The following is a 72,089-nucleotide window of genomic DNA, read 5'->3' as shown; positions in this document are numbered from 1 at the left end:
GCCTTCCACAGTACCGAAGGCGCTTTCCATGAACAGTGTAAAGATGCCTTCCAATGCTTGAAGGTGCCTCGGGCATTGTTCACCCAAGATTTTTTATGATTCTTTTGCCCTACAAAAAGTATTAGTCCAATAACCTGTAAGACAAGTGTTATCACAGTAATAATAATGAGTACTAATTAAAACATGTCTTCCCGAGATAAGGATCTAGTCAAGGTCTCAATTTAGATTTTCGAAAGAGATCTAAATTGGACCAACGCCTACTGTCTCTTCAAACAGGGACACATACTCACTTAGTCACTCTCCTCTAATGACTTACCTCTACTTACCAGGTGTAGAGATACCTTCCAAAATCAAACATCGGGACTTCAAAAATCAAATATCTCTGTTAGTTAGAGCCCTAGAGCCAATCATTTGATGATTGTATTATGGACTAATTGTATCATATTCTTATATATAAATAAAGGCATTTGTTTTGGTTATTATACTTACTTGTATTGGTGTCAAATAAACTAAGTATAATAGCGTCCTTGAGTAGAAGGTTCTCACCTATATCAATCGGTTAGTTGAACCGATAGTGAGATGATATAGGGAACACTACTCTTAATCATTCCTAGTTGAGTATTAACATTCAGGGACAATGTTAATGCAATAAGACTAGCATGTAGGTCAACTCGATGACTTGATCTCACAAGTCATGGATATAGAGATATCAAGTTGACACATGGGTATGCATTGGAGAATGTATACTAAATGACCCGCCATGAGAAAGTATCATGGATCGTTATATGAGTGTCATATACTTTCTCATGTGGCTATTAGTATGACTACTAGTCCTTAGACCTGAAGTCACCATGGATCCCTACATAAGGAGTTATGTACTTTGGTTTCATCAAACGTCACCCGTAACTGGGTGGACTATAAAGGCGATTACCGGGTATGTAACGAATTATGCAGAGGGATGTGAGTGATGTAGATGGGATCTATCCCTCCTATATGACAGGAGCGACATCGATATTCTTGATAGAGTGAGACCACGAAGTGCATGGTCATGCCCAAATGAGTCAATATGAGATATTGAGCTCATTTGATTGAGTGAGTCTACTTGGAGTTCAAGATTTAGATTGATTAGAGGATGACACGGTCTATGCCTCACATTGATCAATCTAGATGTCTAGGGTAGAAGGACACTTGTCATATATTGTGAGGAGTCACAATTAGTAGTCACAAGGTGATGTTTGATCTCAACATTCTTGTAACTTGGGTAGTAATGATGTGTTGCTAGATACCGCTCATTACTTATGCTCCTAAATGGGTTTAGGGGCATTGCCAACGTTACAAGAACCTATAGGGTCACACACTAAGGACAATTAGATGGAGATTAGGTTCATATGATGAACCAAGAGGATTAGATTCATTTGATGAATCAAATTGGATTAAGAGTAATCCTAATTGGGCTAATTGAGTTGGACTCAAGTTGATTCATGTGTTCAATGAGTCTAATTTAGATTATGACTCATTGAATCAATTTAATTAAATAAATTAGATTCATTATATTAAATTGGATTGAATTAAATAGTTGGATTAGATCAACTATGAGAGAGATTAAGTCAAGTTTGACTTGACTTGAGAGGAAGATGAAGAGTCAAGTTTGACTTAACTTTATGCCACCTCATTGGTGAGTTGGCATTGAGTGGGCCAATGATGATGCTCCACATCATCAAGACTAGCATATGTATATGTCACCTCATGAGGGAGACCAAGAGTTGTGACTCTTGGTATCCCATGGAGGTTTAAATGCTTTATTTTTGGCCGGACACTTAAGGTTTCAAAGGAGTTTTCATTTTGGTGAGTAACTTCTATCTTCTTCCTTGCTCCATTTTTCTTCTCTCCCTCTCCTCCTATTTTGGCCGAACCATCCAAAGGTGCTAGCACACCTTTTTGTGTGGTTTTTCTCCACCTACTTGTTCGTGTGGATACTTCTAGAGGAGTGTCTACTTTGACACTCTCGAGATCCGGCACCTTGGACGAGCAAGATACGAAAAGGGCACGCATCGAAGGTATAAGCTCTTCTTCTTTGTAGATCTAGAGTAGATCTAGGTTTTTGTAAACTCGTACTCGTATGCTTTCGAAAGTTTTTACTTCGCACGGATCCGTGGCTGGGGGTTTCGGGGTTTCCGCGACGCGAAAAGCGATTTTCGCGGCCCGAAAAACCCATCAATGGTATCAGAGCCACGTGTGAAGTCTTGTACGAGTTTAGTTTGCATTTTTATGAAAAATATAGGTTCTGTGATATTCTGTAATTTTATGATTTTTAGAGTTTTTATGGGTATTTTTCTCGTAGAAGCGAAGCACAAGTGTTTCGACACTTGTAGGCTTCGACTACCGAGAAGTTTTTTCCGAAAGGGCAAGGTTTCGCCCCAAAACTTTTTGGGACAGCGGGCTAAGGCGCTGTAGGATCGCTAAGGAACCCTCGCGATGGTTAGATCGCGGGTAGGGGCGCTGCCCCTGGCCCCGCAAGGGGATTCGTTCCGCGATTGCGCCCGAAAACCTCTAAATGGGACTGCCGGGAATTTTTTACTCATAAAAATTGTAAAAATTGGTATTAAAATTACTGAAAATTATGAAAATTACATAATTTAGAATTATGTATAATTTGTGATGGTCATGGCCCAAAAGACCCAATTAGATTGGTATAAATGTGTTGTAATTCATAATACGGCCTACGTGCCGTCATGTGATGTGCGTGTTGTATTTTATTCGCGACCTGCGCATTGTGCCTTTCTCTATTTTATATTCTTGTTGTAAATTAGTTTAGACTTGAATGTAACTCGAGTTTCAAAATTGTAATGTATAAAATTGGAGCCGTGGAAGGTCCACTCGAGACGGAGTTACGAGGAAGGTGCGAGCAACACAAGGTGGTCAAAGGGAGGAGCTTAAGAAACTGTTGACCCTAGGTTGACCATCCGATCTTCTCATTGGCTTGAGAAGATCGTAGTAGGGCCATGACAAATCACAAATTAATTTAATTAATTGCTTGTGTATATGTGATGCATGATTAAGTAATTAATTAGTGCCTAACGATTAGATTAGATCTAAGTCGTGCACATGATGCACCCTTTCGATTAGATTAGATCTATCGAGTATATGATACGCATCATCGTTTAGATTAGATCTAAATCACATCAACTCTAATGCCTACCGTGCCATGATACCTATCACTACCTCGATCACATGTGTTGTTGAATCTGCCAAAGCAGAGCAACACATATTATCTTGGTAGGGTATGAAGGGGCAATCTTGGTCCCGCTTATCAACGCATGGGCGAATACAAACTCAATTAGATTGAGTATTCCTAGTTAACTCGGTTGGATCGAGTACAACTATAGGCATTCTTCCAATGGTTGGAAAGATAGGACATAAATCACATTTATATTAATTCTTAGGCGTATTAGCCAAAGCTAACTCAAGTTTTAATATAACTGCGGATAATGATCCTATAAACAAGAGTTGCATAGAGATGTAATTGGTAAATCGTTACCTACCGATCATACTAAATCTTGGGCGTATTAGCCAAAGCTAACTCAAGGGTTAGTATGATGTGGATCTTGTCCCACATGAATTATAGAATTCAATGGGAGCATCATTTAGTTAAAGGCCTAATTAAATGATTTAAAAGAATATGATATTTATTTTCTGCATTTTTCTGTTGTAGATAACCATGACGTTGAATACGAACTCCTTCTCCCTGCGTTCAGTCCTTGAGAAGGACAAGCTCAACGGAGCAAATTTCCTGGACTGGTACAGGAACTTGAGAATAGTTCTCACCCAGGAGCGGAGCAGCCCATTCCGGAGGCTCCTCCTGCCAATGCCACGCGAGCAGACAAAGATGCTTACAAGAAGCATCAAGATGACGCATTAGATGTGTCCTGTCTAATGCTCGCGACCATGAACTCTGAGCTTCAGAAGCAACACGAGTTAATGGGCGCTTACGATATGGTTGAACATCTTCGTCAACTGTATCAAGGACAAGCGAGGCATGAGAGATTTGAGATCTCAAGGGCACTGTTTCAGTGCAAGATGTCAGATGGGGCTTGATAACCATGATTTTACTGCATTATTTTGATTCATTTATGCATGGTTTTGATGTTGGTTTCATAGTTTAAATCATGGTTACATTACATTTTTGTGCATTGCATAGATTTTGGACTTAATTACAAATTATATTATTTTTGGTGTTATTTGATGCTAATATTTGATTCTTATTTTGTAGGAATCAAAGGATCTTAGATTTGGATCTATTTGGACCGGAATTGGGCTCGAATCGGAGTTCAAAAGACAAGATCAAGCTTTGGGTCGATTTGGGCCGTTTATCAAGAATAGGAGAGATCTAAACCATCCGTTGAAGATCTTGCCGATCCAACCTAATGGAGAGCAGATCTAAGCCATTGATGAAGATCCAGAAGTTTTGATCCAGATCTGAGTTCATCCAGCCATTGATCCAGCCGGATTAATCTGGACCGTTCAATGAAGACTGTGCAGATCCGGGCCATCCAGTGATGATCTGATCGATCCGACCTACGGGAGGGTAGATCCAGACCCTAGATCAACATCAGTACCTTCGGATCAGATTTTGGGCAAACTTTCACCGTTGATTTAGCTCCAAATCAATCTCAGCCGTTGGTTCAAATCTGGATCAGATTTAAAACAGAAGCTACAGTTCCCTTTCTTCTAAGTCGAATCCTCCACGCACAGCAGCTTCGTCCCCGCGGCATTTCTCCGGATTCCGACCCCGATTTCTTCTCCAATCATCTTCTCAAGCTTCTACCTCGGTGATAATCTCTACGGCAGCTCATCCCGATCATCTGGAGCCTCCGGTGGGTGTTTCTTCCGGCGAATTTTGCATTTCTGTTCTTCTCTGTTCCAGCGCCGATTTGGAGGTGGTCTTCCAATCGGCGACTCCGATTCCCATCAGTGACGCTTGGAGGTGGTCCGCCGGCGTTCCTGAGCTTCATCCGATGTCCATCCGCAATCCACAGTGCTCATTCCGATCCAGAGTTTCAGATTTGCAAATTTCCAGCATTTTCGGCACTTGAGTGGGTTCCGGGATGTTCTTAGCTCGCCGGGGGTGGTCCGTCGGTGTAGTTGAGCACTCCTTGAGCTGATATGCCATTGAGATGTTCCATTGAGGTCCAAAGTTGGGTGGTCTCGACTTTGGCACTCTTGTGTGACGGCTTGAGTGTGTAGCTTGTGAGATTGGTTGTGAGTTGGATCGGTTAGGGTTTATTTCATTTTGTTATTATTTTTACAGCTTAGAACAGATTCATTTGATGTTTGTTATGATTTTAGCAAGTAATTTAGTATTTCATTACCTTGTTGTAGTTTAATTTGAGTTTAAGTTGTGCTTGATTAATTGTTTAGAGTTTAAGTTCTAAGTTAGGGTTTACATCTTGTTTTAGATCAGATTTAATTTGATATTTTCTTATTTCAATCTTCGTTTAAGAGTGTGTCAATGATTTAATCTCAATGTAGAAGTGACAATGCGTTAAGGTTTGATTGTTGGCACATAGGTAGGTTTTAGTTATGCTTTAGATTATTTCTTAATTGCTGTGTTTTTCCTCTGTTAGATTTAGATTTAAAGCTTTTAAACCCCCAACTCCATTTTTATATCGAAAACCCCAAAAATAGGAATAAAAGACAATCCTAAATTAGATCATTCTGTTGGTTCCTCGGATCGATCCTGGGCTCGTTACTGCGACATTATTGTTTAATTAAGGGGTTCAGTGAATATAATACATTATTAATTTGATAAGCCTATTTGTGACATTTAAGATAGATTTTAGGCTACATCAAATTTTGGCGTCGTTGCCGGGGAAAATATGCAATGTTTAGTAATTTTAGGATTGTTGTTTTGATTGCTTTCATGATTATATATTCATGTGTTGATTTTATTTGTTCATGAGTCTTCTGATTTTATTTGCTAGTGTTTCAGTGTAAGAACAGGAAATTCATGTGACCATGGATCCATATCATCAGTATTTTGGAGATGGGATGGAGAATTATTATTTTCAGCCTCAGACTCAGTTTTACCAGCTTGAATATCAGTCCTACCTACCTATGGAGCAACGGATAGGTATGAGGATGCACAAGAACAAATTGAAGAATCAATGTGGAAATGCAATGAAGTTATGCAACAAATGAGAGAGCATCAAGAGCAACAATTTGCAAGGATACAGAATATTCAGAGTCAGTTAGATCAGATTGCATCATCCATTAATCAGTTACAAGCACAAAACTCCAGTGAAGAGATGGAGAGTAGTGATTTTGTCAGGCCTGACCCTATTCCCATTTATTCACAAGATTTATCTAATTTTATTTGTGATGATGATGTAGTTGTTCAGATTTCTGATTCTACTGATAGTGTTGCTTTAGATGTTGTTGAAGATGCAGGTCTTGTTGCAGAAGATGATTTAAGTGTAGGAGAGTGCTTACTAGAAGCATTACCTCAAGAATCACCTGGATTTGATGATGATGAGGATGTAAGTGTAGGGACTTGTGCTATGGAGCCAAGAACCCAAGAATCACTACATGAAGTTGAACATTCACCTGAACTGGAGTCTGAGCATTTATTTGAGGAGAAGGAGGTAATAATCACCACTCCAAGTACCTTTCAACATGATAAGGTAAGTATTGTTTGTGATACATTAGAAAATTTCATAGAGGTATCATTTATTGATTTTATTAGATGTGAATCATTTCTTGAAATATCTTTTACCCACACTAATATTCTCCTATTTTCTTTTTATCCCACATGCGTGTGGGAGGTGTTTATTTTTATTGATGTTGTAGGAGAACATGAGCTTCCGGAGTGGGTGCTAAAACTGAACCGATTAAGACCTCCGGAAAGAATTTTGAAGGGAAAAATGAAGAATAAAAAGAATTTTAGTGGAACCACAATTACACCTCTACCGGTGTGGATTTTATTGCTAAATCTTCTTCAACCACCCGGAATCTAGGGGAGTTGGTTCTAATTTCACTTTCTTTTGCATTTTAATTCATGCTTTGTTAATAAATTCTTGCTTCACACGTTTCTTTAGTTTCATTTTCCTATATTTGCATTTTACTTCCACACTTTGTTTTCATACTTTGCATTTTGATTAGTTTACATAGCATGTTAGTGAATAAATCCTCCATGGGAATTTTCTAGTAATATTTTTAAGATGGTAAAAGCCTCTTAAATTTGATCATCAATTTTAGGTCATTTGACATGATTGGATACTCTACTTACATGATTTTGGTTAAAATGGTAGTGGATTCCATGTTGATCGATTGAGTTTGATTGCATGAAAATACCTAGAGAGGACCACTTCAAGCCTACACTTTATTTTCTTGTAGTGTGACATGTACTCATAGCAATTGAAACTCTAGAACTTGCTTAATTTCTTTTCAAAGTCACAATAACACTTGTGTGCATGGAAATTGAGGATTTTATCGATTTTGTTCCCCTTCATACTTTCCAATTCCTTTCTCCATAATTTTCTTCCAATATTTTTATCTAGCATTTTAACCCTTGATCACTTTGCCTTGCCTTCATTCCATTAGAAGTTTTGGTTGAATTCTTGATGAGTTGGATTGACTAGATGAACAAAGATTGAAGTGTGGGGGAGGTGTTGAGAAGGAGTTTGGAAAATGTGAAGGAATGAATGGTATTCTTGCATCATTCACCTCTACAAATTTAAAATCCAATTACTGAAAAGATGAAGCAGTGAGGACCATTGACATTAAAAGAAGGCTGATGCTGGATGAAGAAGCAGAAATTGAAGTGCAGGGCTGAAAAGTTTGTATCAGGTTTGTATCAAAAATTAGAATTCAATATCCAAACGAGTGGAAGCTTAGTTGGAAAGTGAAGAGAAGATGCAGAAACTGTGAAGTTGTGGATTGCCAGAGCTGCTGAAATGGAATGTTGGAGAAAATAGCTGCTAACACAATTCATTTTAACACTGCAAGAGGGAGTGGTAATGACATTGGTTAGTGATTTAAAGGGCTGAATTTTGGTGGATGAGAAGAGAAAAAGAAAACAGTGATAGCTCTCGAGTTGTGAAGTGATATTCAATTCAAGAAATGGAGTATCAAATCTGAAATTGAACAATGGAAACAAAGAGGAAGATTGCTGGAATGACAGGAATGAATATAGTGCAGAATTCATGAAGTGCGGATTTTGCAGGAATAGGGCAGTTTTGTGCCAAATTGGGAAATGGACTGAAGCATGTAGAGTTACTGAAACCTGTAAACTTCTCATTCATGTATTGTAAAGGGTTCTTAAGAGACAAGATGAAGGAGAATTAAAATTTCTTGTGGCTAAACATGATAGATTGATACAAAGTTCAGCACTAAGACAAACTGAAATCAGAGGTTGAACACAAACTGAACTAAATTGTAGCCTGAGTTTGGGGCTGTTTGTAGCAGGTGAAAGCTCAAAGTGAAGCTGAAATTTCGTGCTACTGAAAAAGATGAGGTTAAGTATGAATGCAGTCAAGTGCAGAGAGATGTGCAGACAAACTGAAATCAGAGCATCCTGCTTTGGGGAAACAGAACAGTCTTGTGCCAAGGAGAAATCTGCTGATTTGTGCCAAACTTTCTGGTTATTCAAATCTGAAATGAGGGGAATTTAAGTCATCTTGATTCATCATTAAATGAGCTATCTTCAAAGGCTTATTAGCTAGGAAAACTTGGATGGAATGTATTGGAATAGAATCAGCAAATTAAAGGACAGAATTCTGATTACTGAAACAGAAATTGCTGAAAACAGAAATTTAGAGTCAAATGAAGCTCTGTTGGGTGCAGAAACAACTGGTAGATAAGTCTTTCCATGATTTATTCGAACTTTATACTTTAATAGTAAAGGATTTGAATTGTGGAAATAAGGAATAAATTGAAGAGAAGAGATTGCAGCTGCAAAGGGGAGTCGAATTGAGATCTTTGACAGTGGAATATAAAAGAACAATGGAACACAGAATTCACAAGTTACAGATTTCTGCAATCTATTATCTGTTCATCTAGTTTTGAATATGTGACTTCAAGAATTGTTGAAAGCAAGATGCTGCTGAACTTGAATCCTTAGGTCTTTAAATTTGTTTGCTGCAATTTTAGAAGTAGTTCTTGGAGTTCAATTCAAGGATTTGAAATATGTTGCTGCTGAAAAAGTTTAATTACTGATTTCTCAGCAGTGCCTAATTCGTGCACCAATTGAAATAATGCTGGAGAAGGATTCAGAGCCTGGAAGTATGCAAACTTTAAATGCTGCTGAGCTAAATTCTTCAATTCCAACTCTGAAACTTAAAGCTTTAATTCTGGGAGTTCTGATTTCTGGTCTTAAATTTCATATTGTGAGACAAAGAAGAAATATGGAATACAATCAGAAACAGATATTGATATGAATTCTGAATAGTTTCATGTTGTTTCTTATCAGAATATGAACTTTAATTGAGATATGAGTTCATAAGTTTCAGAGCTAGAATTTAAATTCAATAGGAGCTTCAAAAGCCAGATTTCTGAAGTTGGAAACTAAACTTCAATTCTAAATTGCTACTGGAGTTTAATTAGTGTTCTATCAATGCAATAGAAATGCAATTATCAATTGAATTGAAATAGAGTGTCAGCTGTTTAAGACATCAGTTCAAAAAAATATAAAGTTTCAGAAACAAGATGCTGAAATCTGCTGGAAACTGATATAATTCTGCAGTCTGGAAATTGGTAACTGAAATTACATTTATGGAAAGTCTAAATCTAAACTGAATTCTTGTGCTATTGCAGGGAAAGTGGTTAAATATTGCTGCAAACTAAGAGTAAGAGGATATAGAAATTTTAAGAGGAAAGTATGTAGCTGCAAATAGATATTGAAATCTGAATTCTATAGAATTTGCAGAAATCTGAATGGTTTGGTTACTCGAGTTCCAAAAACCTGCAGCAGGAAGAAATACACAGAAAAAAAAATAGAATAAAAAATTCTGCGAGTTTCAAGTATTGGAAACCTATGATGAGATTCCCTTGTCCGAGACGGCCAAGATTTTAAGTGTGGGGGAGGGACATCTTCTTCATGATGTGAGTTTGTTTCAGCTTCAAGATTCTGAAATTGAAGTGTGAAAAAAAAAAAAACAGAAAAGAGAAAAATGGCAAATCAAGAGTGTATCAAGTGTGGAGATAGAGTATCAAGATTCTATGTTAGCCATCAAATTGAATGGGAGGTTAGCTTGGTCTTTTGAATTGATAAAAACAAATGGTATTCATGTCTTTTCACATCAAAATGGTCAACTCATCAAGTATATTCCTCCAATACTCTTATCTCTCATTTTCTTCATTAAATACTTTTCTTTTGCCTATTTCATGCATTTCATTGTTCTTTTTGCTTCCATTTTAATTCTTGATGATAAATACTTTTGATTCATGTATGCTGTGTTTATAGTGGTGGAGAATTAGAAAATAAGCAAGCTTATGGTAGTGAAATGTTGTGAGTTGCATTGAGTGAGCTCCACTTATATGCAATATTGAGTGTGAGAGCTAGAATAGGTAAATTCCTTGTGAGATGCAACTTGCTTAATTTTTCAATTGGATAGAAACTACCATACCTACTGATTATTGTTTGGATTGTATTCATGATTGTTGTGATCTTTAAGATGGTCTTAGTTAAATTCTTTTTACTATCTTTTAGATATTGCTAAGAAATTTTCTATGGAGATGATTTTTAGTTTTCTTTACTTTCACAGGACGTTAAAGACTAAGTGTGGGGGATTTGATAACCATGATTTTACTGCATTATTTTGATTCATTTATGCATGGTTTTGATGTTGGTTTCATAGTTTAAATCATGGTTACATTACATTTTTGTGCATTGCATAGATTTTGGACTTAATTACAAATTATATTATTTTTGGTGTTATTTGATGCTAATATTTGATTCTTATTTTGTAGGAATCAAAGGATCTTAGATTTGGATCTATTTGGACCGGAATTGGGCTCGAATCGGAGTTCAAAAGACAAGATCAAGCTTTGGGTCGATTTGGGCCGTTTATCAAGAATAGGAGAGATCTAAACCATCCGTTGAAGATCTGGCCGATCCAACCTAATGGAGAGCAGATCTAAGCCATTGATGAAGATCCAGAAGTTTTGATCCAGATCTGAGTTCATCCAGCCATTGATCCAGCCGGATTAATCTGGACCGTTCAATGAAGACTGTGCAGATCCGGGCCATCCAGTGATGATCTGATCGATCCGACCTACGGGAGGGTAGATCCAGACCCTAGATCAACATCAGTACCTTCGGATCAGATTTTGGGCAAACTTTCACCGTTGATTTAGCTCCAAATCAATCTCAGCCGTTGGTTCAAATCTGGATCAGATTTAAAACAGAAGCTACAGTTCCCTTTCTTCTAAGTCGAATCCTCCACGCACAGCAGCTTCGTCCCCGCGGCATTTCTCCGGATTCCGACCCCGATTTCTTCTCCAATCATCTTCTCAAGCTTCTACCTCGGTGATAATCTCTACGGCAGCTCATCCCGATCATCTGGAGCCTCCGGTGGGTGTTTCTTCCGGCGAATTTTGCATTTCTGTTCTTCTCTGTTCCAGCGCCGATTTGGAGGTGGTCTTCCAATCGGCGACTTCGATTCCCATCAGTGACGCTTGGAGGTGGTCCGCCGGCGTTCCTGAGCTTCATCCGATGTCCATCCGCAATCCACAGTGCTCATTCCGATCCAGAGTTTCAGATTTGCAAATTTCCAGCATTTTCGGCACTTGAGTGGGTTCCGGGATGTTTTTAGCTCGCCGGGGGTGGTCCGTCGGTGTAGTTGAGCACTCCTTGAGCTGATATGCCATTGAGATGTTCCATTGAGGTCCAAAGTTGGGTGGTCTCGACTTTGGCACTCTTGTGTGACGGCTTGAGTGTGTAGCTTGTGAGATTGGTTGTGAGTTGGATCGGTTAGGGTTTATTTCATTTTGTTATTATTTTTACAGCTTAGAACAGATTCATTTGATGTTTGTTATGATTTTAGCAAGTAATTTAGTATTTCATTACCTTGTTGTAGTTTAATTTGAGTTTAAGTTGTGCTTGATTAATTGTTTAGAGTTTAAGTTCTAAGTTAGGGTTTACATCTTGTTTTAGATCAGATTTAATTTGATATTTTCTTATTTCAATCTTCGTTTAAGAGTGTGTCAATGATTTAATCTCAATGTAGGAGTGACAATGCGTTAAGGTTTGATTGTTGGCACATAGGTGGGTTTTAGTTATGCTTTAGATTATTTCTTAATTGCTGTGTTTTTCCTCTGTTAGATTTAGATTTAAAGCTTTTAAACCCCCAACTCCATTTTTATATCGAAAACCCCAAAAATAGGAATAAAAGACAATCCTAAATTAGATCATTCTGTTGGTTCCTCGGATCGATCCTGGGCTCGTTACTACGACATTATTGTTTAATTAAGGGGTTCAGTGAATATAATACATTGTTAATTTGATAAGCCTATTTGTGACATTTAAGATAGATTTTAGGCTACATCAGGGCTCCCGTAGGCCCATGTGTACTCAAAATGATTGGGTACATAGAAAACCTACAGAGATTGGGATTCCCGCTTGGCCAAGAGCTGGCCACTGACCTGAACTTGCAATCCTTGCGGGATAGCTATAGTCAGTTCGTTCTAAACTATAATATGAACGAAATTGACAAGCCACTGCCCGAGCTTCTTAGCATGTTAAGAACTGCTGAGTTGAATCTTAAAAAGGCAAAGCCCCACTCTGTTTTGATGGTTCAGAAACACAAGGGCAAGGGCAAGCCCAAAGGCAAAGGAAAGTCCCAAGCCATGGGCAAAGGCAAGGCACTGAAGCCTAAAGGAGGGGTCGCCAAGGATGCTACCTGCTTCCACTATGGTCAGACCAGGCACTGGAAGAGGAACTGCAAGGTGTACCTGGAAGATCTTAAGAAGAAGTGAAGTGAGACTTCCACTTCAGGTATATATGTTATAGAAGTCAATCTATCTATTTCTTCATCATGGATATTAGATACCGGATGTGTATCTCACATTTGTACTAATGTGCAGGCGCTGAGATATAGCAGGGCATTGGCGAAGGGCGAGGTGGACCTACGCGTAGGCAATGGAGCACGGGTTGCTGCTGTTGCTGTAAGGACTTATTTTCTATCTCTACCCTCTGGGCTTGTATTAGAGTTGGATGATTGTTGTTATGTGCCTGCATTAACTAAGAACATAATTTCAGTTTTTTGTTTGGACAAGAAAGGTTTCTCTTTTATAATTAAGGACAAATGTTGTTCTGTTTATTTAAAAGATATGTTCTATTGTAGTGCACTTCTGATGAACGGACTCTACATTCTAGACCTTGAAAGCTCTATCTATAACATAAATACCAAGAGGTTTAAGTCAAATGACCTGAACCAAACCTATCTCTGGCACTGTCGCTTAGGTAATATAAATGACAAGCGCTTATCCCAGCTCCATAAGGATGGTTTGCTGGACTCATTTGATTTTTAATCTTATGAGACGTGCGAGTCATGCCTACTAGACAAGATGACCAAGACTCCCTTTAGTGGGCACAGCGAAGGAGCGACTGATTTGTTAGGACTCATACATAGTGATGTATGTGGCCCTTTCAATGTCGCTACTAGAGGCGGTTAGGTACTTCATCACATTTACTGATAACTTTAGTAGATATGATTATGTGTACTTGATGACACATAAGTCAGAATCTTTTGAAAAGTTCAAAGAATTCAAGAATGAAGTACAGAACCAGCTTAGCAAGAGTATTAAGATACTTCGATCAGATCGAGGTGGAGAATACCTTAGCCATGAGTTTCGTGACTATCTAGCTGAGTGTGGGATTCTATCCCAACTCACTCCTCTTGGAACACCACAGTGGAATGGTGTATCCGAAAGGAGGAATCGTACCCTATTAGATATGGTACGATCTATGATGAGTCACACAGATCTTCCGACATACTTTTGGGGCTATGCTCTAGACACGGCGGCTTTTATACTCAACTGAGTTCCATCCAAGGCCGTGATAAAGACATCATATAGGATATGGACTAGGAGAGATGTCCAGGTGTCTTTCATAAGGATTTGGGGTTGTGAGGCTTACGTTCGACGTCAAGTCTCAGACAAATTAGGACCCAAATCTGACAAATGCTATTTTATTGGATATTCCAAGGAACTAAGGGATATTACTTCTACATTCCCAGTCAGCACAAGGTAGTTGTGGCAAAGACTGGGGTCTTTCTAGAAAGGGACTTTGTTTCTAGAAAGACTAGTGGGAGCACGTTCGATCTTGAAGAAGTTCAAGATGCGAACAATAGCACTGAAGCCTCGATGGAAGTTGAATTGGAACCATAAAGTGTTGTGGATGATGTTGTTCCACAAGGAGTTGAGGAACAACAACCAGTTCAAGTAGACATACCTCTTCGCAGGTCTGATAGGGTAAGTCGTCAGCCTAAGAGATACTCATTTCTCTTGTCTGACCATGATGACATTGTGTTCATAGAGGATGAGCCTACCACCTATCAGGAAGCTGTGATGAGACCAGATTCCGAGAAATGGCTAGAGGCCATGAGATCCGAGATGGAATCCATGTACACCAACCAAGTATGGACTTTGGTTGATCCACCTGAAGGGGTAAAACTCATTGGGTGTAAGTGGGTCTTTAAGAGAAAGACTGACATGGATGGACTTATCTATAAGGGTCGCTTGGTAGCTAAAGGTTTCAAGCAGATTCATGGTATTGACTATGATGAAACCTTTTCTCCAATAGCGATGTTTAAGTCCATTCGGATCATGCTTGCTATTGCAGCTTACCATGACTATGAGATATGGCAGATGGATGTCAAAATCACGTTTCTGAATAGAAACCTACTCGAGGATGTGTACATAACACAACCTGAGGGTTTTGTAGATCCACAACATACTAGCAGAGTATGCAAGCTGCATAGGTCCATTTATGGACTAAAGCAAGCTTCTCGGAGCTGGAATCTTCGATTCGATGATGCAATCAAATAGTTTGATTTCATCAAGAATGAAGATAAGCCTTGTGTCTACAAGAAGGTTGTAGGGGATATAGTTGTCTTCCTCATATTGTATGTGGATGACATACTACCCATTGGGAAGGACATCCCTTTGCTTCAGTCTGTCAAGACCTGACTAGGGAGTTGCTTCTCAATGAAGGACTTAGGTGAGGCATCCCGCATTCTAAGGATACAGATCTATAGAGATAGATCTAAGAGATTGCTTGGCCTAAGTCAGAGTACATATATTGACAAGGTACTCCTTCGGTTTGTCATGCAGAACTCCAAGAAGGGATTTCTGCTGATATCACATGGTGTGAGTCTTTCGAAGACTCAAAGTCCCTCTTCTAGAGAGGAGAGAGGCCGCATGGATACGATCCCTTATGCCTCAACCATAGGATCTATCATGTACGTCATGCTATGTACTCATCCTGATGTCTCGTATGCTTTGAGCATGACGAGCAGATACCAGTCAGATCCAGGTGAAAGTCACTGGATAGCGGTCAAAAATATTCTTAAGTACTTAAGAAGGACTAAAGAATATTTCTTGATATATGGAGGCAATGATGAGCTAGCTGTAAAGGGTTACAGTGATGCCAGCTTCTAGATCGATCAGGATGATTATCGATCGCAGTCAGGGTTCGTATTTTGTATTAATGGTGGTGCTGTGAGCTGGAAGAGTTCGAAGCAGGACACAATAGCTAATTCTACGACAGAGGTCGAGTACATTGCTGGATCGGAGGCAGCAAAGGAGGCAGTTTGGATCTGCAAGTTCATCACTGAACTTGGGGTGGTTCCCAGTATCGCTGACCCTATTGAGCTCTATTGTGACAATAATGGAGCTATAGCACAGGCGAAGGAACCTCGCTCACACCAGCGGACCAAACACATACTACGGCACTTCCATCTCATTCGAGAGATTATCGAGAGAGGAGATGTGAAGATATGGAGAGTACCTACAGAGGCTAACATCGTAGATCCCTTGACTAAGGCTTTGGCACAGAGGAAGCATGATGGTCACACTAGGTCATTGGGGCTTAGAGCCTACACTGATTGGCACTAGTGCTAGTGGTAGATTGTTAGTTAGAGCCATAGAATCAATCATTTGATGATTATATTATGGACTAATTGTATCATATTCTTATATATAAATAAAGGCATTTGTTTTGGTTATTATACTTACTTGTATTGGTGCCAAATAAACTAAGTATAATAGCGTCCTTGAGTAGAAGGTTCTCACCTATATCAATCGGTTAGTTGAACCGATAGTGAGATGATATAGGGAATACTACTCTTAATCATTCCTAGTCGAGTATTAACATTCAGGGACAATGTTAATGCAATAAGACTAGCATGTAGGTCAACTCGATGACTTGATCTCACAAGTCATGGATATAGAGATATCAAGTTGACACATGGGTATGCATTGGAGAATGTATACTGAATGACCCGCCATGAGAAAGTATCATGGATCGTTATATGAGTGTCATTTACTTTCTCATGTGGCTATTAGTATGACTACTAGTCCTTAGACCTGAAGTCACCATGGTTCCCTACATAAGGAGTTATGTACTTTGGTTTCGTCAAACGTCACCCGTAACTGGGTGGACTATAAAGGCGATTACCGGGTATGTAATGAATTATGCAGAGGGATGTGAGTGATGTAGATGGGATATATCCCTCCTATATGACAGGAGCGACATCGATATTCTTGATAGAGTGAGACCGCGAAGTGCATGGTCATGCCCAAATGAGTCAATATGAGATATTGAGCTCATTTGATTGAGTGAGTCTACTTGGAGTTCAAGATTTAGATTGATTAGAAGATGACACGGTCTATGCCTCACATTGATCAATCTAGATGTCTAGGGTAGAAGGACACTTGTCATATATTGTGAGGAGTCACAATTAGTAGTCACAAGGTGATGTTGGATCTCAATATTCTTGTAACTTGGGTAGTAATGATGTGTTGCTAGACACATCTCATTACTTATGCTCCTAAATGGGTTTAGGGGCATTGACAACGTTACAAGAACCTATAGGGTCACACACTAAGGACAATTAGATGGAGATTAGGTTCATATGATGAACCAAGAGGATTAGATTCATTTGATGAATCAAATTGGATTAAGAGTAATCCTAATTGGGCTAATTGAGTTGGACTCAAGTTGATTCATATGTTCAATGAGTCTAATTTAGATTATGACTCATTGAATCAATTTAATTAAATGAATTAGATTCATTATATTAAATTGGCTTGAATTAAATGGTTGGATTAGATCAACCATGAGAGAGATTAAGTCAAGTTTGACTTGACTTGGGAGGAAGATGAAGAGTCAAATTTGACTTGACTTTATGCCACATCATTGGTGAGTTGGCATTGAGTGGGCCAATGATGATGCTCCACATCATCAAGACTAGCATATGTGTATGCCACCTCATGAGGGAGACCAAGAGTTGTGACTCTTGGTATCCCATGGAGGTTTAAATGCTTTATTTTTGGCCAGCCACTTAAGGTTTCAAAGGAGTTTTCATTTTGGTGAGTAACTTCTATCTTCTTCCTTGTTCCATTTTTCTTCTCTCCCTCTCCTCCTATTTTGGCCGAACCATCCAAAGGTGCTAGCACACCTTTTTGTGTGGTTTTTCTCCACCTACTTGTTCGTGTGGATACTTCTAAAGGAGTGTCTACTTTGACACTCTCGAGATCCGACACCTTGGACGAGCGGGATACGAAAAGGGCACGTATCGAAGGTATAAGCTCTTCTTCTTTATAGATCTAGAGTAGATCTAGGTTTTTGTAAACTCGTACTCGTATGCTTTCGAAAGTTTTTACTTCGCACGGATCCGTGGCTGGGGGTTTCGGGGTTTCCGTGACGCGAAAAGTGGTTTTCGTGGCCCCGAAAAACCCAACAATCTCAACCTATCGAAATCACACATATGATCTTCTCCAACCAGGAATCACACATCCCGACCTACTGGAATCACACATCTGGTCTTCTCCAATCGGGAATCGCACATCCCGACTCTTGCCAGAATCCAACATCTAGACTTCAATCTATAGGGAATCGAACATCCTGACTTGCCGGAATCATACATTTGGTCTTCAATCAATTAGGAATTGAACATCCTGACTAGGGTTAGTCAACCCTGCACACTCGATAACAATGTTAAATCGCAACACATCTAACTTTAACCTATTTGTCATTCATCAAAACTCAGGTTTAACCATTGGTGCCAACTACACCAACAAATAGTAGAAGGTAGTACAACCCGAGCAGGTAGAGTGACAGAGCTGATGAAGCGGTTGAGAGGGTGAAGCGGACTGAGGTCTGCAATGGACGTAGTTTCCTTGAAACAGATTTGCCCCATCTCCAGCTGTGCTTCGAGGTTTTCTCAGGTTATCTGTTCCCAGGATAGAATGGTTAATCGTGATGCACACCAAGCACTGGTGGTCACGATGAACTGAGAAGTATTCGACTGCTATCACGGATATTATGTTGAGCAAGATAAGCACGACAGAGGAGGAGGGGGGAATGTAGGTGAAGAGCTTCAGCTTTTCCTTGTGCATATTCTGCTCAAGATCCTAGTCTCTATTTATATAGGAGCATCATCCCTCACCTGCATTGAACGCCGAGTAATACCCATTCTATAAGTATCCCGTGATAGTTTTGATGTGATCAACCAAGTAAAGTTAGGTTCTGTTAATATTTAACCCCTGTGTCTAAGTATGTAGGAACTCAGAAGAACAGGAAGTCAAGTAAAAGACGCAGCTAGTGTAACGACCACCCTTCTTACTACTACTACTCTCTAAGGGTGATCGTTACTTAACTACTAACTCTACTTAACCGGTATGATCGAAACCACGAGGAGTCTCTACCGAAAAATTTCGACAACATCTCCCCTGTACCGATGACCATAAACTTTAATACATACACAGTATACAACAGCCACAGGCGGTTGAAACATATATCGAACACCCACACAGTTCATATATAACCAAAATAATCAACTCTCGCAAAGGACGATAAAACGATCCATAGAATGGCATGTACAAGTTCTAAATTCTTTAAACAATTTAACGAAAACAGTCTTAATAAATTCTTGGCAGATCCCCGGATCTCTCCATAGTCCTAGCATCACACATCCACCACACACCTCATTGTCGTCTTCCTTTGCTATATCTTTTCCTTTCCTTTATCTGCAGTAAGAGGAAATGTAAACTATAAGCGAATGCTTAGTAAACGCTATCTAACTCACAAAACTCGAAAGAGCATATAATATGAAGAATGCTAAAATTGAAATGCTAAAGAGAAAAGCTACTCATGCTTAACTAATAGCAAAACTCTGAAAATAATCTGCATACTCATGATACACAAAAATAAAGCTGCATGCTGAAAGGTAAAGCTAATCATGCTCAATAAACTAATCAGGAAACAAATAAAACTAATACTGCATGCTTCAAATTAAAACAAGCTAAACTTGCTGACTTTAATCATAAGTGAAACTTGTTTCATTTGTTCCAAAACTTATTCTTTATTACTTCAAAACAATAATAAAGTTTCTCTTGGTTAAAAACTTATACTTTAATACTTAAAAATAATAAACAACTTCTTTCTTGGGCCCAGGCGTAGTACCAATGCACGCTCCCTAATAGAGACTGTGGTAGCTAGTCACCAGTCTTACGAGGGTAAAGACCTTGGTCTTACCAGGGCCAAGACCTTGGAATTGGTCACCTGGATTTGTTTAACGACAACCTTGGAAGTCGGGTACTAGCCTCTCTTTAAAATAAAATACTTGTTATCTTTTAATATTCTTACAATAAAATGTCTTGGCATTTCTTTGAGCACTTGGTGTGCTGCTGATCCCAATACTTAAAATTTAGGGATCCTATCAAGACCTTGGTCTTTTCTTACTTATAGTTACTCATAATCCCCTAAAAAGGTTTAATAGATCACATAATTATTCCACTAAAATACATGGCTGCTCATGCTGGTTAAAATAGTAAATGAAAACTAAAGAACCTGCTCATGTATATCTAGTAATAAAGAAAGCTAGTCATGCTCAACTCATGGCAAATAAAAGCTGCACGTGCTCAATAATAGCAAATGAAAACTAGAAAATCTGCTCATGTACATCTATTGCTACACAAACAGAAATGCAAATAAAGAAAGGTTGTTCTAAGCCCTATATGAAATTGTTCTTGCTTGCAAACATGCAATTAAAGAAAAGCTGTTCTAAGCTCTAAACAGAGCTGTTCGTGTTTGCAGAAATGCAAATAAAACTGGGATGCTAAAACTGAGATGTTAATTAAGGTAACAAAGAAATCTAAGTTTGATATGCTAACTTCAAGGCTGTTCTTTTCATTGCAACAAGGAGAAAAAAAAACAGCAAGAGCTATAAATCTACAGCATTTCATGCTCTAATAATTCAATAAAAGGTCTATAACTGATATGGATCCAAAACATGCTTGTTCTTCTTGTTATGTTCCACGGCACAAACCAACCAGTAATTACTGCTGTACAGGAAAATCCAAAGCAAGAAAAACAAAGCACACTAGCTACTCTTAAACTTCTAGCCATCCCAATGCTGTACAGGAAATCCAAAGCAAGGAAACAAAGAACACTAGCTGTTCAAACTAAAAATCTGCTGAAACTAAAATCCTTGCAAACATGTTCACAACATAAAGCAACAGAATTTTTCAAGCATGCTTCAAAACAACCCGTAACCCCAGTCCATTTCCCTGTTCAGTGCCACGGTAGAAACCAATAGGAGCAAAACACTCCACTTACTTAATCCTTTTCATGTTCTTCCCTTGGAAACTCACGGTAGCAACAAGTCCTTTAAGCATGTTACAGTATATATGCAAGGAAGAAGGAAAAAGAATCTTAAATCTACCCTTAACCCTCTAACATACAGATTCTGTGCAACATGATCCGAAACACAAAAAGAACTAAATCCCTAGCAATCATAAATTCGGCTCAAACTCAATCCGAAACAAAGGAGCATGCTGTGGATGGTAAAGAGTGAAATCAAATTCCGAAACCACTCTTACTGCAGGTGAGAAGCAACTTACGGCGGTTTCTTGGACTTACAACTGAAGCAAAGGCTCTAGGGTTTCGGGTGAGCTCCAAATCTCGACGATTCCTCTGTGTCCGCGTGTTCTCTTCGACCGGAGGGCCTCTAATCGAAGAAGAGCTCGCGGAATCCCCCTTTGCCGGCCACCGAAAAGATGCTAGGGCTTCGTTTTTCTTCGCTCGGGCAGAATCGGCGTCGCACGGGAAGAGCAGAGGAGAGAATTAGGTTAGGTCACGAGAGATTAATCTCCTTCTCCTCTTAACTTAATTATTTCCGTTAGCTACTATTACATAAATATAATTTGTCCCTTATTTGGTCAGTAATGACCGCTTGCACACTTGGTCGGTCGGGTTCGCTTAAGGGTTGGCTTGGCCGGAGGTCATGGGTTCGAATCTCGGCTTGGACATTTTTTTGTCGAAACTTCTTTCGTTTAGTAAAAATATCAAACGACCTCCAAAAATTACATAAAAATACTCTAAAAATCTCTAGAATATTTCTATAGCATTTTTAAATATTTTTAAATTACTTTTAGGGCTCAAATTGAGGAAATTTGGGTTGTTACAATTCCCCATACCTTATAAAAAGTTCGTCCTCAAACTTAGAATAACTCTGGATATTTCTGCCTCATGCTGTCCTCACTCTCCCAAGTGACTTCCTCATGCTTCTGGTTCTGCCAGATGACCTTCACTAGTGGCACCTCTTTGTTCCTTAGTCTCTTAACTTCTCTGTCCACTATCTGTGTAGGTCTGCTCTCATAGCTAAGATCCTCCTGGATTTGCACTGACTGAGGCTGAATCACTTGGCTAGGGTCGTGGAGACACTTCTTTAGCATAGAGACATGAAATACATTGTATATTGCTGACATGTCTTGTGGTAAGTCCATCTTGTAAGCTACTTTCCCAATCCTTTCTGTGATCAGGTAAGGTCCTACGTAGCGAGGACTTAACTTTCCCTTCTTGCCAAATCTCATCACTCCCTTCATCGGAGCAACCTTGAGAAACACTGAATCCCCTACTTGGAATTCAAGGGGCCTACGGCGTGTGTCAGCATAACTCTTCTGTCTACTCTGGGCAGTCTCAATCCTTTGTCTGATCTTCTGGATAGCCTGAGTGGTTTCTTCTATCATCTCTGTCTGGATGCCCAGCTCTACTTCCATTTCTTTTCTTTCACCTACTTCTTGCTAGCAAATGGGTGATCTACACTTCCTGCCATACAACGCCTCATAAGGTGTCATCTTGATGGTGGCCTGATAGCTATTGTTGTAGGCAAACTCAACTAAGCACAGATACTTGCACCAACTTCCCTTGAAATCTAACGCACAAGCTCTGAGTATATCTTCTAAAATCTGATTTACTCGCTCTGTCTGTCCGTCAGTCTGAGGATGGAAGGCTGTGATGAACTTGAGTTTGGTGCCTAGTGCATTCTGAACACACTCCCAAAAGTGAGAGGTGAAACACCCATCTCTATAAGAAATAATAGATTTAGGAACTCCGTGAAGTCTGATCACCTCCTTAACATATAGTTGTGCCAACTACTCTATAGAGTGAGACACCTTGATGGCTAGAAAATAGGCAGACTTGGTCAATCTATCCACTATTACCCATATCACATCATATCCGTTTGTAGTTCTTGGAAGACCTGTTATAAAGTCCATGGATATGTCTTCCCACTTCCACTCTAGTATTGGGAGAGGCTGTAGAACTCCTCCTGGTCTCTGGTGTTCTTCTTTGACCCTCTGACATGTCAGACAGGTACTGACATATTTTGCAACATCTCTTTTGAGTCCAGACCACCAAAACCTCTGTTTCACATCTTGGTACATCTTGGTAGAACCAGGATGCATAGAGTAAGGTGTACTATGAGCTTCTTCTAGAATTTTCTTTCTCAATTCCTCATCATTGGGAACACAAAGACGATTCCCCTGATAAAGAACTCCACTGTCTGATACTCGAAACTCTGTATCTTCTTCTTTTTGTATTCCTTGATTGATCTTCTAGATATCTGGATCTTCACTTTACTTTCTTTGTATATCCTCAAGCAAGGTAGACTCTAAGGTCAATGCAGAGAGTTGCCCATAAATAATTTCCATTCCAAAGTCTGACAACTCCTTCTGCAGTGGTAGGGCTAATGATGACAAAGACATCAGGGATGCACTGGATTTTTTGCTTAGTGCATCTGCCACTTTGTTAGCTTTGCCTGGGTGGTAGAGGATTTCACAGTCATAGTCCTTGACCAACTCTAGCAACCTACGCTGTCTCATGTTTAAGTCCTTCTGGGTGAAGAAGTACTTAAGACTCTGATGGTCTGTGAAGATTCTACACTGAACTCCATACAAATAATGTCGCCAGAGTTTTAGTGCAAAGACCACAGCTGTCAGCTCAAGATCATGAGTGGGGTAGTTCTTCTCATAATCTTTGAGTTGTCTGGAAGCATTAGCTATCACTTTTCCTTCCTGCATGAGTACAGCTCCTAGGCCCATCTTGGAAGCATCACTGTAGATGTCAAAACTCTTGTCACTTTCTGGAACAGTTAGAATGGGAGCATTGGTCGGTCTCTTTTTCAGCTCTTGAAAACTCTGCTCACATTTGTCTGACTATTCAAACTTCTTGTTCTTTCTGGTCAGGGTTGTTAGTGGAGAGGCTATCTTGGAAAAGTCCTCCATGAATTTTCTATAATATCCAGCTAGACCAAGGAAGCTTCTGATCTCCCTAACGTTCTTGGGTCTATGCCAATCGTTGACTGCTTCTATCTTGGCAGGATCCACTTGGATACCTTCCTTAGAAATGATGTAGCCCAAAAACGCCACCTGATTTAACCAGAACTCGCACTTTGAGAATTTAGCATAAAGTTGTCTTTGCTGTAGGGTCTGCAGTACTATTCTCAAGTGCGTTTCATGCTCCTCTGGGGTCCTGGAATAGACTAGAATGTCGTCGATGAACACAATAACAAATTTATCAAGATATTCTCTGAACACCCTGTTCATCAAGTCCATGAAGACCGCTGATACATTAGTCACACCAAAAGACATGACTACAAACTCATAGTGTCCGTATCTGGTCCTGAAAGCTGTTCTGGGTATATAACTTTCCTTCACTTTCAACTGGGTTCGAATCTCGGCTTGGACATTTTTTTGTCGAAACTTCTTTCGTTTAGTAAAAATACCAAACAACCTTCAAAAATTACATAAAAATACTCTAAAAATTTCTAAAAATCTCTAAAATATTTCTATAGCATTTTTTAAATATTTTTAAATTACTTTTAGGACTCAAATTGAGGAAATTTGGGTTGTTATAGCAAGCGAGAAGGATGGTACGGGAGAGAGCCGACGGGCTCGGTGCGTCCGAGGGACAAGGTGCTGTGAAAGAGTACGCTGGCGGACGAGAATGAGGCACCTAACGTTTCCGAGGGACGAGTAGCCGGAGCAGAAGACTGCTCAAAGGCCGGAAGTTGGGTTCGAGTGAGCCTTATTCCAGATGGCCGAGATCACCCAAGGGGAGCTAGAGCCATAGCGGGAGACCCAGACTCAAGCGAGCTGAGCCGGAGCTAGAACCTAGACCAAACAAGTTAACATAAGGTTAAATTTGGTCCGGGCATCCGGAGCAAGTTTTTATCCGGAATGCGACGTGACGCATTCCATTTTGACGGGGATAAAAGTTTATACCCCCAGGGCTTGGAACCCTTCTAGGCGCCCTGATTATGGCTATAAATATAGCCTTGGTCCCAGAAGCTAAGATAGAACACTTGTAATCATTTTTCTTTCGTTTAGCTTTCTGATCTAGTGCGTTAATTGTAGTAAAGAGACTTCTATGTCTGAAGAAGAGTTTGGTATGCTTTCAACTTTCTTGGATTAACAACCTCCCCGATTGTAACCAAGTAAATCCTATTGTGCCTCTTCTTTTCTTTAATTGGTCTCTTATTTTTTTATCTAAGTGTTAGATTTATTAAAGCTGTAAAAGTTCGAGAAAGATATTTTTGTACTTTTTTTATGCAGGCTATTCACCCCCTCTAGTCGTTCACCAAACGGTCCAATAAGTGGTATCAGAGCCCAACAACTTCAGGAGGACTAACCGTCGAACGAAGCGCACAAGATGGCCAGACCAAGCATCTACCCACCAAAGTTCGAGAGGGAATTCGTGAGCTGGAAGAAAAGGATGGAGGTATTCTTTAAAATAAATTTTTATTTGCTTTTAATAATGAAATATGGTTTTGTACCACCTGAGGGTAAAGAAGAACACTAATGGACGAAGAAGGAGCAGGCTTACTTTGTGGCAAACAACAAAGCAGAGTTCCATCTGCTAAGCATCTTAACGCCACAAGAAATCAACTGGATCGGAGCCTACGAGCTAACAAAGGAGATCTGAGAGAAATTCCTGGAACTGCACGAATGGACCTCAGAGGCAAAACTTGCGAGATGAAATCTGCTCAGGAACCAGATCAGCAACATCAAATTAGAAGAAGGAGAAACTGTTGGACATCTCCACTTAAGAATAAAGGAACTCATCACCGAACTCACGAATCTCTGAGAAAAGGTAAGCAACCGAGATTCTCTAAGGTACGCACTTAATGTATTTCCTAGGACTACTGAATGGACATCATTAGTAGATGTTTATTATATATCTAAGGATTTAGAATCAAGTACTTGAGAAGAATTATTTTCAACATTTGAAGTTCATAAAACAAGATGTGCAGATCTGAAGAAGGAGACAAAGCATAACATTGCTTTAAAGGCAAAAATGGACGAATGAGATTCTAAATTTTCTCTCAATGACGAAAAAACGACACTAATGGTAAGAAAATTTAAAAAGTTATTCAAAACTAAGAAATTTAATCAACTGCAGGGTACAAGAAGAAAAAGAAAAGTAAGATGCCACCACTGTAATGAAGAAGGGAATGTAAAAGACAACTGCCTAAAATTAAAGGACAAAGACAAGGAGAAGAACAAGAAGTCAGTCCAGACCAAGTATAATCTAAAAGCGACATGGGACAAAACGTTGTCCGAATCGGAGATAGAAGCCCTCGCCGGGCTTGCACTCGTGGCAAGTCACCAAGAAGACGAAGATGAAGCAAGCTCGTCCGAAATAGGCATCGATGAAGGGGGAGCGACATCAGAAGAAAGCAGCACTTCAAGGGGAGCTTCATATTACGAGATCGACAAGGTAAATCAGGTACGGTCTTTTCCTCCTAACAAGTTATTTCAGTTTATAAAAATATTATCAAAAAAATGTTGTAAGTTAGAAAAAGAAAATAAGGAATTAAAATCAACCTTAGCTGGTTCTTGTCGATTAGAAGACTTCGACAAAGTAAAAATAGAAAATGACAAGTTGAAAATAGAAATAGAATATTTGAAAAATCGTGCATGCTCAAATAATCAAAATATTAGGAGATATAATAATTTAAATTGATATTTTAAATACTATAAGGGTAAATTAGGAAAATATCACAGAAATACATTCTTAAGAAATTTCTGATTAATCCTGTAGGAAGGAACCTATTTTCGATTCCAAAATCATATTTAGATTAATTATTTTTTTTAGCTTTCAGACAAAAAGTTAAATATTTAATTTCTTTAAAAGGTTTTGTCTAGAAAGTGATTGTTACTCGAATATCCAAGAAGGTATAGTGCTTCCCACAGCTTAGAAGTTAATTATTGAAATAAATATTTAATTAATTATCTATTAAGTAATTAGTTGTTATAAAAATACTTTCAAATGTTTGTCAAAAATTTGGTTAGGAATTATTTAAAAGTTAATTTTTCCGAAAACTTTATCACTTAACTGTAAGAAAATTTTAAAATGTTAAAATTTTCTTAATGTTAATTTTTTTTAGAAAATTTTTTTAATGATAATTTCAACTTTATATGAATTTTTTCCTACCTTAAATATGTTAAAAAAAAAAATCGAAGCTTAAACTTTAATTTTTTTTAATTGTCCCTTAGACTTTTTATTATTGTTAAGTAGAATTTTTTAAAGTATCCCATTTTCAATGAGATCAAAAGGGAGAGTAGTAAAGATTAAGTCTAGGGTGAGGGTAGTACAATTTGTAATTTTTGAACTTGCAAATCTTATTTTATAATTGTTAAATTTTTTTGTGGTTTTATCCTAACTTAACTTGGGGTTTGCTCACATCAAAAAGGGAAAGATTGTAAGTACCCTGTGGTAGTTTTGATGCGATTAACCAAGTAAAGTTAGGTCATGTTAGTATTTAGCCCCTGTGTCTAAGGGTGTAGGAACTTAGGAATATAGGAAGTCGAGCGAAAGACGCAACTAGCGAGAAGGACGCCACGGGAGAGAGCCGACCGGCTCAATGCGCCCGAGGGACGAGATGCTGCGGAAGAGTACGCGGGCGGATGAAAAGGGAGCGTGCGGTGTTTCCGAGGGACGAGAAGCCGGAGTGGAAGGTTGCTCGAAGGCTGAAAGTTGGGTTCGGGTGAGTCCTATTCCGGATGGGCGAGATCACCCAAGCGGAGCTGAAGCCAAAGCAGAAGAACCGGACCCAAGCGTGCGGAGCCGGAGCTAGAACCCGAACCAAATAAGTTAACATAAGGTTAACTTTAGTTTGAGAGCCTAGACTGAGTCTAGGCATCTGGACGGTCCGGGTGCCTGGAGCAGGTTTTTATCAGGAACGCAACATGGCGCGTTCCGTTGTAACAGAGATAAAAGTTTATCCCCCGGGTGCCTGGAACCCTTCTAGGCGCCCTGACCAGGCCTATAAATACAGCTCTGGTCCTAGAAGCTAAGATAGAACACTTGTAATCATTTCTCTTTCGTTTAGCTTTCTGATATAGTGAGTTAATTGCTGTAAAGAGGCTTCTTCGCCTGAAGGAGAGTTTAGTGTGCTTTTAACTTCTTTGCATTAACAACCTCCTCGGTTGTAACCAAGTAAATCTCGTTGTGTCTCTTCCTTTCTTTAATTGGTTTCTTATTTTTTTATGCAAGTGTTAGATTTATTAAAGCTGTAAAAGTTTGAGAAAGGTAATTTTATGTTTTTGTTGTGCAAGCTATTCACCCTCCTCTAGCCGGTCGCCAAAAGGTCCAACACATTCAATATGCAAGGATTAATGATAGTCGTTGGCCATCAATAGTCAACCATTACTATCCGGAAGGTTACAAAATTGTCATTAAAAGAATCCAGGTGGCAAAATGTTAGTTATTCCACTTGGGCAAATTTTGGCCTGACTGATCCGGCATTCGGCTCGCGTAGATCGTGCTTGTAAACGAATTAACTTGGTTCAGTGCAATCCAGATAGTAGCGGATCTAGGGGGAGCGGGGGTGTGCTTGAGCACCCCCTTGCTCCCGAAAAATTCCATCAGTATGTTGCAGTCCGAGGGGCAGAAAAAAGGAGACAAGCTTTAGTTCTCTTCTTTGAGCACCCTCTTCATTTTTTGTCCAGATCCGCCACTTATCCAGACCCTGAATTTGCACCCCCTTGCATCCATGCATGAGGGAGAGTCTCTCCCAATATATTTGTTCACATCATCAATGCATGTGAATCAATATAAACCAACTAATATGTCTTGAAACTCCCAATGTGGAACTAAAGTCTCATTCACAATATAGAGCTTTTTTCCTCTTTCACCTCTTCTCCATTCCCATATATCCAATAGCTATAAATTATAACTAATATAACCTAAATAATTCATTATTATCAATATTAGTCAATAATATATATTCTCACAACTACGGAATAATAACTGCTATATAGTTAGAACAGCCATCTCTTATCAATATTATTTTATAATAATGATGAATTATAATTATTACAATATAGATAGTTTATTTTTTTTATCAACACTAACCAATATTATATAGTATCAATTATTATAGGATCATAGTTGTTATAACTATTTAGTTGTATCAGTAGCTATAAGATCATATAGCTAATATAATATTGATGCGGTCGTTAAGAGAGATCCACCAATGGGTTAAAGTAGACAAAAAGTGGTTGATATGGAAGTCAAGGTCAGGACAGTCAAAAGCCTAAGTTCCTAAAGCAAACTAATTGAGCCGAGCAATGTTATTGACTATCCGGTCGGGCGTAGCCATCCGGCTACGATAAGGTGTCGAAAGGGCTGCTCTCTGAAAGCTCGTGGATGAGGATAATAGACAAACAACAACCCTCCCGATCCACTTCCCCCAAGCGGGAAGCATGATCAGTCGGACACAGGGCAACCCTTCGTTAACAGTGCAGCCAAACAGAAAGTAGGACAATAGCTCTGCTTAGTGCGTCCAGACGGGGAATACCGAGCCGAACGATGGTTGGTCGGCCTCGTGTGGACCTACTAACTATCTTATAGTATCTTTTTGGGAATTTATACCACTGACAGCAGAGCATGTCCAGTAGGCAAAATCATACTTTAGAAGCTTCCAGGTTATCACATCAGAGAGTTGCATGGTTGCTTAAGGAATGATGTCAGGGACACTTTTTTACTTGTATTTTCCTAGGATACCTAAGAAAATGTACCTACACTTTGAGATCCATGCACCAACACTACAGTGATGCTATAAAAGGGGGTTCCCATCTACAGACGAAGATATGCGCAATTTCATTTTATACACGCTTTATCTATAGTTCTCCACTTTTCTACATTACTGGAGACTGACTTAAACGTTGGAGGGCCAACACCGGGAACCTCTTCTCAGCCCGATACTCACTCTTTTGTGTTGTAGGACTATGAGGAGTCTTCATTTCATCAACTTTCAAGTCACATCTCCTGCTTACTATCATCTCTATGTTTGGATAGGATTAAATATTATTGAAAATAATTTTTTTTTAAGAAAAATAGATTGATGGGAGATGGACGTTGTTGTTTTGATAATAATAATAATAATAATAATTCCAGTAAAAAGGGGTGTATTTTTAAATTTACTTATTTTTGAATGAGACTTCTTAAATTTAATCCAGATTAGTTTTTTTTATTACAAGCAGTTAATTAGTAAGAAGCAATAATGATGATAATTAAATGAGCAACAACCCTAGTAGGATTCTTGTTTATGATATATTTATAGGAATTTTTTCTCTAATTAGGGGTGCAATCAAAGGATACTAGATTTCTAGTTTGGTCGTCATGTGTACTTCCTAATTTATCCTGGTGACCGGTGAAAAACTTTCGTGGGATCGGTCGGTCACCCCAGGTGAGGCTAATTGGAATTATCATTTTTCTTTTGTTTAGAGGAGGATAATAGGGATATAGAGCGTGATTGACTAAAGCAAGTTTTATAGCTTCCCGCTGATTTCACCTAACTCGTTACCCCTGAGACAAGGTTGAGTTGACTACTATGACACAGAACTTGCTACAATGGGTAAGAGTTGTTTCTCAACAAAGCTGAACGAACAACCCTCCCCCATAGTAGCAAACTATAGTTTCTCGATTTACCTCCTCATAGATGGTCATGGGGTCGATCGTGTGGGGTCGCTGGAATGACGGATTCCACCTTTTGCTATAATTGTTTAAAGGAGTGCATTTGCTCCCGAGGATAGAGTGTCATGTTTCGGTTCTCTAGTGATAGATTAGGGATCTAGAATTCGAGACTCAATTATAGTAAATTATTGAGAATTTTTCTCCTTAATGGGTAGTGGACCAGAGAATATTGGTTGTTAGGATGGTCTCCATGTGCACTTCCCCGATTTACCCAAGCGGTCGGTGGGAAACTTCTGTGAGGCTAGACCAGTCACCTCATATTCGACGTTACCTGACCTAGTCAATATTTTTTTTTTTTGTTTAGAGGAGAGCACGCCCCTGGGGGTAGAGTGTCATAGTTAGACCCTCCATAGATCAAGGATCTAGAGTTTAAGACTCAGCTTTAACGTATTATTGAGAATTTTTCTCCTTAATGGATAGTGGACCTGAGAATGGCTGTCAAGATGGGCCTTCATGTGTACTTTCCTGATTTACCCCAATGGTCGGTGGAAAACTTCCATGGGGATGGTTGTCTCAGGTTCGATGTTACCTAACCCGGTTAATCTTTTTTTTCCTTGAGGAGGGCACACCCTAAGAGTATGGCTGAGTTAGTTATCAGATGATAGATTTATAGAATTGATCAAGGGTCAAATCCCAGTAAAGGCCAAGGAATTACCCTTCCATGTGATTGCTAGCTTCGATTTTCTAATTTACTCCCTTCTAATGGTGTGGGACAGTCATGGGGAGGTCGTCACGATAATAGATTCCACCATTTGTAGAATTGTTTAGAGGTAGTTGGTTATTACATGATAGATTTACAAAATTATTTAGAGAAGGGTCCGTGGGGCTGGTCGTGTGAGGCCACTGGGGTGACAGATTTCACATTTTGTTACAATTGTTTAGAGGAGGGCAACATACTTGCTATAATGGAGCAAGATATCAATTTCCGGCGGACGCATGCCCTTGGGAAAAAAACTCCTCCCATCCCCTAGTCAACTTGGCGGTCATCTATAAGTTGACCCTGTGATTTACCCCCCTTCACATAACCTAGGGACGAATTGTCAGGGACGTCTGGGGTGAGCGTAATCAGTTTTTTTTTTTTTTTTTTTTGCTACAATTGTTTAGAGATAGTCCCCATGGGATGTCAGTTGGCTAGAGGATGACAAACTTACTACAATAGGATAAGGGATCAATTTTCGACGGGGCGTATATACTTGGAGAAAAAAACTCCTTCTATCCCTAACCAATTTGACGGTCAACTACAAGTTGATCTTGTGATTTACCTCATTTCACATAACCCGAGGACAAACTGTGAGGGACGTCTAATATGAACCTACTAACTTTTTTTTATAATTGGTTAGAGAACTTAAGTGATGTTTAGAGTGAACGTAATTATATTTTACTATAATATTTAGAGAAAGATGTAAGGGATGTCTGAGGTGAATATAATTATTTTTTCTATAATTATTTAGCTGAGGGGCATTTTTAATTTATTATATTATATAATTTTATGTTCTTAGATAAAAACTTCTCTCATATTCTAGTCTATGATTAATTATAAATTAACCATGTGATTTATGTCTTTTGATATAATTTAGAGACTACGAGGAACGTGTAACGGAAGCTATAATTGTTTAGAGGAGGGCTTTAGGGTTTGAGTGGGCAACAGTAAGTCAAAGGTACCCTTTTCTATGGGCAAATAATCAATAAGAACAAATTAAATGCCATAAATAATGGAATCAAATTTTTATAGGGACTTGTGGGGATCTTGCTTACTGTTTGGGAACATCATATCTATCGTACCCTGCCCCGTTCATTATTTTAAGTTAGCATAAATTTCAAAATATGCCCTCCAAGTTTAACAATTTTTAAAATTACCTTGTAAACTTTTCTATCATCAAAATACTATGGAAATGCTCTGTATCTGGGCCTTAGTTGATAAACCATCACCTATATTGAATGAGACCTTAGTCTCTTGAACAACGAAAATCTAATATCCTAACCAATATGACTATAACATATATTGACATTTTTATCTATTAGTTATTATTCAATAACTACTTAGTAATTTTCTTGGACTATATAACTATTCTTATTAATATTTGAAAGGTAAAAAAATTAAAAATAATAATTTCCTTCAAACTTATAATAGTTTATTTATCCTAATGCGATTTAAAATCTAATTAGAATGAGTAAAATTAATTATGACCGTTAAAGGGATGATTTTACAGAAGCAGGGAAAAGAATTTTTATTTTGTTAAACGGTTTATATATATGACGATTATAAATACTCTTATAAAATCATAATAAATAGGTAAGCAACTTAAGTAAATACAATCTCTCTATATATTTTTAAAACAATAGAAATCTTAAATTGTCATGAACTGTGAATATGGATGATTCAAAACTTTAAATCATAATTTATCTTGGATGATTAAAGTTAAGTCGACTAGTTAAGAATCGCCGAACTGACAATTTTAAATCGTCAATTCCGAAATCTAATTATAATATCAATAGTTGTAAATTTTAATTAAGGGTGATCAATTGGTTTAAACTAAATTGACCAAACTGATTAAATCAAAAATTGAACCGACTGAATTTTTCTAAACCAATCGAATCCATCGAACTTTTGAAAAAAAAAAAAAAAAAAAAAAAAAAAAACCAACTGAACCTATAAAACATCAGTTAATTTAATTTTCGACCGAAATAATCAAAAGTTTCAATTTAATTTGGTTTGATTCCAATTTGATTAGATTAAACTCATCATATCAATTCAGTTTGATTCCGATTTTGTTCGATTCAACTTATAATATCAGTTTAATCAAATTTAAATTTTTAAAACCGATATTTCATGAAAAGAAATAATTTCTAAACTAATCGAACATTAATTCTGATTAACTGGACTTTAGCTCGCCCTTAATTTTAACTATTTCATAATTGTAACAATTATAAATTCTAACTATAACTATATCGTAACTCTAGATATAAAAATTATAATAAGCTACAATTCATAAATACTGTAATATAATATTAATTAATATTGAACGAAAATAAAATATCCATATTATAATAACTACTATCAATTACGGCCATAACATAATATTACTAGTGTTCGTGTTATAACGACTATGATTATAACTGTAATACAATAAAAGTTGAGCAAAATAGATCAAATGAAAGAAACGATCTTTTATGTCATTAAACTGCGTGGAAAACCTTTAGCCAATCTGGTTGGAAATAAACAGCATAACAGCCAAGATTTGCATACAATTACTATCCTTTCAACATCTACACATTATTCTTCCAAAAACGACAATCGATCGCATACAAAATCGTGCCAAAAGTTGAACCTTAACAAAAGCAACACAGATCAAACGGAGTGCAAAAGTTTCTAGTTAAGATTACTCAACCCTGCAACTTGAATATATTTGCAACATGCTAAGAACTTTTGCTACTGGACCTGAAGAACTAATAATTAGTATCAATGTCAGATGCGAGGAAAAAGCAACTGCAATATCCGACGAGACATCTGGTAATACAATCCTGTATAACATGCCTGAATGAAAGAGAAACTGAAGATGCACAGTGCAATGGTTGTGGAACATCTTTGATGCTCTAGCTCAGACGCAAAAAATAATTCATGTTGTCTCCGTATATTTTCACAGTAACGAGTGCGGCAACATTCTTCGTTTGAAGCGCCCGCTCATGCCTCTCGCGACTCATTTCAACTCGAGTTAGATGATGAGAAATGCTATTGAATTTTTAGGTCATGGAAGGCTTGCAGTTTTCCAATCAAAGAATGAGAATCTGCCAGTCCATTTTCTGACGAAGTGTCAGTGTGTTTATTGGCATTCCTAGTAACAGCAGAGCTTTGGCTACCTTCAAAATATGTAGAGTAAGGAAAGTAGTCTGCACACCGTGTCTTCCATCCTGCAGTCACACAAAAGCATTGAGAATATGCATAACTCACATTTCCACCAGTCGAGGAGCAAAATCTCAAAACACTCGACCAGCAGACAAAATATGAATGAATGACAAGATACATACTAGAAGTAGCTCCCTGGTCATTGAACACTGTCTCGAGCAATTTATGGACTGAAATGCAGTCTTGTAGTTTCCATATGTTGACAGGGCCAAGTTCCGAATTCCTGTTGAGGAAGTCCAAAACATAACAAAGTGATTTATGTTGTCACAGTATTGTTAGATATTAAAGATGGTAGACTATTGTAACACACCCCACTGCTAGCTTGTTTTCCGACTCTTCAATTAACTTAATCGCCACAGCCTTCTTATCCGGCTGAAGAAGATACAGCATTTCAGCTGCTGCCGCCCGATGCATCAATGAATCTAGAAGTTTCGAAAGACAAAATCAAATTAACAGCATGAAAGTAATTGATCCAATGCAAAACCTAAAGGGAATAACATGATAACCTCTGTGCATCTTGAGGAAGCATTCATTAACTTCGATTAGTGGCTTCCCATGCAACTGACTGCAATGTATAAAAACCAGAAACTTGTTAATCCAAGCAAATGTTTCTTGAGACAGGGAAACAGAAATCAAATGCAACCTTATAATTGGTCGCTCTGCTTCTAATACATTCCAAATGAGTTTCTCTGTATCAGTCACTGGAGAAGTATAGCTGGTAATCTTGTGGAAGAACTTTATCTGTGAAATTAACAATGAATTAATATAATAAAGTAATAGGAAATGTCACTGATAAAGTGGATTATAATTTTCTTACTAGAAAACATAAAGAAACTAAAAATGGCCACTTAAGCAAGAAATATAAATTACAATATCAAAGAGAGAGAGAGAGTAGAAGAAGAAGAAGAATACAGAAATAGTAATTTGTTTGAAGTAGTTCTATAATATGTCATTGGTGGCAAAAAGGTGATATGCTCGCCCCAAGTAGCCAGTATTGACGGCCCCACGGCAAGATATAGGCAAGTAAATCAAGATATGCAGTGGCCTCCTAGGTGGGTGGGACATTTTTTCCTCATGGGGAATGAACCCCATGAGAATTGACCCCTTGTCCTAATGTAGCAAACCACCACCCGAGTACCAGCTATGCTAATAAATAGTGGACTAGTGCCTTCAGGTGTTTAGGCTTTCCTCAATCGACATATTTACAGCAGAAGATGCATTTCCAACGAGAAAAGGCTCTGATGTAGTTGAATTGGTTGCTTCCACATTGTGATTATGCCATGAATTTAGGAGAATATCACCCATCTGACCTTTTTGTTGCCAATTCAAAACTAGAATAATCCATAATACCCTTATTGTATTGTATCCACATTTTCCCTTTTTTTACAGAGGAATGCAATGGCAAGATAATATATTCAATAAGGAAAATCCTCTCTCTAAGGATAAATCTGAGAAGCAAACTGCATGGTGAAAAATCCATACCAAACATCTATGGCAATCTGGATCATTTTCGTCCAATTTAAGCAGATTCTTAACAGCCTGCAGAATTAAAATCAGTCAATGCAGTGAGAATGAAGATGGAGATTAAGATCACCATGTAATGAATACATAATAATGACGTGAGTTCTTTGATAATTCATCTGTGGTATGCTTCTTTCTTTTAAGTGTTCGATTGCATAGTCCATCAAACCTAGATATTAAGAGGATGGAATTTGACATAAATTCCATCCTCTTTCTTTTGAAGAATAAATATTTAATTTGTTCCGTTCTACTTTTGCTCCAGCCATCCTCTTATTTGATGGATCAATTAGAAAGAATCAGGAATCCAAATACTAATTTGATGTTATTTTGGCAAATGCTAAGACCAAAACTAGAAAAAGTTAATATGGCTATTAAGTGTACCTGAAAAGCTAATAGAATCTTTTGCTTTCTCATATTCACTTCAAAAGAAAGAATGTGAGTTTCCAGTGAACTGGAAGAGTTACTCTGAAGCAATTTCAAGTATTTTGTAGCTTCAGCCAATGGATCTTCCACCTGCATATGAGGAACATAGTTTAATTCACTGCTTAAGCAAAATTATACTGTTTGGTAGCAGATGCCTAGACTGCATATCAAACCTATATCTTAAAAACAATAAAAATTTTAAAAAGGAAATCATATGTATAACTATAAAATTTCAATGTAAAATTAAGAACCTGCAATAGCTTTTCACCATGAGGATCTAAATCAACTGGTCTGGCATTTTGCCGCTTGCCAGATTTAGATGTCCAAGAAGTTGTTTCCTCATCATTTCTTTCTTCAGCTTCCTGCAGAATATCAAGGAGAAAACTGAAGGAAACATTCCAAAATAAAGCATTTACGCCTGTATAGAGTTCTATCAAGATTACTTTCTTAGCACGAGCCTCTGCCTTTTTTTGTTTTTGTCTCAGTTTTTTCTTCTGTGAAGCAGGCAAGTTTAACATCTCATCACTTTCCTCAACTGCAGCTTTTGGTGGAGAATCATGCAACTTAACATAACATCTACAGAAGGAAACTTGAATTAAAATATTATTTCTTTTCAATAAATAACATATCACTCTATAAAAGATTATCCCAGAGCCTAAAAGAATTTTTTTATAATGATTCTGGATGATGACACTAGGATGGTGTGAGCCAATATACCACTCATACTTCAGTGGTGTATCTGCCTATTTGATATGTGCATTGATCTAGAAGCCTGAATACCATATTTCCTAAAATTGCTTACATATGCCAAATTGGGTGTTGATGACAAAGTTCATATCAAATGTCCAACAAACGTACAGGAATGTAGGTGAAGTCTACTAGAATAGACATCAAGTACATTTCAGTGCCATCAGTTTTTCAGAATATACAGTAGTTATCTACAATATCTCTATGATCAAAGGAAGTTTCTAATTACTACTATCAGCATCCCAACAAAAATCTTACAAAACCATTACAAGCCAATTGGTATTCATGTTTTTGCCGCAGGAAAAAAAATGCTTAGTCTATCAATATTGACGAGTGCAGATGAGTTTGTGATTGAACTAGTGATGGTTCCCACTGTCATATTTGAAAGCACAGTAATCACATTTTCTTATAAGGAAGAAAATTGGGAAGAAATAAAGTGACAGATTTTCCCAGTGGCACTTTCCCTCTGTTTCTCATGGAGGAAATGAGAGGGACTATTAAGCAAGTAGAAATCTTTTTTCCAGTTTTCCTCATATTACTTTGTCTAATTTGTGAGGAAACTTACTTTCCAGAGAAATGAAGCTCAAATAATATATATATATATATATATATATATATATATATATATATTATTATTATTTTTTTTTTTTCTATATTCTGATAGATAAAAATTTAATTTTCTCTCCATCTTTCCTTCCTTCCAAGGAAACAATCAAAGGATATATATTCTGTAATTATTTTTCAAGAGTTTTGTTTCTACCTTTTTCTTTTTCTTTGTAGGAAAGAGAGGCTAAAGATCCAATTGGAGAAGCATGATAAGTATAAAGCTGTGGCATGAAGGAATATAAGGGTGGCAACACAGTTTAGCATTACACATGGGATACATGAAGTGTTTTAAATTCACAAGAAAAGAAAGACTAATTAGTTGGTTAGGAAGGGCACAAATAACATGAGGGGGATCGATACTTGGTTCTTGAACCAAGATCAAGTTTGTAGTATGTTCAAATGTCTCATAATTAAGCAATATCTTCCACTGTTGTTAAAACAGAATCAGTCATCAGAACAAATAAATTCAAGCTTAAGCATTCCAGATGTAAAGAATCGGGGCTCAAATTTTCAAAATAGAAAATGAAAATTTCAAGGCTTTGTGGTCCTAGTCACAATATGCCTATGAATTCATCTGGATAGTGGTACAAGCGTTTAGAAATCAAAGTGGGAATTCTTAAATTGTCATTTTACCATTCTTAATCCATCATCAAAAGATCAAGTTTAATAATATTTCTTATGCAAAAAACAAATGGAGACTAACTATAGATCCATCCTTGAGTTTCTTTCTATTAAACAGAATATATGATTGTAGGACTGTTGTGAATATATCTAGCAAATAACATACATAACATCTGTTAAAGTTATAGTCATGGCAATGGCAATTGGAGTTTAGGGGGGGTGGCCCTTAGCTTTCCACTTAGGAGGGGATGACAATGAAGTTTAAAAAATAGGGTAAAAGGAGAAGAAATAAAAGAATTGAAGCCAGCATAATACATACATTTTTTTTCAAATCATTCATTAAATCAAGGGAACACTTTGCTTGCACATTTAAATTCTCAATTTCTAATAAATATGTGGATACACAGATAAGCACTAACTCCAAGGTAGTAGGTGTAATTCAATGTAAAATCACTGAAAAAAATCACCTTATGGCTCCTATTGCTGCTTTATGAAAATACTCATGTGAATGCAACTGATCCTGAAACTTCAACATTGACACATAGGACCGTAAAGTCATTTTCCGCAGACAATAAGAATGGAAATCAAATTGGTCCTCAGTGATGTCTGAATAATGCTTCTCAACAGCCAAGAAATTTTTAAGTGCATGTCCTAGATCACCTTGACGAAAGTAACTTTCACCAGAAGCAAGTTCATACCTTCCACAGTAACATATATGAGTAAGATCAGAGGAAGGACAAATTATTCGAGCAATTGAGATATGCAACTGAAAGGTGCATACCACATACACTGCATGTCATGAAGATTATTATGCTGGTCCCCGTCCTTGGTGAATAAAACAGCTGTTTTCTCAGCTAAAGCAACCTTGAGAAATCAACAAATAAAATATCATTTTATGTGCCAAAATTAGAATTGATAATAACTAAATACCATTACCAGCATAAGGTCATACCTGATCAGCTTGGAGCATATGTGTAACACACTCACTATTCAAGTAACGATCAGCAAGATCCATAGACCTAGCTTCATCTGCCAAGGCAGCTGCAGCAGGTAAATCACCAGCATGTTTCAATATTCTGCCCTGTGGTCCAGATTGAAACATGTCAGCATGACCTATGTACATTTCCAGTAAAAGAAACATAATTGCCAGCCGTGCTTATGGCAAGAGACACAATGTGGTTACACATCATTGGCATCTCAACCAAAATTAGATATGCTATAACCTATAAAAAGAATGCATTACCAGAATTGCCAGAGGTGCTTTTGGGAAGAGACATTATGGTTAAACATCATTAGCATTGCAACCTAAATCAGATAAGTTTTAAACTATAAAAAGAATTCATTGCCCCAACATCAAAAGGAATCAACATTGTTGAAGTCCATCTAGTTTGCACCATCAAACATAAAAGAGAGATTAGACAGACGCTGACAAGGCACCAAAGTAGCTCAGCAATGCTCATTTTCTTTCTTCTCAGGACTTGATTTCCAAACAAAGAATAGGAACTGCAGTAACACATAATATTTAAATATAGTCAGATCTCCTTATTCTCTTCTTTCTAATAAGATATAGAATGCACTCTAGGAATCTTTGTTCCACATCCATGTCTCCAGACCAATTTTCATATACAAATCAACTTCCTGCAAGTCTGAGGCACACTTGTTTAGAGATATTTACTCCAAATTAATCACTCGAAACTAAAAGTTTAGAGAGCTTTCACCAGAGATACCCTCAACTGTGATGAATTTCTACACTTTATCTTAAACAAACACAGAAAATAGGAAGTCAACTTCACTTCTTTCAACTTTGATGTCTTAAACAATCACAGTAAATAGGAAGTCAACTACACTTCTTTCAACTTTTATGTCTTAAACAATCATAGTAAAGAAATCAACTTCACTAATTTGATCATGTAAGCCATAATGTTGCTCAAGTGGAGAAAATATAAGGCTTTTGGAAGAATAATCTTATCTTAGATTCCTTATGCTGCTCAAGTGGAAGAAATATAAGGCTTTTGGAAGAACCATTTTATCTTTAGATTCCTTCTACATTTTGTTTCTTACTCTAGCAAAATAAATGACTTCTTATATTGTTATATAACCAGTGCATAATGGTGCCTTTTATCAATTTGCAGCCAATTAGATTGAAAGTTGCTTACTTGTCAATTGGCAGGTATCAGCTAAAACATTTGTCACACATACCTTGGAGAAAGGTTCAAAATCTCACACCATCCTGAAGTTTCAGGGACAATACTATTTCGGTATTGTGCTGATATTTCGATGTATGGTGTCGGTAATGGAATGGAATGGAATGGAATCGAAGAAGGAAATGAAGCATAGGAAGGATACATTGCCTGTGCTGATCAAGATTCTAAATTTTGTACCATGCCGGGTGAAACAATCGAAACATATCATTCCACTAAATTATTGAAACTCGACACACACTAAGCGCATACAATGTCTTCTTCCTTTCCTTCATCTCCTTCCTCATTCAACCTCTAATTTATCACCAACACCATGCATCGAAACATCGGCATGATAAGGTATCTTACCAATCAAAGACCAAAATTATGACAACTCGAGATTTTGAAACTTGGTGTCGAGTGATATCCAATTTCGGTGATTTATCAAAATGATACATTTCAACCATGCCTTAAAGAGTGTACTTGGATATGATCTTGGTTGAATACCATATTACTCAAAATAACACACAATTGTGGATATATGTTTGTTGAAACTAGGATGCATAATGTGTGTTAGTCCCACATGAACAAGTTTGGAGGTCCATTGTATAATTTAGTCTCTTTCCTACCAGTTCAGGCTTTTGTAATAAGTGGTCAGTATATCAACTTCAACATGGTATCAAAGCAAGAGGTCTAGAATTTAAAATCTACTTGTGTCAAAAGGATAGCTTATACCTCTGAGCTAAGATGGCGTTGGGGGTGGCTCTACACTCATTAGTCATAAACAGATAAGTATGGTCCTTTTCCTAAGAGTTATAGTTTTTGAGATAACTAATTAGTCAATCAACTTTCACAACATCTAAGCTCGGGAAGTTTTGAGGAATTATGGAATAATTCTCAGAGAAACTTAGCAACAAGTTTTTGAAGGAAGCCAACTAGGGCCAATATTTAATTGAAATCCATATATAGTAAATGAATCTATAGAAGGGGTGTACCAACTCATCAATAAATCAAGGATGACACCAAACTGAATAACTGCAGCAACTAAATGGCAAGACTTATGAACAATTGAAAGTGTAGGAAATTTAGTGAACTATTTTGCATAAACTATGATAGATTCCACACTGCTAGCTCACGATGACACCCAGATAACTAGGTAATGGAATTTGCAAGGCTTATTGCACGAACCTTAATGGAGTACAAATCAATTACTGTTGGTGTGTGCGCAATAGCTTCATCGATTTTAACTAGAGCAAGAAGATGTTGGCCTCGTCTATCATAATGCTGCGACACAATAGAAGCAAAGACAACGAGATTAGAAATACACATACGAGAATCACCTAACACTGCATTAACAGGAGGAATCAAATTGAACCTGTGAAACCAGAAACATTGTCCACATGATTGTTGACGGAGGCTCTTTTTTTGAACTGTATTAAAATAAGGGGGGAAATCAAAACCATGGCTAATAAGTAATATTAACACAACATGGCATGGTTGATAAACATAACTTATTACTTTTCCTAAAAAATATACATGATAACATGTTTATCATTTTCTAAGAATGAGAATGAAACCCATAAAATGGGCAAAAACTTTAAGTGAAGTATAGGAAACTGAGCAATACTGGTCTCTATGTTTAGAATTAGAAAGGATATTTCATTAAGGCTCATGAAAAATATAACACAGTTGATGTGATTCTCATTAGGAAAATCATAGTCATTTAAAGAAATACGTTTAACCTTTCAGTTTGACTGTTTTCTTTAATGCTTTAGTTAATCATCTTAGATTTCTGCAGTGTTGAATTTCTGGTTATTAAAAGCTACACTATAACTCTATTACCAACAAATAAGTACTCTCAAGAAAGTATTGGTCAAAAGAATTCAAATTTAAGATCAATATAATGAGTCAGATGCCAGAACATGACAATTTATACCAGATATTATAGCATAAAAGATCAACTTACCTTGTGATACATCCAACAACTTTTCTAAAGATAAGTCTGTCTAAAACATCAATTTCACCAAAAGGAAAGAGAACAACAAATTTAAGACAAAGAAAATGATAACCCCTTTTGTTCAAGTAAAGAATAAAGATTGTACTTTTCTTGAGTCATTTACTTAGAACAGCCCACAGTCAGTAAACATCAATCTGCACTGATTACAGAGCACCTATCTGGAAATAAAAAAATTGAGACCACAAAATTACCTTCCTGGAAAGTATCCTGTAGATTTAAGTGAGTCTTCTAGATAAAGAAATAATTCTTCAAGAATGGATGCCTGCAAAAAGAATTCAATGCATAACAACTCATCAAGCTCTTGCTTAAACAGCATATAGATTGAGCTACTTCTTGAAGGTCTTGAGTAATTCTGCAAACCTTTCCTTTCTGGTCATACAAGGGGCTGAGATCAGAGAACAGTGAAGGAACACCCTGAATTAGCATAGGTGAAAAAAGTTAGACATCTCAGCTTGTTCACCTAATAATATAAATTTATTTTTGGAAAGAAAATATCATACTTCTTTATCAATGAGATACCCATAGGTGGTGTACATACATACATATACATATTCATGATAAAAACCTAACCTAAAATACAAAAGTGGACTAAATCCACTGCATCAAAAGCTATATTAATCTAATAAATAAAAGAATAATAACAAAAGTATCCTAATGTTATAGTCTATAGAACAAAAGAGCAGTAAAAAGAATTCACAAACCTTAGTTAATAATGGTCTCGCATAGTTGTCTGCTGCTTCACGAAATTTTTCACCTTCCAGAAAATCAAGTGGTATTCTCTGATCCAAAGAAAGAAAGATCCCAATAGATGATTTGCTAATTGAAAGTAGAACATTGCAAGAAAGATGCCACAATAAACAGATAATTTGAATAAAAGAGCATTACATACATGCACAATAGACAACATAATTCAAATAAAATTCATGCTAACCACCAGGAAGCTTGCATTACAGGAAAAGCAAGCATTCGAAAAGCATGGTGATCTTATTAAAATGAAGAAAAAAGAAATGCCTTCCCTCATAGTTTGTAGTCTTCAAAAACCACATCAACAATCAGTATAGAATTGATCCTTGCATTTCGTTAAGTAAATAATGATACATTCTTTGGCAAGAAGATAAAATAGAGTTTTTGCAATCAAGAAGTTGGTACAAGTTAGTTAATAGACAGAATACATAGAGATACATGAGTAACATCATCCAATGCCAAAAAAGAGTTTCCCTACCTTAACAGCAGAAGATGAACCATATTGCTCCTCAAGTGACTTATACAAAGCATTCAATTTATCAATCTCATCAGATGTATATTCACCTTTTTCAGAGTATAATTGGACACATTTTTGCAGGCCAATCAAATACCTGTTAACAGCAAGCAACAGTATGAATGCAGCTAAAAAACTCAAAAATGAAATCACAGCTTTAAATAACAAAGTAAAGTATAAAGAACAAGTAGTAAGAACATTGCAATCAGACAAAAAAGTGAAAACCCAAGAAACAAAAAAGAACAAAAAAAACCATCAGCATCCTGCCCACAAGTGACTCCGGAAAAGGGAAAAGGGAAAAAGGAAAAAAGAAAAACATTACTTGGTATGTATGCAAAATAGCATACCTATAGTTATCAGGATTCATAAAGAGTAGGGACCTATATATCCTTTCCGCTTCCTCAAAGCGCCCCAATTTCAGTAAAATGGAAGCCATTTGTTCTTTGAAGGTTAACTTATCTAACTGATGAAATCAAGCAACAAAGAAATAAGTATGATGCAACAAGCAATATGCATCTGTCAAATATGAAATGAACTACTAGAGATTGAAATTACATATTTGCAAGAGCATTTTGTTCCATTTAATAACCATGAAAATGAATCATTAACAAAAATATTATCAGCTACAGCATAAGCTCACAATTTTAGACTCCTTCTTGTGCATTTCCTCCAGTGCTCTATCAAGCAACTCACTTTCCTCTAGCAATGTAATCTGCAAAATGTAGTATGGAATATAACCTCACCATCCCACATAGAAGTATCACAAAAAAACTATGAACAAGGTGAAGTGGTAGAAAAGCAGAAGAAAATGAATTCACTTATAAAAGATTATTCCATAAGATCTAATTAACATAACAAAAGAAGGAAATGCCCCTCTTTTAAAGTTTATACACCTTGTACAAGAGCATTTCACTGTGCTCATAACGCTCATTTTCTGGGGGGTAATCATCCTCCAACGTCCCTTCATATGCTTCCAATATATCAATTGCCTTCAAAGGGCTAAAAAGAGAAAGAAAACAAGTAACAAAAAAGTTATCACTTTGTATAAAAAAAATACAATGGAGATAATTTGATAATAAGAATATTAATGTCATCTTCCAAGAAATGATGGATAATTCCAATACAGGTACAATATGTGCTCAGGCAATGCATCACATATAATGGTGAAAGAGATCATATTATAAACATAATATAATTGTTTACAATTTAGAATAATAGTTCCAACTACTATGTGATTCACAGGAAGTTTTACATAGAACAAGTGGAGAAAAAGGTGAATTTGGAGATTCAAAAAACAAAGTTCAGAAAGACAGTGCATTTTGGAGAAGCTGAAAAGTGAGTGACCAAAACACTTGAAAAAGTATTCTCCGATGGTAACTGGTCAATAATTAACATATTTACCCTAGAAAACCATGACTTACTTAGAATTCAAGTGGTGTGCAACAGCAAAGCCAATCCAGTTCATGCGGTGGTTTGGCTTCAACGCTAAAAGTTGTTGTCTAGTTTCAACAAACCCTGTCAGGTCTCGCATCTGAACCTGAAGGAGACATGTATAGTTGTTACCTAAGGAAATCGAATACTACTATTCACAGTCAGAATTGCAAACATTAATAAGGAAGAGCTATTTTCAAAAAACAATCAAATAGAAGAGGATCAATGAATTTAAACCAAGTTCCAAAAAATGTGCAAGAGATAAGAAAGACATATAAACATTCAATTTGTCTTGTGAATTGAATATAGTAACAATCTAATGATGCCAACAGAAGATGATCAAACCTGTACATTAAATTAGAAAAGTTATATGAACACCTCTGGAACTGGAACTTTGTAATTGTTGGTATCCATGAAGAATCGAAGTTATAACAATAAACAGGTGAGGTTGATATCACATGGCTAGAAGATATTAGATATAGGTCAGAAAATGGAAAAGAAGATGCAAAGCCTGTTATAAGCGTACCCACATTTAGATATAAATTAAAAAGAGAAATTGCCATAGAAAAATAGTTCCAATAAGTTCAACCACATTGATCCTTCAAATCTTGGTGTAGAGTTTGACTAGGCCAAAGGGCAGCCGCATTCAATGGAGTTAACGAATAATATCCTGTACAGGTCCTCTTTGAGAAATAGCCATACTGGACTTTGGAGTGAGTATAAAATAAAATTGTGAAGTGTGTAAGTGATAAAATTAAAAAGGATTTGTAGCAACAAAGTTTTAAAAAAATGTCAATGAAGGTCTCAAGCCTAGATAAAATAGAATGAGAGTTGTCTTATGCAATTGCAACTTATCAACTAGTGTTAAAAATGTCTAAACCCCTACGAGAACTTTTGTAGTTTTTCTAATATAAAGAGGTGTGTATCATAAGGAAAATATAGGCTAATTATTCATACATTTAACTAACAAAGACTCAATTATTTATGGCTTAAAAAGTTTAGATATTAACATCAAGAATTAAATTTTTACATTAACTATTCAAATATTACTTATTATTGATATCTATAATTTAAAATTAATATTATTACATTATTTCTTTATCTGAATAATTTTTAATAAAGAAATAATATTCCATTATTATTGAATATTGTTTAATGCTAACAATCTAATGAGTGATGTTGTTTAATTTACATCTATTGGTTATTGAATCAAATATAAATATAATACAACAATAAAATAATTGATATTATTAATCTAATAATAACGTTTGGTTATGTACTTTGACAAACAATAACTTAATAACAAGAATGCTAATTACATGTCAATTTTAAGAATTCTATTTGACTTTTATGATATCGATATATAAAGTGATATAGCATACATCATTCTTAGGCTTTCAAACTTCTTCTGTTATGTCATAATTAAACAAATTAATTTTATTTTTTTCCATTTTGTGATTTTTTTTGTTTCCTGATTTTTATTTACTGATTTCAATTGAATCAATCTTACAGATCCATGAAGTTGATACCTTTAGTTTACGGAACATCAATATTATTGAAAACCAGGATAATCTCCATAAATTCAGAAACAGAATAGCTACATTCAGCAACACAATATTACAACATAATTTGTTAACTTAATAAACTGAAAGTGCTAAAAAAAAATGCAAACTCACAATCTAAAGTTGACAGCATTAATTGCCAATAAAATACCAACCTGCAACAATGATAGATCCCGCAGGATTTCAATATTGTCAGGATCAATTCTCAAAGCATTTCTGTAACACTTAATAGCTTCTCTGTATTCTCTATCGAACCGGTACAGTAGACCATAAACATGCCAGCACACGTGGCTTTTAAGATCATTCTACAAAAGAAAAAAGTTTGTATAAGAGATGCCTATGGAAAAAATGAAAGCGGCCTTATAAGTTATACAAAAGAAACTAACTAATAGCCAACCTTAAGACCACGACGAACAAGATCATATGCTTCTGTTTTTCGATCCATACAATTCAACGTCAATCCCTTCATGGACAAGGTTTCTAGCAGCAGCAAGTAAAACCAGTCAACCAATACTGAATCAAGAAATCAATAATAAAGATTCTTATCGCTGAGAACTCAAAATCCTACCTCCATGCTCAGGAAACTTCTTCAATATGGTATCTGCAGCCTTTAATCCTTTTTTGTATTGTTTTGTCTCATATGATTTCTGAAAAACGAAACAATGAGCATTTGCATTAACATTCTGACATATAGTTTAATGAAAGCAAGGAAATAAAAATGATAAACCAATAGGTTTTAGAACCACTTTTTTTGGTAAAATAATGTGTTGTTACTTCTACACAATAATGCCTGTGTGATGAGTGCAAATTTGCAAGTATAGGAGATTTTTTGTGAAAACAAAGTAGATATGACATCACTGCTTCCCGGACCAGAAGCCCAACAAGAAATCAGCAACTAAACTTTATGATGAGTTTCAAAACTTTACTTCTTGGTGCAAGACATATATGAGTTGAAGCCTAAAAGGCAAATTATCCATCTAAACAAAATAATTTTACTTCTATTTATATTTTTGCTGCATCTAGGATAGCAAAAAAGCATCTTATGTTTTTGCAGGAACAAAAAAGTATTTTAGAATTAATTTGTAAGATGATGCAATTTACCAGATGTTCCATTGAACTTTATGCCCCTTGTACCTTCAACTACAATTGACATTCATAAATTATTTTTGGATGTCAATTTTTTTTAAAAAAAATCTTATAATCAATCATGTTTTGATTCTATAATTTATGCATTTTAGATATTTGAAAATCACAATGCCCATTTTTTAAAAATTTAACTTTACCACCCCCTGATGATTCCATTACAAATTGATCAAGCTTACATGTATCACAATATTTCAACAAATTTTTTAAGATAAAATTTAAATTAATGTTTTTCAAACAAAATTTCATGTATCACACACCTTTTCAATTTCCTGCCACAACAGATTTACAAAAGAATTTTCTCATGTGTAGTTCATGAAGCGACTGTTGAATTCTTGGTGATGTAAGGGCAGCAATTTTCAATAGAAGATATGGATAAATTCTAACTTCCAACAGATAAATCAGTTTTGGAACTTATAATGGAACAAACACTGAGTTATGAGTCGAAATGAAAGGCCTGTATATGCCAGTATCTTCAGTTGCTCCTTGTAGCAAATTTTTCACAATGACATCTAAGTGGACATCGGAAATCAAAAGCTCTACTTTTCACTTGTTGCATGCAGCACTATTTGCAAGTAGTTTTCTTATAAAGTTGCAAGCTAGCTGTACATAATAGATGGTAAGCAAGCTCAAGAGCTGAATATGCAGGATCTTTTTGAGTTCATTCTAGAAATGTGCTTCCTAATTGATCGGGGTGGGTCAGGCTATCAGACATATTGTTTAAGAAACTGTACGGGGCATGGTGAGATTAAGGCATGTCACGAAGGGCAAGCAGAAGCAAATAATTTTTCATCAAAATTTGGCATCTTCTTCCGATCATTATAAATAGGATTTACCTCCCAATACTAGCTCAAAAAAAATTAAAAAGGAAAATTTTTCTGCACATCATGAGATCAGAGCCATAGAAAAGAATATTATCAATCACAAAACTGGTACTTTATTAATCCAATGTTTACTGCACTAGCTTTGTACTATTTCGCTCCAAAACCCACCAAATTGTAAACTTGACAGAAGAAGAAAGGAAAGAAACAACTAGATCCAAGAAACAAAGAAGAGAGACGAGCATCCATAGCAACGTTTCATTGAGTTCTCCAAAAAAAACATCGACTTTGTAGTTTCACGTCCATCCAAAAGACTCCCTCAGATCAAAATTCTAGCCCCGGAAATACGGCAGCAATACATAACACTGCCAGAAGAGTAAATACAAAATCGCAATCTTTCATCAAGGCCATGAGAAGACCAACACCGAGAAACATCAGCTCCGATAAAACTAGCATCGAGATAGTATTAAGAAAGTATCGTATGAAATCAAGGTGGCTACTCTGATTAAAAACACGCTGAGAGGGCACTTACCACGATGACCTTGAAGAGATTAGCTTCTTTGGAGGGGAGAGACGACCCCATTTTCGGCTAGATCTAAGGAAACTCAGGAGGCGAAGCGCAGGAGAGATATGAGGGGGAGAAGGCGGCAGAGGAAGGTGGAATCGAGAAGGTTTCTCCGCTCGGGTGAGGAGCAGTCGTATCCAATGATGAAACCCTACCCCCGCCGCGGCAGTGACCGAGGGAAACCCAGTTGAGCTCCCATGGCGGCTTCGCCCGCTTTGTGGGGCGTCCCCCCACCATCCCCACCGTTGATCGACAGGATTCTCGCCTGGTGTTTGTGAATCGGACGGTCACAGGATCCGGTTTGGGCCAATGCAGACTCTATTGAACGGTCCAGATCGAACATCAGTAACGGTCGATGTGGTATTTACTTCGCGAGATACAGTTGAGAACGGCTCGAGACTTTAGATTGCACATTTTTTGCTTCTTAACAATACTATTATTACTAATTTACCAGTGTAATGTCCACGCACGCAATGCAAAAAAATAAAATAAAAAAGATAAAATAATAATAATAATACTTGTTTTAATATATTTTTGTTCAAAGTGACATTGTTTTAATGATAATAATGATAAAAAAGCGTTTATTAAGAGATATTTCCCTAAATAATATAATGGCTGCTGCTGTGGGCTGATCTTCATGGGCAGGTTCTTGGGCCGGTTAGGGTATTAGACGGCCCGACAACGTTTCTCCTTCAAAATCCCAGAAGCAGGAGAACGAACTTGGGAGTGGAGAGCGATCAAGTCGGTGGCCATGGCGACGCTCTTCATCGCCCTCCAGTGCTGTAACTGCTCCACGATGCAGGTCAGTGGCACCCATCTCTTCTTCTCTCCTCTCCCTGTTCGCGCCTGCAACGTGGTGAAACTGCAGGTGAAGCAGCAGCGGAAGGGCACCATCTCCAAGTGGGTCTGCGCCGTCTGCAACCAGCGGCAGTCGGTCCGGCGGATCCACGCGCGCGGCCCCCTCGCTCGCGACCTCCGCGAGTTCGTCCAGGACTTCAACATGGCCCGAGCCGCCGCTGACGCCGATCTGGGAAATCCAAATCCGCCCCTTTCCCGCGCAGAAGACGACCCCTTCTCCGTCTCGAAGAGGAGAACGGATTGGTCCGAGTACCTGGATCCGGAAGCTGATCTCGATGGAATCGAACAAGGCAGGTTAATGTGTTTCTTATTTGGTTCTCAAAATTCAAATCCGTCTGTGTTTTACCTTCTGATTGCTCGATTTGGGTGTTCAGATGCTTTGCCGGAGCCTGCGGTGGTGGTGACGCAACTGCCTCCGGCGAAATCAGCTACCAAGAGGAGTTCCTGCTTCAAGTCTCCAGTGGAAAAGAGGAAGAAGACGCCAATTGGTGTTTCAGGCAAGTGCTTTCCTTTGCAATTTGGCTTCCACAGTCCCTCTCGATGTGAAAAAGGTCGATCCTATGATCAATGTAGCAGGAAAGGCGGTGGCGATGGACGGGAAGCGCGGTCGTGGTTGGTCGAAATGGAGCGAATACTTGGATTGTGAAGAAGAGGAAGAAGGGGAAGCGATGAAGGGAGCGAAGTGGTGTGATCACGAGGAAGCAGTGGAGGAGGAGGTCCGCCCAGACTTCAAGTGATTCTTTGCTCGAGTGTTCTTCATGTGAAACAAGAAGAAAATTTTGCTGTGCTATAAGCAATTTACTTACCGATCTGTGAAGGAATTGGAATCATGATACAGAGCGCAAGAAATTTTGCATATGCTTGTTTTCATGAAAAATATTATATATATATATATATATATATATATAAAGTTTCCAAAACATCCCAATTATAATATTCAAAATTACTAAATCATATGTCCAATTATTATTTTACTTTTATCCTTCAAATAACATAAAATCAATATACATAAATCAATTCCTATGTATATGTCTAGTTCTCTTAATTGTAAAAATAATATCAAAATTAATTTGATCAAATATATTAATAGTAATGATTTTTTAAATATGAATATATTTAAAAAATTAATTCATATTCAAAAAATTAAAACTCTAAATATATTGGGTCAAATAAATCTTTAAGGGTATAGATATAATCATAAGAACTTAAAGAACTCATAAAATTTAATTTCACTTCATTCCAAATTCTCTAAGTCCATCAACCGATTTTGATGAATGAACCTATACTGATTTTATTTAGGTTCATTCGGTCATAGTTTTAAAAAAATCACTAGACATAATATATTATGTCAAATTGATATTTGATAATATTTTTTCAATCAGGAGAGCTAGACGAACACATAAGAACTGGTTTTATGTCATTTCAAGGTCTTTAGGTCCATCGGTCAGTTTCGACCAAAATCGGTTGATGGACCTAGAGACCTCAGAATGATATGAAACCAGTTCTTATGAGTTTATCTAGTTCACCTAATTATTAAAATTCTATCAAACATCAATTTGATCCAATATATTGAGAGCAATGACTTTTTGAACACAAATGTGTCTAAAAAATCAATTCATATTAAAAAAATCACTAATCTTGATATATTATGTCAAATTGATATTTGATAGGATCTTACAATTAGGAGAATTAGATGAACATATAGGAACTGATTTCATATCATTCTGATGTCTCTAGGTTTATCAACCGATTTTGGTCGAATTCGGCTGATAGATTTTTTAAACAAAATGAAATCAATTCGACTGGAAAAAAAATTAGTCGATTGATTTATTTTTCCAGTCGAATTACTTTAAGGACGAGGGTAAAATGGGAAGTGGTACACGATTTGATAATTTTGAAACTATGATACATGATTAGGATATTTTATAAACTACTTATCTAGTGGGTTCAATAAAAAGCTATATATACTAGTGATCGTGCACACGCGTTGCGTGATATAATACATTGAAATCCCATTGACCCTTTATAATGAAATTATATTAATTAAAACATTTTAGTATTAAAATACTAAAGTAGAGTCATTAGGGTAAAATACCTAACTTTTGATTATTTGAATCCCAGCAACAAACTACTGTAACGGACTTCCCTATGAAAAAAAAATTTAATTTAATATTATACTTATCTTAATAAAAAAATTAAGAAAAGTATATTTTTTAACATTGTCGGTCTAAAATATTTATAAAAGCTTCTTTGATCATAGTGTTGTCAATTCTAAGATGTGGGACTAAAGAGAAATATATTTTTTTATATAAAACAACCAGAGAAAATTAATGATGAGAAAAATTCATAATAATACGCCGCAGCTGAGTTTCGAACTCTAGATCACTAATTGTTTCGCTTGTGGAATTACTAATATATCTTGGAATTATTTTTAGTGTGAATAGAAAAAATGATATTAACGTAAATTCATTTTAGGCTTCACCAAAGTTAATTAGTAAAGGAGGGGGGAGATTTTTAATAAAATAGTAAGATATATATATATATATATATATATATATATATATATATATATATATATATATATATATATATATATATATATATATATACTACAACTAAATTCTTTAAACAAAATTCATTTAGAAATGGAGGTTCTCGAGTGGCGTTTGGATTCATTCCCAAAATTTATGTTTGGTAGATAGGAATGGGAATAAGATTTTGAAATGAAACTTAAAATTTTGGGTATTGATGAAATCCATCTCCTCCTTGGGTTTCATCATATCCAAAAACATGGATATCATCTAAATTATTTTGGACGAAAATATTTTTAATATATTTGTTCAATTTTTCTTTCATATCACTTTCTCTCCTTGTTCTCACTTGTCATATTTTCTTTCTCCTCATTCTCTCTATTGGGATATATCTGATACGAGTGCATGCTATAATACGTTTCGTAAACATGCACAGTGGAAAAAAATAATAATAATAATTCTTGTAGGATCAAAAAGCGCTTGAGGGGGTGAATAGCGCTCGTGGCTAATTCGTTTGTTTTGAGTAAATATGCAGCGGAAAACAAATATAGACAACGCAAACACCAAGAATTTACTTAGTTTGACGCATGTGGCGACTCCTACTCCAAGGCCCATACGTGAGAGTACTTTCAATGGACAATCACTAATCAATCGAAAAGATTACAAATAGAGTTTTACAAGTAATTAAAAATTTAAAGAATACCAACAACTTTGTATAAGAAAATCTTCAATAGAACCATCGTCGGAGCTTTCGGGCATCGTAGAAGCGTTTTCTGAGCAGCTCGAAGAAGCGGAAGTCGTTCGTTGTGTTGTACTCAAGCTCTTGGTCGAAGCTACTTTTATAGGCCGTTCTGGGTGCCCGGAACCCCTCCAAGCGCTTAGACCACGTGGCTCGGCCACTCCTTGAGCTCCACATCAGCTTAGCGATAACTTTTGAGTTTCGAGCGCCCGGACCGACTCCGAGTGCCTGGACCCTCTCTAGGCACCCGGACTCCGAGCGCCCGGACCCCTTCCGAGCACCCGGACTCCGGGAAACCCCTTCCGAGCGCCCGGATCAGTTTTTTCCAGCCCCTTATTTTCTGCAAAATAAAGTTAGTCCAGGCAAAAATAATATATCTAAACTTAAATTTGACTGTCTCTAACTGTCAGTTCTAACTTTAAGTTTCGTCGAAACTCTAAGTCGAATAAATGCCTACTTTTCCTCTTCGGGGAGCACGTCCTCATCTGCTCCTCTTAGGAGAAGTTACCTGTTGTCAGACCAGTCCTCCAAACCGACTGAACTTTTGCTCAGCGCCCGAAGCTTCTAGTCTTCATTGCTGGACATCCGCTCTACGACCCATCCAGACTTCCACCTGGTCTGCGACCACCAAGATTTCAACCTAGAGTCCCCGACTCTAGGATTTTGCCCGAAGCGCTCGACCCGTCAAGACTTTCCGCCTAGGGTTACCACCCCTAGGACCTAAGGTTACCACCCCCTAGGGTTTTCCACCTGCCTAGAATCCACTAGGACTTTTACCTAAGAACACTTAGGATTTTTCTGCAATCTCATTCAAACTTGTCAGATAACAAATAACCTTAACTTTGAACCCTTTGACATAATCAAAACACAGGTTCGATCATCTAGTGCTTTCCGCACCAACAATCTCCCCCTTTTTTACTATAGCAGCCTGGTTCAAAGTTAAGTAACACATAACGATAATTAAAGGAATTTTAGCATGAGCATAAATACAATAATTTGTAAAAAAAAATTTCCTTATGCTCCACCCTTCACAAAAAATATCTTTAACTCTTAACTTTTAACTTCTCTCTCCCCCATTGACATAAATCAAAAATAAAATAAGTAGAGAGTTAATATATAAAGATAGTAAAAAAAAATTACTCTGTTTAACTTAAGCTCCCCCTGAAGGGTAACACTTAAGAAAACTTAGCTAATTTTTAAGCGTCGAAAGTGAGTTAGCTTTTTCAATGAACTTAGCTTTGAAAATAATTATTTTGAAAAACTATTAGCTAAATTAGAAATGCTCTGAAACTAGTTAGCTTTTCTAAAAAAAACTTAGCTAAACTTAAACTTTGAAAATTATTTAGCTGAAAAAAAACTTAGCAAATCTTAAGTTTTGAAACAGTCTTAACCCTCCTTTATTTTAAAAAAAAAAACTTAGCTAAATTTTAGCTTTGAAAATAATTGCTTTGACAAATACTTAGCTTAATTAAAAGAAATTGATAAAAACTTAGCTTTTATAGAGATTTTGAAAAAGGCTTAGTTAAAAGTACTCAGCTTAAAAAAGATTTTGATTAAATCTTAGTTTAAAAATTTGATAAAAACTGAGTTAAGTTTTTAGCTTTAAAAAGGAAATTGATAAAAACTTAGCTAAGTACTTAGCTTAAAAAGTTTATACTAAGTTTTAAAAATATTTTGATAAAAACTTCAGCTTTAAAAATATTTTGATAAATACTTAGCTTTAAAAATATTTTTCAAAAAATCTTAGCTAAGTAAAAGATTTCTTTGAAAAATACTTTAAAATACCTTATCAAATACTTAGTTTTTTGTCTTTTCAAAAATAAATTATTTTTATTTTCAATAATAGTTTTTAAAAAAATTAAACTTCCTCTTTCAGAAATATTTTAAACTTTTGAAAAGTTTAACTTTTAAAACCAATGTTTAAAATAAAAATTAATGTCTTAACATTACTTTCACTCCCCCTTAATTAATGCCAAAAATGTTTGAGGATCCTAGAGTCCAAGCATGTAAAATAAACATAAAAGTTATTATTTATTTTTCTAGTTTTTCATCTCACTCATTCTATGTTGTCAAACATGTTTAGCTTATGAGCATGTGTAAGACGATTAATTGGATTAAGTTGAATTAAGTTTAAGTTAAATTTTAATTTAGTTTTAGTTTAATTTAGTTTAATTTTAATTTTAAGTTTACTAATTGAAACCTAGATCCATATAACCCTTTTTCTAAATTATCAATCAGGGAATCTTATAGGATTTTGTGAGATGGTTAATGTTATCTTCAATTTAGATTACAATATAAGAATTGATTTACAATTGAGTTAGACTAAGGTTTTACAGTTAGTTAATTAAATATTTATTTCAATGATTGGCTTACAGGCTGTGACGAGTCACTAGGCCTTCTTGGGTATGAGATCATCCACCACTTCTAGACAAAATCTTTCAAAGAAATTGGATATTTAATTTCCTTTCTAAAACTCTTCGGTCTAACTAGTCAAGTGTGAATCAAACCTAGGTCCTTATCTACTCTAGTCTAAGTAAGTATAGTGAAAGCAGTAAAGCAAACATCAAACAAATCTATCTATCAATAAAAATGATCTTTCTATCGGCTTCCCCTGGATCATAGCCTCGATAGGGTCTATCAAGGTAGTGGATTTGATCCTTGGGGACCCAATATTAACCAAGTCCAACTTGATTAATCAAGTTTGACTTGGGGACCCATACTTGGACTAATTTTCTATTTGTTCTATTTACAAGTGATAAGTAAGATCTGTAATTTTGTTTAGCCTTAAATCCAAGTCCGAATCAATTGTAAATGGCTCTTTATTTTCCAAGAATCAGATCAAGATTCTTGGAACCCATAGTGAACCGTTCCAACATGTCCTTAAGTTCTTTAACTTGAGTTTTCAAATTGAAAATTTCTTCCTCAAGTTGTTGGACTTGAGTTGAACTTTCATTTTGAACGGGCTCAGTCAAAGGACTTAGTTTAGTCTCCTCTTTAAGGATTGTTACCTCCTTTTGGAGTAACTTAACTTGGAGGTTGGATTTGACTAACTTACACATGAGATAGTTAACTAAGTTATGCAATTTATCTATCTGAGAAGTTCTTACAGTGGGGTTAGGCCCTTCGAAAATGGATACAGATTCGTGGCTTCTCTCAGATTTTGTTTTTGACTCGCTCTCGGTTTCAGATTCGTCGACTTGTTCCCGGGTCGTAAGCACGAGGAAGCTCGTCTCTTCGGGCTCTTCATTAGTCTTCTGAAGAAGACTCATCCTATGTCGCCTGCAGTGCTTTCTTCTTCCTTTGCTTTTTCGTTTCTTTTTGTTCGGACAGTTGACTTTGATGTGTCCCTTTTTGTTGCAGCCGTAGCAAGTTACTTCGGATTTCACTTTTGGACTTAATTGCACCATCTTGGATTGAATCACTTTCTTGATGCCTTTCTTGGTGAATCCTTTCTTCTTTTGTAGAGTTTTGTACAAGGTTGACAAGTTCAGCTGTAATCTCGTCGTCGTCGTCTTCTGAGTCTGGTTCATCTTCAGACTCGGGTTCAGTTTTGCGCTTTGCTTTCGATTCCCACATTTTGCACATTCCTATAATCAAAGCAATACCTTTCTCGACCTGAGTGGTATTAGTTTATTCATGAAGCTCGAATTCAGAAAATAATTCATCTAATTTTATTAAGGAGAGGTCCTTGGATACTTTGTAAGCATCTACCATGAAGGCCCACAAGGTGTTCCTTGAAAATGCATTGAGTGTATACCTAATTATATCGCGGCTTTCCACCTTCTAACAAATTGCATGAAGGTCATTCAGCAGGTCCTGAATCCGCGCATGAAGTTGGCTTGCCAACTCACCTTTCTACATTTTTATGTTATACAGTTTATTTAAAATTAAATCACATTTGCTTACCTTCGTGTCCGAAGTTCCCTCGTGCCGCTCCATCAAATTCTCCCATAGTTTTTTCGCACTTGAGAATAGGCTGATTCGGTTCAGCTCTTCTTTTGTCAGGCCTCATTGTAGAGTATGGGTTGCCTTTGCGTCAGCCTCGATACTTTTTCTTGTTGGAGCATCTCATTTGTCGCACGGGACGAGGACTCCATCTTCGGTGGGATATGCGAATCCCATCTAGATGATTATCCACATCTCGACTTGCGTCTTGAGGTGGTATTCTATTCGGCTCTTCTAATAGCCGAAGTCTTTGCCAGTGAAGAGGGGAGGGCGTGCAGTGCTATATCCCTCTTGGTAGGCCATTAAGGAAATCTAGTACAAAAGAAAACGACAAAACTTGTTCCAAGATTTGGTCTTGGATTAGTAGTGCAGGATAAAGAAAATAGATGAACTCGAGTGGTGTTGCACCAACTTTTAGGAAAAAGAGTTCTCGATTGACATAAAATGATCGGAATAAGGCAACTATACCAATTCTGATTGAATCCGAAAAGAACACAAAAAATTAATGTCACGACAAAATTTGCTTGAATGGTGGTTTCACTGATTCGAAGCGACCCCGCTCTGATACCAATTGTAGGATCGAAAAGTGCTTAGGGGGGGTGAATAGCACTCGTGGCCAATTCGTTTGTTTTGAGTAAATACGCAGCGAAAAACAAAGATAGACAACGTAAACACCAAGAATTTACTTGGTTTGGAACCTGTGGCAACTCCTACTCCAAGGCGCGCACGTGAGAGTACTTTCGATGAGCAATCACTAATCAATCGGAAAGATTACAAATAGAGTTTTACAACTAATTAGAAATTTAAAGAATACCGAAAACTTTGTATAAGAAAATCTTCAATAGAACCGGCGTCGGAGCTTTCGGGCGTCGTAGAAGTGCTTTATGAGTAGCTTGAAGAAGCGGAAGTTGTTTGTTGTGTTGTACTCAAGCTCTTGGTTGAAGCTACTTTTATAGGTTGTTTTGGGCACCTAGAACCCCTCTGGGTGTCTGGACCACGTGGCTCGGCCACTCCACGAGCTCCATGTCAGCTTAGCAATAACTTTGAGTTCCGGGCGCTCGGACTGACTTCGGGCGCTCGGACTCACTCCGGGCGCCTGGACCAGCTCCGGGTGCCTAGACCTCTTCCGAGCGCCCAGACTAGCTTTTTCCAGCCCCTTATTTTCTGTAAAATAAAGTTAGTCCAGGCAAAAATAATATATCTAAACTAAAATTTGATAGCCTCTGATTGTTCGATTCTGACTTTGAGTTTCGTCGAAACTCTAGGTCGAACCGATGCCTATTGTTCCCTCTTTAGGGAATGTGTCCTCACATACTCCTCTCAGGAGAACTTACATGTTGTCAGACTGGTCCTCCAGATCGAATGGACTTTTTCTCAGCCCCTTAGGCTTTCGGTCTTCATGCTGGACCTCCGCTCCATGATCCGTCCAGACTTCCACCTGATCTGCGACCACCAGGATTTTAACCTAGAGTCCCTGACTCTAGGATTTTGCTCGAAGCGGTCGACCCGTCAAGACTTTCCGCCTAGGGTTACCACCCCCTAGGGTTTTCCACCTGCCTAGAATCTACTAGGACTTTTGCCTAAGAACACTTAGGACTTTCCTGCAATCTTATTCAAACTTGTCAGACAACAAATAATCTTAACTTTGAACCCTTTGACATAATCAAAACACAGGTTCAATCGTCTGGTGCTTCCCGCACCAACAATTCCTAATTATTACATCGCGCACACACCACACATATACAAGGACACAACATTCTAAACATGATCACATAATTAAAATTTTATGGAAAGTAAATTTACACTAGGTATACCTTATGGATGACCTATAAGGAGAAGGGCATCAATCACAACAACGTTGTCGAACCTCGCCTCTATTCGTATCCACGCCGAGTTCATCAAGACAACTCCTTGAGTACAAACCTCTCTTTTAGAAGTTACTAGCCATGAGCGAAGAAGAGGGATCAAGAGGAAGAAGAAGAGAAGCATACAAGGGAGAGTTTTTCTCCCTTGTGGTGGTCACAGCAACAAGAGGGAGCACCCTCTTGTTGGCGGCAGGAGAGAGAGGAGGGGGAGAGGAGGATTGAGTTTCCAAAAGCCAATCAACCAAATAATGAAACTTGTATATAATTCTCTCTTAATTGCATCTATATATAATCTTCTTTAATGAGTTGGATTAGAAAGCTTAAATTCAACCCATTATCCCTTAACCAAAAAATAACCCATTAATCCTTTGGTTTGGTTCACAACTAAATTGAGTTAGTTCATGACTAATTCATGATTAACCAAATATGACCCAACTCTTCCATAAGAGATGTGGCTCATCCGCGCTTCCATTACGACAAATATTTCCATATTTGTCTTATGTATGGTCCAACCAAATATTTATCTCTTGATCTAAGAATCCTATTCTTTAACTTGTTTTACGTCTTTTTGAGACTCGTTAGTATGTGTAACCCAATAGGTTCTCGGTTTATCTTGGTCGTCCATAATTAACTACTTAATTATAGAACGATCATAAGTGACACCTAGAAGTACATCATGATCTCCAATTAGCCAGAAATCATAGTTGATCTTAGAATTAATTCTAAACCCTTTAGTAGCTACAATGAGTCGTGTCTTGTTCCTTTCACTGGTCTTATACCCACTTGGTGCAGGACATGATTTATGTGTTTATCCCCACTAAACTGACTATGTCACACCTAGCCCAAGTAATACCTTCTCGTTCTACGAATTCAAATTACTCGTATATGTGTACAAGAGTCTCGTGCTCTTAACTTGTGATACTTTGACCGAAAACTTTAAGTAATAATCCTAACGAGTGACCATAGGGTATACGTCTCCTCGCAAGGAGCGGTGAATCCTCTGTGGGCTATTCAAACATCTTCGGACATCTCAACTTATACCCAATCATCTCGAGTCCACACCTCAATGAGGTGCTTTCTTAAAATGTCAAAGTATAAGTCTCCATCACCAAGATGATTTGTATACCTCAAGTCAAAAGAAACTTGCACTCGAGCTGCAGCAAAAGCTTCACAAACATATCCATATATATAGATAGTCATATGAAGTCTTACAGCAAGTCACTCCAATGAACTAATTATCATAACTAGCATTCACGTTTAACTCTTGACATCCCAATGTCTACGACCAGTGAGAAAACAACTGCTTGGTGAACCATGGAGTATAACCCGTGCTAGTCTTACAAAATTGATAATGTTCGAATGCATCAATTTGACGACTAGGGAAATTCTAATACGTTCATAATTGCATATGTAGAGATAATTACTAGTTGTGATCCAATCAAAATTTCTCTCATGTTATGAATTGTATTGCGGACATTCAGTAAATGAGTTTAAGATAATCAAACATATAATATGCACTAAATAGTGAATCTATATTTAGTAAAAATCATAAGGCGATTACCTTAGGACATCCTTCAAAATCTAACACTCTCAACACATTTTTTCTCTCATAATTCTCTCTCATCACATTTTCTCTGCCCTTTTCTCCCTCATCACGCATTCTCTCCTATCACATACTCTCTTTCCTCATTTTCTCTCATCACACTTTCTCTATTTTCATTCTCTCCCATCATACTTTTTTCTCATTATATTTTCTCTCTCCTCATTCTATATTATCATACATTCTCTTTCCTCAATCTCTCTCATCATACTCTCTCTTCATTTTCTCTCGTCACACATTCTCTCTCATCATGTTTTCTCTTCCCTCAATCTCTCCTATCACTCTCTCTCCTCATTTTTCTCTCATTACACTTTCCCTCTCTTCATTCTCTCCTATCACATTTATCTCTCATTATACTTTCTCTCTCCTTATTCTCACTCATTACACGTTCTCTATCTTTTTCTCTCTCATATTTTTTTCTCACATTCAACTTTCTCTCCCATCTAATTTTTTATCTTATTTTCTTCTATGGGTAAAAAAGAAAATTTTAATTTATTCCGATAAAAAATATTCAACTAACCAAACATTATTTTTACGAGTGATATTCATGCTCATATCCATTCTCATTCCACAATGTTATCATTCATATTCTCATTTTGATTCTTAGGAAAGAACCAAATGTCACCTCAGTAAATAACAACTTCTAAGGGCATCTCCAACCGTGGGGTTTTGGGTTTTTTTTGCCCCCACATAAAGAAAAAGACTTAAGGCATCTCCAATAGAGGTTTTTTCATGATTTTCCTTTTCAAAACTCATGTCAAAAAGTTGGCAACAAACCTTTGGCTGGGTTTGAATTATCGAACACATGTTTTTAATGTAAGTATGTCATGATGGTTTTGACGCGATCAACCAAGTTAAGTTATGTCTTGTGTATTTGATCCTTGTGTCTAAGTGTAAAAGAGCTTAGGATCACAATAAGTCGAGCGGAAGATGCAGAAGACTAGAAGGAAGATACGGGAATAGAGTAGACCGACTCGATGTTGTTGGATCGAAAGCGCTAAAGGGGGGGGGGGTGAATAGCGCTCGTAGCTTTCACTTTCATTTCGAAAGACTTTCGAGTAAACGTAGCGGAAAAGTAAACAATGCAAACGCAAACACCAAGGATTTTTTACTTGGTTTCGAGCCTGGGGCGACTCCTACTCTAAGACCCACGCTCATTGAGTATTTACTTTGGGCAATCATAATAAGTTCGCAAGAGTACAATTTTAGAGTACAACAATTAAGTACAGTAAGAAACTATACCAACAACTTTAAGAATAGGAAATTCGAAGCTTCAGGTTGTCGGTGTCTTGCTACAGCTTTATCGGGAGGTTCTTTGAGAAGTGCACTAAAGATGGATCACGTTTTCATTGTTGCTCCTTGCTGATGCTCGAGATTACCTTTTATAGCCTGTGGAGGGCGCCTCCAACACCATGGAGGGCGCCCTCAACCCCGCAAAAAACACAGCGTCGATAAGCCTTGACTTCTTCACGGCTTATCTTCCTGAGGGTGCCTCCAACTGCATAAAGGGCGCCCTCAAGCTCCATGAAGGTGCCCTCTGCTCAGCGTCCAGGGCGTCCTCAAGCTCCATGTGTTGGAGTGTATACTGAAAGCCTAAGCTTTTGTAAACATTTGTTTTGAATAAAGAATCACATTTGGTCAAATTATCTACATTTGTTTGTAGTTGTTCAATTAATTTATATTGTAGATAACATAGCATGTGGTGTCACATGCAGAAGATAATGTTATCAGTACCTTATAAATTATAAACAGTAGCTCACGACCAAAATGGAAAGGAACAAATCATTAGAAGGTCGTAGTGTAATTAGGTATCAGTTTATCTTGACTGTATAATTACACTAGTACACTTAGAGTGTATTGAGTAGGACCATTTGAGGTCGTTTCTTTTATACTGACTTTATAAAGGAACAAAGACCTCAGTTATTATGGAAGTGTGTGCTCTTAATCCTAATATAATAATAAGCACATATATTTGATATTTATTTCTTTAATTTATCAATGGGTGAGATTTAGTTCGATGAATCAATAAGCCCGATAAATTGAAAAATGGTATCACTTATAGTGTGTGTTGTTGATTATAGAAGGAAACTGTGTCCTAGAGATACTAGGTTGATAATGTCCTCAAGAGGAGCTCATAAGGATTGTCATGTTAAACCCTGCTGGTGGACTTAGTCCGACATGATGATAAGGTTGAGTGGTACTACTCTTAGACTAAGATATTAATTAAATGATTTGTTAGTAACTCACTTAATTAGTGGGCATTCGATATCTTAAACACAGGGAGACTAACACACTCATAATAAGAAGGAGCCCAAAAATGTAATTTGGGATTGGTGCGGTAGTTCAATAATAGTTCTCTAGTGGAATGAATTATTATTGATAAAATTAAGTTGTGTGTTAAGGCGAACACGGATGCTTAATTTTATCGGAGACCAAAACTAATTCCTCCTCTCGGTCCCTATCGTAGCCTCTTATTTATAGAGTACTATATCCACCTATACCCACCTTCTATACCCACCTAAAGGGGTCCAAGCTAGCTTGGGAACCAAGCTAGGCCGGCCTAGAAGTGTGGCCGGCCTAGCTTGAATCCAAGCTAGAGGGGCCATATTAAATTAAAAAAATTTAATTTTAATTTTTATTATGTGGAAGATATAATTTATTAAAGAGAATTAAAATTAAAATATCTCTTTTGTAAAAGATCTACAAAAGATTAAAGAAAGAGATTAGATCTCTTTCCTTATTTGTAGATTGGTGAGATATTTTATTTTCTCTTTAAAAATTATTCACATGTTGTAAAATTAAAATTATGGAAATTTCTTTTTATCAACCATGAAGAGATTTTTGAAGAGAAATTTTTAATTTTAAAATTTTCGGAAACAAATTAGGAAGTTTTAATTTGTTGATTAAAACTTGTCTAATTTATTTCTCTATGTGGTGGCCGGCCAATATAGTTTAATTTGGGATATTTTATTTTATTTTTCTCAATTAAATCATGTCAAGGAAATTAAGGAAATTTTATTGTAATTAAATTTCCTAATTTGCCTAGGCCAAGAAATATAAAAGAAGGGGTGGGGGTGCCTTCATGAGGTGGACCTTAATTTTTTCTCTCCCTCTTTTGTTCCTTGGTGTGGCCGGCCATCATCATCCTCTCCCTCTCTTCCTCTTGTGGTGGCCGAACCTCTCTCTCCCCTTGGAGCTCTCGTGGTGGCCGGATACTACTTGGAGAAGAAGAAGAAGAAGAAGGAGAGAAAGTTAGCATCTCTTGGAGCTTGGTTGGTGTTTTGATTTTCTTCCTTGGTGAAGCTTCCTTATTGTTGGCCGAACCTAGCTAGGAGGAGAAGAAGGTGGTTGGTGGTTTCTCATCTCAGAAGATCGTTGCTCACACAACGTCCGAGGTTAGAAGAGGAATACGGTAGAAGATCAAGAGGTCTTTCTAGAAGGTATAACTAGTAATTTTTCCTTTCCGCATCATACTAGTTATTTATGGAAATAATACCAAATACAAGAGGCTTACGTTCTAGTATTTCGAATATGTTTTTCGAAGTTGTGTTTTTATTTTTCCTTGTGATTTGATTGTTCTTTTCGGTTAACCTAAAGTTATTTTAGGAAATTAAATATTAGATTTCTATAAAAGGTTTTGTCTAGTCGGTGGTGGTTGCTCCCATATCCAAGAAGGTCATGTGTCTCGCCACGTCAGTACTGAGAACCGATTATGGAAATTAATATTTAATGGAATTAATAACTTAAGGTGATTTGGGTCGAACGTGTTAAGTTCCGCAGGAGATCCAAGTCAAAACCTAAAAGAACAAATAGATTAAGTTTTGGATCAAATGTGTTAAGTTCCGCAGGCGATCCAAAATTTAATTTAAAAGAACACATGGTAGCTAGGAAAAGTTTCAGACCTTTGTACAAAATTTTTGTACAGTGGAACCTCTAGGCTTTCCGAGTAGCAACCATCAATTGGTATCAGAGCTAGGGTTTTGCCTCTGTGAATTTGGTATTAGGTTAATTATGCACATGTCATACATAATTTAGGCAGGTTAATAGTAGGATGTGCTAACTTTGTGGATGCAGGATCCAACTATTATGACTTTTAATTATTATGTGTGTGATTGGACCCTTGGACATGTCAAGGGCATTTATATGTGTGTGCATGATTGTATTAAAATACAACAGGAGCTGTATTTAGTTTTATTAGGATTTTATTTTTGATCTAGATACATGTACATTCCTTTTATGGAATATAGGATCAAAAATGTAAAATTCTATTTAATGTCGCGGATCGAATCTTGCAAAGCGTGGAACCTTCTAAGGACCAGAGGCGCAGCGGAACTAGGAGCAAGATGGAGGCGACAGCTAGACCCGGTGGCGGTGGCCAAATATAGCAGCAACTTGGGATGACAACACACGGAGGACAACTAGAGATAAAAGCCATAATAGTTGAAAATTAGATTTTCTATTTATTGCTTTTATATTGTGCTGTGTGTGCATGTTAGTTTACAAGTTTAGTAGGCTAGCATAGTTAAAATTCCTCATTTATAAATAACTAAGTGGGAGAGGGATTTTTAAGTAAATCCGATGGTCTCCATTACTGGTTTGTAAGTAATGCAAACAAGCTTGCGCGTTGGCTCTGAGTGCCTTCCTCCATAACGGATGAGTTTGTTTGCAGATCACTAGAACATACTTCCATTTTTGGATGACTATAGGAAGTTAATTAAGAGCGTGTGATCTTCCCCAACGGAAGGGGCATAATCTTATTAATGGACTTAGTGTCAAGTAATGGTATACTCTTAGACACATCTAATAGTATCCTCCCCATCGGAGTCACTGCTATTATTTGTGTGACCAAATGATACCAACTATTAATTTTATTTATCAAAAAGTTAGGTTGACAAGATAATAAAATTAATGGGTTAAAACCCTCCTTTTACAAATGTTGAATTTGTATACGTCCACACTAACGTGGCATACAAAATTCACGGTGTTTTGAGGTGTTGGTTAATTTAAAATAATATTGTTTGAGGAATCAATATTATTCTAAAATTAGAGTTCTGACCAAAAGTTATTTGTGATTCTTAGGATGACTTTCAACCCACTGTCCATCATACTTCAACAGAATAGACTTACTGGACCTAATTACATAGATTGGAAAAGAAACCTAGACATTGTTCTTACTGCTGAAAGCTATAAATTTGTACTGACTGAGCAGTGCCCTGAAGCACCTACTGGTGAATCTACCCAAGAGGAGATTGAATATCATAGGAAATGGGTAAAAGCAGATGAGATGGCGCGGTGTTACATTTTGACTTCAATGTCAAATGTATTGCAACATCAGCATCAAGATTTACCAACAGCCTATGATATTATGAACAATCTCAAGGAACTCTTTGGTCATCAGGATAGGGCTTCTAGACAAGAAGCCATGAGAAAGATAATGACAGCCACCATACAAGAGGGTACTCCTGTGAGGGATCATATCCTAAAGATGATGGCTTATCTGAACGAGATAGCATCCTTGGAGGAGAAATTGATGGGAAACCCGGATCGATATGATCCTCCAAACGCTACGAAGTTTTGAGCGGTTCGCTGAACTATAATATGAATAAGAGGATTTATTCATTAGCGGAACTACTGATAGAACAGAAGGATTATTTCGTCACAATGCTCAAATTCACTATCTTTGAAAATGGTTCTACTTCTAAACCGAGAGGAAAGAAGAAGAAGAAACAAGTCGGTTCAGCAAAGAAAGTGAATAAGTCTCGAGTACGGATTTAAAGTTGGAGTGAAGAAGCCGAAGGGCAAGTGCTTCATCTGACATTGGAAGGCGGACTGTCCTCGTAGGAACCAAAACAAAGGTATATCTCATACTTTAGTTGTTGAAACATGTTTAGCGGTGCTATCTACTAGCACCTGGTGTGTAGATACGGGAGCCACTGATCATGTCTGCAATTCCTTGCAGGGGTTCCAGGAAACCCGACGACTATCTGAAGGAGAAATTACCGTCTACATGGGCAATGCTACTAAGGTGGCAGCTGTTGCAGTGGGAGACATTTACTTATCTTTTAGTAGAAATAGAAATTTGGTTTTAAGAAATTGTCTTTATGTACCCAGTTTTAGAAAAAATTTAATTCCAGTTTCTAAACTGTTTTTAGATGGATATTCAGTTTCTTTCAGTAACGATGTAGTTATTAAAAGAAATAAAGTGATTATCTGTTCTGGTGTATTAGTTGGCAATTTGTATAATTTAAATCTAATTTCTTCCACAAGGTAAAACATGGAAATTTATAACTCATCTTCTAACTCTAATAAAAGAAAAGAACCTTCGGAAATGAACCAAGCATATCTTTGGCATCTAAGGCTTGGTCATATTAACTTAAGTAGGATTCAGAGGCTTATAGCTAATGGACTTTTGAGTTCATTAGAATTGGAAAATTTTCCAACTTGTGAATCTTGCTTAGAAGGTAAAATGACCAAGAGGCCGTTCAAGGCCAAGGGGTATAGAGCCAAAGAAGTGTTAGAATTGGTTCATTCTGATTTGTGTGGTCCTATGTCTGTCCAGGCAAGAGGAGGTTTTGAATATTTTGTCTCTTTTATAGATGATTATTCAAGATACGGATATATTTACCTAATGCGCCTCAAGTCCGAGTGCTTTGATAAGTTCAAAGAGTACAAGGCTGATGTGGAAAAACGACTATGTAAAAGTATCAAGACACTACGATCTGATCGTGGTAGCGAATACCTCTTAGGAGAGTTTAGGAATTACTTATCAGAGGTCGGGATTCAATCCCAACTGTCCGCACCTGGTACACCCCAACAGAATGGTGTGGCAGAACGAAGGAATAGGACTCTTATGGAGATGGTTAGATCGATGATGAGTTATTCAGAATTACCAAATTCATTTTGGGGATATGCTCTGGAAATAACAGTGTACATTCTGAACTTAGTATCTTCTAAATTAGTTTCTTCTACTCCCACAGAATTGTGGAATGGGCGAAAGTCCAGTCTAAGACATATTCGGATTTGGGGTAGTCTAGCACATGTGCTCAAACCAGATGCTGATAAGTTAGAATCTCGTACAGAAGTTCGCGTGTTTGTAGGGTATCCCAAAGGAACGAAAGGAGGTTTATTTTATAGTCCTAAAGACCAGAAGGTCATTGTTAGCACCAATGCCCAGTTTTTAGAAGAAGACTATATAATGGATCACAAGCCTAGTAGCAAAGTTGTTTTAGAAGAACTTAGAGAGGACACGTCTACTTCAGTACCAACAGTACAAGATGAAGTACCACAAGAGACTGCAACACGTGTCACACATGATATACAACCACAGACAGTGCCTCGTCGTAGTGGGAGGGTTGTAAGGCAACCTGAAAGATTCATGTTTTTGGGAGAGTCTTCGGACTTGATCCCGGGTAAACATGAACCTGATCCACGAACATATGACGAAGTACTCCAAGATATAGATGCAGCATCTTGGCAAAAGGCAATGAATTCTGAAATAGAGTCTATGTACTCTAATAAGGTCTAGGAGCTTGTAGAACCACCTAATGGTGTAAAAGCCGTTGGATGCAAGTGGATCTACAAAAGGAAAAGAGGGACAGACGGGAAGGTAGAAACCTTCAAAGCTAGGCTTGTTGCGAAAGGGTACACTCAGAAAGAGAGAATCGATTATGAGAAGACCTTTTCATCGGTAGTCATGCTTAAGTCTATCCAGATACTCTTATCCATTGCTGCTCATATGGATTATGAGATTTGGCAAATGGATATCAAGACAACTTTCCTTAATGGAAGTCTTGAAGAGAACATCCATATGAAGCAACCAGAAGGATAAATTGAAAAAGGCAAAGAGCATCTAGTGTGCAAGCTCAATCGGTCCATTTATGGACTGAAGCAAGCTTCAAGGTCTTGGAACATCCGGTTTAATGAAGTAATCCAGTCATATGGATTTATTCAGTGTCCGGATGAGTCTTGTGTATACAAGAAGTATAACGGAAACGTGGTGGTATTTCTTGTACTATACGTAGATGATATTTTGTTAATTGGCAACAATGTCAAGGTATTATCAGACGTAAGGGTATGGTTATCCAAACAATTTGATATGAAGGACTTAGGAGATTGTGCACACATTCTTGGGATCAAAGTAATAAGGGATCGTAAGAAAAGAATGTTGTGTCTGTCCCAAGCCTCATATATAGATACAATCCTTGCTCGTTTTAGCATGCAGGATTCCAAGAAAGGTTTCTTACCTTTTAGGCATGGAGTAGCTCTATCTAAAGAAATGTCTCCGAAGACATCAAAGGAGATAGAGGACATGAAAGCAGTTCCTTATGCTCCGGCTGTAGGAAGCTTAATGTATGCAATGCTATGTACGAGACCTGATATTTGTTTTGTCGTTGGCATGGTCAGCAGATATCAGAGTAACCCTGGACAAGGACATTGGACTGCGGTAAAACATATATTAAAGTACCTGAGAAGGACTAGAGATTATATGCTAGTTTACCAAGCAGACGATTTGCTCCCTGTGGGTTACACGGATTCTGATTTCCAATCAGATAGGGACAACAGTAAGTCTACATCAGGCTAAGTGTTTACTTTAGGAGGTGGAGCCATTTCATGGAGGAGTGTTAAGCAGAAATGCGTTTCAGACTCAACCATGGAAGCAGAGTATGTAGTAGCCTCTGAGGCAACTAAAGAAGCAGTATGACTCAGGAACTTTCTAATAGACTTAGATGTGATTCCTGGTTTGCCCAAAATCATCACAATTTATTGTGATAATAGCAGTGCAGTTGCAAACTCGAAGGAACCACGAGCTCATAAGGTAAGTAAACATATAGAGCGCAAGTATCACCTGATACGAGATATCGTGAAGCGAGGAGAAGTTGTCATCGCCAAGATTGCATTAGCAGATAACCTGGCAGATCCTTTCACTAAGGCCCTTCTGGCGAAAGCTTTCGATCGGCATGTGGAGGGAATGAGAATCAGATGTATGGTAGAAGATATGTCAACTTAGTCATTATTATAAGTAGGAGATTGTTGGAGTGTATACTGAAAGCCTAAGCTTTTGTAAACATTTGTTTTGAATAAAGAATCACATTTGGTCAAATTATCTACATTTGTTTGTAGTTGTTCAATTAATTTATATTGTAGATAACATAGCATGTGGTGTCACATGCAGAAGATAATGTTATCAGTACCTTATAAATTATAAACAGTAGCTCACGACAAAAATGGAAAAGAACAAATCATTAGAAGGTCGTAGTGTAATTAGGTATCAGTTTATTTTGACTGTATAATTACACTAGTACACTTAGAGTGTATTGAGTAGGACCATTTGAGGTCGTTTCTTTTATACTGACTTTATAAAGGAACAAAGACCTCAGTTATTATGGAAGTGTGTGCTCTTAATCCTAATATAATAATAAACACATATATTTGATATTTATTTCTTTAATTTATCAATGGGTGAGATTTAATTCGATGAATCAATAAGCCCGATAAATTGGGAAATGGTATCACTTATAGTGTGTGTTGTTGATTATAGAAGGAAACTGTGTCCTAGAGATACTAGGTTGATAATGTCCTCAAGAGGAGCTCATAAGGATTGTCATGTTAAACCCTGTAGGTGGACTTAGTCCGACATTATGATAAGGTTGAGTGGTACTACTCTTGGACTAAGATATTAATTAAATGAGTTGTCAGTAACTCACTTAATTAGTGGACATTCGATATCTTAAACATAGGGAGACTAACACACTCATAATAAGAAGGAGCCCAAAAATGTAATTTGGGATTGGTGCGGTAGTTCAATAATAGTTCTCTAGTGGAATGAATTATTATTGATAAAATTAACTTGTGTGTTCGGGGCGAACACGGGATGCTTAATTTTATCGGGAGACCAAAACCAATTCCTCCTCTTGGTCCCTATCGTAGCCTCTTATTTATAGAGTACTATACCCACCTATACCCACCTAAAGGGGGCCAGCCAAGCTAGCTTGGGAACCAAGCTAGGGCCGGCCTAAGCATGAATTGGGGTGGTCGGCCCTAGCTTGAACCCAAGCTAGAGGGGTCGGCCATATTAAATTAAAAAAAAATTTAATTTTAATTTTTATTATGTGGAAGATATAATTTATTAAAGAGAATTAAAATTAAAATATCTCTTTTGTAAAAGATCTACAAAAGATTAAAGAAAGAGATTAGATCTCTTTTCTTATTTGTAGATTGGTGAGATATTTTATTTTCTCTTTAAAAATTATTCGCATGTTGTAAAATTAAAATTATGGAAATTTCTTTTTATCAACCATGAAGAGATTTTTGAAGAGAAATTTTTAATTTTAAAATTTTCGGAAACAAATTAGGAAGTTTTAATTTGTTGATTAAAACTTGTCTAATTTATTTCTCTATGTGGTGGCCGGCCAATATAGTTTAATTTGGGATATTTTATTTTATTTTTCTCAATTAAATCATGTCAAGGAAATTAAGGAAATTTTATTGTAATTAAATTTCCTAATTTGCCTAGGCCAAGAAATATAAAAGAAGGGGTGGGGGTGCCTTCATGAGGTGGACCTTAATTTTTTCTCTCCCTCTTTTGTTCCTTGGTGTGGCCGGCCATCATCATCCTCTCCCTCTCTTCCTCTTGTGGTGGCCGAACCTCTCTCTCCCCTTGGAGCTCTCGTGGTGGCCGGATACTACTTGGAGAAGAAGAAGAAGAAGAAGGAGAGAAAGTTAGCATCTCTTGGAGCTTGGTTGGTGTTTTAATTTTCTTCCTTGGTGAAGCTTCCTTATTGTTGGCCGAACCTAGCTAGGAGGAGAAGAAGGTGGTTGGTGGTTTCTCATCTCAGAAGATCGTTGCTCACACAACGTCCGAGGTTAGAAGAGGAATACGGTAGAAGATCAAGAGGTCTTTCTAGAAGGTATAACTAGTAATTTTTCCTTTCCGCATCATACTAGTTATTTATGGAAATAATACCAAATACAAGAGGCTTACGTTCTAGTATTTCGAATATGTTTTTCGAAGTTGTGTTTTTATTTTTCCTTGTGATTTGATTGTTCTTTTCGGTTAACCTAAAGTTATTTTAGGAAATTAAATATTAGATTTCTATAAAAGGTTTTGTCTAGTCGGTGGTGGTTGCTCCCATATCCAAGAAGGTCATGTACCTCGCCACGTCAGCACTGGGAACCGATTATGGAAATTAATATTTAATGGAATTAATA

General features: G+C 37.1%; 2 protein-coding genes and 1 long non-coding RNA gene across 6 annotated transcripts; 2 read left to right on the top strand and 1 right to left on the bottom strand.

Annotated features, from left to right (window-relative positions):
• The first annotated feature begins 7,414 nt into the window (after positions 1-7,414).
• On the top strand, positions 7,415-10,194 carry LOC121967476. Its single transcript, XR_006107773.1, has 2 exons — positions 7,415-8,409; positions 8,569-10,194. It is a non-coding gene; the product is annotated as an uncharacterized LOC121967476 (long non-coding RNA).
• A 23,754-nt stretch (positions 10,195-33,948) lies between these two features.
• LOC121967475 (N-terminal acetyltransferase A complex auxiliary subunit NAA15-like) lies at positions 33,949-49,543 on the bottom strand. Its single transcript, XM_042517736.1, has 26 exons — positions 49,311-49,543; positions 47,383-47,461; positions 47,212-47,294; positions 46,970-47,119; positions 45,243-45,358; positions 44,715-44,820; positions 44,462-44,533; positions 44,169-44,284; positions 43,786-43,918; positions 43,265-43,342; positions 42,924-42,977; positions 42,755-42,825; positions 41,922-41,976; positions 41,735-41,830; positions 39,319-39,447; positions 39,148-39,230; positions 38,834-39,064; positions 36,836-36,968; positions 36,644-36,754; positions 36,351-36,482; positions 35,931-35,987; positions 35,092-35,189; positions 34,955-35,013; positions 34,759-34,870; positions 34,571-34,671; positions 33,949-34,453 (listed from the first exon to the last, which is right to left on the bottom strand). Exons 1-26 carry the CDS (start codon positions 49,359-49,361, stop codon positions 34,275-34,277), a joined length of 2,685 nt encoding a protein of 894 aa, XP_042373670.1. The 5' UTR covers positions 49,362-49,543; the 3' UTR covers positions 33,949-34,274.
• A 482-nt stretch (positions 49,544-50,025) lies between these two features.
• On the top strand, positions 50,026-51,057 carry LOC121968563 (MRN complex-interacting protein-like). Of its 4 annotated transcripts, none has more exons than XM_042518882.1 (4): positions 50,026-50,145; positions 50,212-50,491; positions 50,576-50,698; positions 50,778-51,057. In XM_042518882.1, exons 1-4 carry the CDS (start codon positions 50,095-50,097, stop codon positions 50,936-50,938), a joined length of 615 nt encoding a protein of 204 aa, XP_042374816.1. In that variant the 5' UTR covers positions 50,026-50,094; the 3' UTR covers positions 50,939-51,057. The 4 variants fall into 4 exon arrangements, with proteins under 4 accessions (XP_042374816.1, XP_042374815.1, XP_042374818.1 ...); XM_042518881.1 differs by having other exon boundaries at positions 50,775-51,057; XM_042518884.1 differs by having other exon boundaries at positions 50,212-50,495.
• The last annotated feature ends 21,032 nt before the right edge of the window (positions 51,058-72,089 follow it).

This window comes from Zingiber officinale, chromosome 3B (genome assembly GCF_018446385.1).
Source record: "Zingiber officinale cultivar Zhangliang chromosome 3B, Zo_v1.1, whole genome shotgun sequence".
Taxonomy (NCBI): domain Eukaryota; kingdom Viridiplantae; phylum Streptophyta; class Magnoliopsida; order Zingiberales; family Zingiberaceae; genus Zingiber; species Zingiber officinale.
The sequence above is the reverse complement of the archived record's forward strand: the minus strand, read 5'-3'. Positions and strand labels throughout refer to the sequence as shown.

Excerpts from the sequence above, each read along its gene's own strand:
- LOC121967475 (XM_042517736.1), bottom strand. The coding sequence starts at position 49,361 with ATGGGGTCGTCTCTCCCCTCCAAAGAAGCTAATCTCTTCAAGGTCATC. Across the intron at positions 44,821-45,242 it reads GCACACCACTTGAATTCTAA|CCCTTTGAAGGCAATTGATA; the intron begins GTAAGTCATGGT and ends TTCTCTTTTTAG. Across the intron at positions 41,831-41,921 it reads CAATGTTTCTGGTTTCACAG|CATTATGATAGACGAGGCCA; the intron begins GTTCAATTTGAT and ends ATTGTGTCGCAG.
- LOC121968563 (XM_042518881.1), top strand. The coding sequence starts at position 50,095 with ATGGCGACGCTCTTCATCGCCCTCCAGTGCTGTAACTGCTCCACGATG. Across the intron at positions 50,492-50,575 it reads TCTCGATGGAATCGAACAAG|ATGCTTTGCCGGAGCCTGCG; the intron begins GCAGGTTAATGT and ends TTGGGTGTTCAG. Across the intron at positions 50,699-50,774 it reads GACGCCAATTGGTGTTTCAG|CAGGAAAGGCGGTGGCGATG; the intron begins GCAAGTGCTTTC and ends TGATCAATGTAG.